Source organism: Phyllostomus discolor, chromosome 2 (genome assembly GCF_004126475.2).
Source record: "Phyllostomus discolor isolate MPI-MPIP mPhyDis1 chromosome 2, mPhyDis1.pri.v3, whole genome shotgun sequence".
Classification (NCBI taxonomy): Eukaryota; Metazoa; Chordata; class Mammalia; order Chiroptera; family Phyllostomidae; genus Phyllostomus; species Phyllostomus discolor.
Genome location: NC_040904.2, coordinates 59,526,334 through 59,597,845, shown reverse-complemented (window position 1 = coordinate 59,597,845; position 71,512 = coordinate 59,526,334). Strand labels below are relative to the sequence as shown.

At 40.2% G+C, this 71,512-nt stretch overlaps 1 protein-coding gene and 1 pseudogene across 1 annotated transcript; both read right to left on the bottom strand.

Moving 5' to 3' along the window:
- Positions 1-13,079: 13,079 nt before the first annotated feature.
- Positions 13,080-44,855, bottom strand: LOC114491008 (transmembrane 4 L6 family member 4). Its single transcript, XM_028505153.2, has 5 exons — positions 44,420-44,855; positions 43,571-43,660; positions 24,995-25,131; positions 16,793-16,982; positions 13,080-13,729 (listed from the first exon to the last, which is right to left on the bottom strand). Exons 1-5 carry the CDS (start codon positions 44,591-44,593, stop codon positions 13,712-13,714), a joined length of 609 nt encoding a protein of 202 aa, XP_028360954.1. The 5' UTR covers positions 44,594-44,855; the 3' UTR covers positions 13,080-13,711.
- A 16,092-nt stretch (positions 44,856-60,947) lies between these two features.
- Positions 60,948-61,184, bottom strand: LOC114491117 (annotated as a pseudogene).
- Positions 61,185-71,512: the final 10,328 nt, after the last annotated feature.

Genomic DNA, 71,512 nt, shown 5'->3' with positions numbered 1-71,512 from the left:
TGTACTGTGTGGCCATTGCATTCAAAATGACTGAGTAGAGCAATGAATCTGCTTCAAATTTTGCATTAATCTTGAACATTCCTCCATGGAAACTAGTCAGATGATTCAGAAGGCTGCAGTTGTGGGCAACTGGTGATTAACAGCTTCATCATGACACAATACACCTGCTCATGCATCACGTCTCATGCAGAGTTTTCTGGAGAAACATCAAAGCACCCAGGTGACTCAGCTACCCTACAGCACAGATTTGGGGCCCTGTGACTCCTGTCTTTTCCTAAAACCAAAATCACCTTTGAAAGGAAAAGACTTTAGAACATTGATGAGATTCAGGAAAATACAACTGGGTAGCTGATGGTGATTGGGAGAATTGTGTGAGGTCCCAAGGTGACTACTTTGAAAGGGACTGAGGCATCATTGTCCCATGTACAATGTTTTTTTTTAAAAATATTTTATTTATTTATTTTTAGAGAGGGAAGGGAGGGAGATAGAGAGAGAGAAACATCAATGTGCGGTTGCTGGGGGTTATGGCCTACAACCCAGGAATGTACCCTGGCTGGGAATCAAACCTGGGACACTTTGGTTCCCAGCCCGCGCTCAATCCACTGAGCTACGCCAGCCAGGGCCCATGTACAATGTTTTTTGTATCTTGTATCTTCTTCAATAAATGTCTCCATTTTTCACTTTACATGGCTGCATACTTTCTGGACAGACCTCATACATTTTCTATGTTTAGTATCAAGTGGACGCTAATGCAGTTCTGGAGAGAGGGAGATTGTTTGGAGCTGGGTGATGAGGTAAAATGAGGGGAGCAGGCAGAGCATCCTGGGCATAGGGAACCATTAAACAAAGTCCTGGGAGAAACAATGAAGAGCAACAATGTATAATGACAACCTATTGTGACCTGGGAACTAGGCAGCAGTAGTCCATCTGTGTGTTTGTGTGTGTGTGTGTGTGTGTGTGTGTGTGTGTGTGTTGGAATAGCATTACACTTATAGAGCTACTTAGATAGAATTAACATCTTCATAATATTTTTTTTTAAATTCAATTCAACTGCTTTCTTAATATCCTGAAAGTATAAGAGTTGAAGATGGGTAGACAAAAAGCAAACAAACAAACAAACAAATAAAACCCCTCAAAACCTCAGTGTGGGAAGTCAGGCACTAATGGTAGTTCTATATGGAATGACGGGTAACAATTATAGTCTCCAAAATTCACTAACCCTTTCCATGTCTTATTTCTTATTTTCCTTATCTTCAAAACACTCACTTTGTCTCATTGTATAATTTTCCCTAGTGTTTGAACAGATTTTCTACATTCAGGAGATAGATGGATTGTGTCATGTGCTCTTACATGCACTCTTTCTCTTGTAGCATTTCTGAGAGTCTGATAGTCATGAAAAAGGGGAGGATACAATGAGGGAATGGGGAAGATTAGGAGAGGTGACTTATGTGAAACACCTAGTAATTCAATTCATAGGTGGTCCATAAATGTTCATCTTCTTCCTTGTGGGAGCTCTTCCCTCTGTTCCCGGTCACACAGCAGTTGACACCAGCTAAGAGAAGAGCTAATTCACTTCTTCGCTGTCTCACCCCATTAGTCTGTCAGAATTGTAAGAGCAGAAATTTTTGTTTGTTTTGTATGAGCACCTTGAACAATGCCTAGTACACTATTCCAAATATTTTCAATATATTTGTTGAATGAATGAATATGTTTGTGAGCCTATTGTCTTTAATACTACAACTATTCCTCTGGATGACACCACCTCTGATTGACTTGTTTTCCCACCCTTCCATGTCCTGAATGAACAGGGCTTTTGGAAGAAGTTGCCTGAAGGGGAGGCCGTAGAGAAAAATGGAGTTCTTTAAGAAGGTGGCCAAACATGACCCTGAGAAATGATCTCTTGAGTGGTCTGCTGGGTGGAGTGGCCACTAGAGGGTAGTAGTTGGCTTTGCTGTGGTGCTGTGAGCAGAGCTCCACTAGGGGGAGGGACAGGGGAGCCTGGGGAAAAGAGTGGGGTGTCAGGGGAAGGGGAAGTAGAAAGACATTCAGAATACTGATATTTTTCATTTCCTTCTTTTCAGTCACTTTTATAGCCAAGAAGATCTGTGGCTTTTACATGAAAGATATTTTTAACTACAGAGGAAAAAAATGAATGCATCTTCTGGGCAAGGTTCATAGTTGAGTCAATGGATCACTGGTCCAATGTCATAAGATGTCAGGGTAATTTGTGAATTTCTCTGACTCCTGAATCTGCATGAGGCTGAGGGCTGGGAATCTGCCCTCGCCACCTTTCAGGCAGTTCTGGTGACTCTTAAGATTGAGGACCACCAGACTTTGATGTGTAGTCTCTCAATTCCTTTGTCATGGAGCCCTGATGTATGTGTGTTTGCTTTTTTATTTCTTTATTTACAAATTATATACATGGATGACTGTTCTAATGTATTGTATACATTATAAAGTATTCAAAAAAGAAAATTTTAAAAGGATGGAAAACCACATACATCGAAGTTTCTCTATGAGCTTTACATTCCACGTTTTGGATGAGAAGTTGAAGATAGTTCATGCTGATGACATGTCAGCTCCAAGTAATTTTCCTCTTTGGCCCAATGTCTGCAAGTGCCTGCTGCTCTTTTGTTAGAATTCAGTTCATCAAGTTCCTTGAGAACTAATCTGAGAGAATATCTATCTTCATAGATATGCGAAGAATCTTGACAATGAATAGGAGTAGATATTTGTTGTGAAAACAAATAGGAATAGGTATTTGAAGAATCTGTTAATGTTAGGGTTTGTAGGCATGTATCATACTGAGAGCTCTGTGATGATCCTGTGACTGAAAGGGCCGCTGGTCTGCTCAGTACTGAGAAGGGCTTAGCCTTCGTGTGGCCTGTGAAAAGCAGCAGAGCTATAGAACAGTAGAGGGACAGTCTTTGGGGGACAGGGCAGGAGAGCCTGGTGGCGTTGGGGGAAGCTCTGGAGCCAGATGTCCTGTGATTAATGCCAGCTCTGCAACTGAGCTGCTGTGTGAACTTGGGCTTCTTGCTGAGCCTCTTTGTGCCTCAGTTTCCTCACTTCTCATATAAGGTAATATCAGCACAACTGCTGCTGAGGGTTGTGGTGTTAAGTGGGGCTGACACATGTGCAGAGTGGTGTCCACATCTGTGTCATGCTCTGTGAGTGTCAGCCCCTCAAGCGGGGTGGCAGGCACAAGGGATGTGAAGAGCCTCCTTGGTGCTGCACAGGGGCAGAGAGCTTACTTAGGAACCTGCTTTTTCTTTTCTGACACTGAGCACTCTAGAAATCTACCTCTTCATTTGGCCTTCTTCCACATAGAGAAGATAAAATTATTATGCTGGGCAAACTCAAAAAGAGTTAGGAGGCTTTGCTACAAATAAATAGTAGGTATTTATTTAGGAGTCTTAGAGTTTGCAAATTGGAAACAGCCAGGCCAAAACATAGAAGTGTTCCAAAGAAGAAAGGAAAGTTAATAGTTCTTATAGCAAAAACTGCATTCTTGAGAATTATCAGTCTTGCATTTTTAGCCCTAGGATGGTTATCAGTTTGATGACAGGTGGTCCAGAAGATGAGTGTCAGGAGGTCTGGTTGCGTCCCAGGGGTCAGGATAATGGATGTCATGTAGCTGTACATGTGAGTCCTTCAGGGGATAACTAGGGGACCACCTGGGGGTTCAAATGTATATCCAGGCATTGCTGCAGGATTGGAAAGTTTAAAAAAGTTGAGTTTCCAAGTTGTTTAGAACAAGAATGGAGTCTTTCCCATGCTTTAATCTTCATAATATTAATTATTATAGCAGCTTGGTTATAGTGACTCCATTTTATATCCTCTCTATCTTCATTCTTTCCTCAACTAAATAGAAATATTGGGGAATAAGAAGCACAGGAGTGAGCAAACAGGGGGATTCTATGTGGCTGTCTTTGAAAGATTATATAAAAATACTAATTTTGAGCCCTGGCTGGTGTGGCTCAGTGGATTGAGTGCTGGCCTGGGAATCAAAGGGTCTCAGGTTTGATTCCCAGTCAAGGCACATGCCTGGGTTGTGAGTGTCAGGTCTCCAGTAGGGGGTGTGTGAAAGAAAACCACACATTGATGTTTCTCCCCCTCTTTCTCCTTCCCTTCCCCTCTCTAAAAATAAATAAATAAATAAAATCTTTTAAAAATGCTAATTTTGATTATGATATTTTTACTGAACAGAAAGAGCCCATCCACCTGGTGTTAGAGCAAAAAACACTGGACAGCAAGAAGAGCTGTCTGCTGGACTGGATGTCTACAGGGAACCAAGACTGTGCAGGGCAAAGAAGTAGGGCTAGGGGATCAGTAAAGTTTGTCCTCCTGCCAAACAAACAAATAAAATAGGCCTATTTTATTACGAGCAGCACCATCCTGCAGAACAGGAAACTAATGCTCAAAAGCCCAAACTCCCCAATGGTGTGTAGGTTACGCATTATATAGGGCAAAATCACAAGACACAAGTGGGTTAGAGGGTTCAGGGATGTGCTGGAAGCTAATTGGTCAGAAGCGAGGTAAGGGTACTGAGCCATTTCTTCAGGTGATTTCCAGGGCTGAGATTTAAAGCTAAATTTAATCAGTCTTAAAGTACCCTCAGTTTCAATATTTTAATTGATAGTTTTCACTAATTCAGGTAAGCAGTGAGGAAAAATTCCCTCTACTCGCCAAGGTTTTTCAGGCTATTTTAGCAGAAGAAAAACAAGTGAAAGTTTAATAACATGCATACCTCTGGCACACTTGAAAACTGAGTAACTCACCAAAATGGCAGAAGCCTTCACCTTAAATACCATCCTTAACATACTACCAATGGATTTCATGTAATCTTCCTTATGTTTTTTCCTTTTATTCTACGTGTATTTTTACAAAGCCTGCAAAAGTGCCATTTTTCAGAGTGTACTCTCAGTCCTTGGAAAGGGGGCTTCCAGGCAAGTCTTCAGTATCTTTTGGCTCAAATAAACACCAACAAAAGTTTTCTATAGGTTTGGACTTTCTTCTTTCATTGACACTGTTCACTGGGCCTTGGAGAGCTATGATTTTTTTAAGCCTCACTTTACCCTTACACAAAATGGGAAGAAAGAGGCAGACCTTAGCAGCAACAAGAAGTTGGGCAAGCAAGGGGGCATGATGGTTGGGGTCAGATAGGAAAGGTCTTTCACTGTGGTCAGCCCAGTACCCTGATAAAGGGATATTTTTAAAAGGGAAGCAGATAAAGGGACACCTGAGTGCTGTTGCAGGCTGGGGGCCAAGCAAAGAGTCCTGTGAGGAGTGGAGAATCTTTGCAAAAGTCAGGATAAAGCTAAGGGTAAGAAATGGGCAATGGTGAATCCTTGGTCAGTTGTTCGGAGGAGTAAGTGAAGTTATCCATGCTATTACTTACCAAGATTTCTGCATGTTAACAGAGTGCTGTTTTTTTAAATTATAAATGTTTGATTACAAAGTGTTTAAAGATGGTTTTTTCTTTCTTTGGAGCAGAATAATATATGTTTTAAAGATTTTATTTATTTATTTTTAGAGAGAGGGGAAGGAAGGGAGAAAGAGAGGAAGAGAAATGTCAATGTGTAGTTGCCTCTCACGCACCCCCTACTGGTGACCTGGCCTGCAACCCAGGCATGTGCCCTGACTGGGAATTGAACTGATGATCCTTTGGTTCACAGGCCAGTATTCTATACGTTGAGCCACAATAGCCAGGGCAGAGCAGAATAGTTTAGTCACATTGCCACAACAATGATAACATCCCATTCAGTGAGCATCTACTATGTTAAGGCCCAGTGTAGCAGCCAGTAGGGGCTGGGTGACAGAACCCCGGAAAGGGCATGACATGGTAAATTGTGTATTGATCATCTAGGATCATCCCTGAGGCAGGATCACCTGTGAGGCTCTGCATCTGCTTCATGCAGATGATGACATTCCCTGACACCAGGATTTCAGGAGAAGCATGTATGGAGGGACTGGAAGAGTTCAGCTTAGAAATGTTGCTTTGAGGCAACACTAAGACATTTGAAAACAGACATTTAGCACATCAGGCAGTGGTCTGGGCTGGAGGTAAAGATACGGGAGTCATGAACATAATCATAAAAACCACAGCAGGGAAGGTCATCTAGGAGAGTATTTGACCAAAAGAGCAGTGTCTGAAGTCAGAACACTGACATTTCAAGTGCAGATACCTCCCTGGGGTGGCGGGTCCTCCTACAGGGGGTGGCCAATCTCTCAAAGGAGACAGGCCAGGAGCCTGTTCCTCAATGGGTTTTTATTGGGTTCATTTGCACAGGAATACATATAAACCTCATTAATCATGGTCAGGAAGTAAGGATCAAACAACAGATAACAAAGAACTTTAAGGGCCTATTTTGAGTCAGGGTCAGATAGCTAAAGAGCTGTAAAACTTTGAGGAACTAACTTACTTCTTGCTTGGACCCTTATCATTTAATTGAGAGCATTCTAAACAAAGCAGGTTTCACAGGATTTTACATATTCTTTCTTAGGCCTGATTGCCCGGGGAACCCGCCCTTTCTAGCACAGGGCTGCACCACCCTCTGTCATTGTTTCAGGCTTAGGTTGAGCAAGGGAAGTAAGGCAGCCAAGAGATTAGGAGACTTCTTGCAGACAGAATGAGGACTCAGGCTTTGTCAAAGCTGAGGGGCAAGGGTTGATCACCTCCTTTTGCTGTAGCCCCTTAAGTCCTTCCTTGGGGGCTTCCCACGTGACTGTGCCTGGCTTAGGTTGTTCCCCCCTTTGGGGAATCTTACCCATCATTGGTTAACCGACCAAGCATTGGGGGCCAGTTATGGATGAAGTAAAAGGAGCAGAAGCCGAGTTCCTGCCAGGGAGATAAGCTTTGTTTCCTTAGTGGCTTATGTCCAAGGTCGCACTCAGCCTTAGCCTTGGTGGGGGTTACAGCTTCTGAAACCAGGCAGGGCAGTTCCCAACACCTCCCTTTAAATGCAAGTTTGTCACTGTGGTGCTAGGTAAACATTTGTTCCTGCGCATATGTGTGCATTTGACCAGCAATTACTGAGCACTTTCTACATGCAAAACACTGTTGGTTTCCAGGATAAAAAAATTACTGTTCTCCTCAAACAGCACACAGTTAGGACCAGTGATTCTTAGCCATGGAATTTGGCTCCTGGGGACACTTGCCAATGTCTAGAGATATTTTGGTTGTCACAACTAAGGAGGAGAGGTTGCTACTGGCGTCGGGTAGGTAGAGGTGAAGGACACTGCTGAACATCCTACAGTGCACGGGACAGCTCTCCCACCCTCTACAAAAACATTATCTGGTCCCAGTGTAGAGGATGAGAAATCCTGACCTGCACTAAGAAACAGCATGTCTACACATACAAAACTAAAACACCATTCCCTTCTGCAAACTGCATGTAGTGGTATTGTAATTTGTCAACAGGGCTAAGCCAAACTGCATTCCCCAAAGTCCCCCTTTCTCTCAGTTCCCTGTTAGGATGCAGCACAAGAGTGGTTCTGCAAGTTTTGGAGGCAGAGCGAAGCAGCAGCCCTTTTCAGCTCACATACATGTGACCCATGTGCTGCCTACCTGCACTGACGTCAGCCAGCAGCTGGGCCTACAGCTCTCGCCTTCCTGAGTCTCCCTCAGCTTCTCCAACCTCTGGGCCAGAAAGAGTGTTTTCAGCTCCATGGTCAAGGACTCCAGCTTGTTCAGGACACCCACACCTCCAAAGTCACAAGCAGTAAGAATGGACATGGGTTTCAGTTCATCTGCATGGCCTTCAGCTCATGCCTGTTCTCTCACACCTGACGTCCACCTCCTCTTGCCTGCCCTGCCCTGTGGACTTAGAGCTCCTGAGTCAGACACAAAGGCCAGAATCTCAGAGGCTGCTTAACTGGTTCCTGCAAATCCTTTATATCCATACACATGAGTATGTATCTTTTCAGTCTCTGAACTCTGACCAAAATGTTAGGTTACGGTCACGGTCAGCCTATTATTGTTTCTAACATGGGACAAAGTAACTTCGTAGAAAGGCAGCATGTTAACAAAGAGTGCTATTTTTTTAAATTACAAATGTTTGATTACAAAGTGTTTAAAGATGGCGTTTTCTTTCTTTGGAGCAGAATAATATATATATATATTTTATCTCCCTGGGGCCCAATTAGTGATCCTTTCCCATGAATTGTTCTAAACCCTGGACTTATTTTTTCTTCCTTCCACTCTTCTTCCTCTTTCACCTCCTTCACCTCATCTGTCTTTGGTCCTGTCTCACCTTTTGGATGAATGCACACCGTAGACTATAATATATGCTAGAGTTCTCTCTCCTGCATTTACAGGTGTGTGCCAAGACAGTTACCCATGATTTGTTGACTAATTTGTGTGCACTTTATGTGCCCTTTATAGGAGATCAACACAAAGTCTTCAGTCATATCCTGCTGCCACCTGAGTTTTTGTCTACTGGATTATTATGATGTCATAGCTAGAATATTAATCTCTGTTCTGTTTGTTAGTTTGACCTTCTCTGGAGATCTCCAGAGTCCTCATGCCTTCCTTAAGATGCTCAGAGCAGAGCTGACCTCAATTCCTGGGAGGCACCTACCAGGTAGGCTTTGGGCCTTGAGCTCATGAGCCCAGTGGAATGCTGAGGCAGAGGGGAAGCCCTACAATCTGCCCAGGTTAAAGCCCAGCACCCCAAGTCAGGAACTACATGCACTTAGAGGAAATACAGTTCAACTTTTATACTCGGGGATCTGTTATGGTTCTATGAGATCATTTTAGCTCCTTTTCAATGTGTAGTTCAGATGCCTACTTTCTACTTTTTTTTTTGTTTTAGTTACTTACTTTGGAAATCTTCCTACAGTTTATTTCAGGTCCAGGGACACTACCTTATTCAGTCCGAGGATGCAGGAGACAGGGGAGTCAGCTCTGGGCACCTCCACTGATACAACAAATCTATGGATTGCCTCCTACATGCCAGCTCTTTTGTTAGGCACTGGGGTGCAGCCTCATATCAGATACTGTCCTTTCCTTGTGATTTTGTACTCCAAAATGTAGAGAAAAAAGTCATGTTAACAATAAAGCAATGCAAAGTTAGCAACTCACATATGTGAAGTTTCTGGACAGTTTTATTACCAACCTTGGGTCGTGTGTGTGTTTGTAGAGGATAATCTACAAAGGAAGGGACCCATTCGACTATATCTGTTATTTCCTGCCTTTTCTTGTTAAGTTCTCTTATCCATGGTAAGTTTTATCCCCTATTTTATGTTAATTAAATTTGAAAAATGGGTCTTTGTGTGCAAACTTTTCAAAGACATGTTTTACTTCTTTATAAAATAATGAGACTGGATTTGACGATGAACAAACCTTCATTTCTGAATCACTGGGTCAAGATGAAGGTGTGCCTCCTCATACAACCACATAAAAATTACAACTAAACTACAGAACAACCATTACTCAGAACCATCAGAAATAGAGTTGAATGGAAGCCCAAAAACTATGGACTAAAAAGTGCATTCATCCGAACTGGTAAGAGATATGCAGACATGGAGATATGGAGACGTGGAGATACGGGCTGGTCTCACACCCACGTGTGGTGGGGGGAATTTTTCTCAAGAGTGAGGGGTCCCAGCCCTATACCAGGCCCTGCAGCCCAGGGTCCAGTGCCAGAATGTTAAGCCCCATAACTTCTAGCTGTAAAAGCCAGAAGGGTTTGAGTTGGTAAAAGGAACTGCTGGGGTACCAAGCAGTGCCTCTTAAGGGTCTCCCACACAAACTTACTCAGACTCACTTCCTCTAAGCTCCAGAGCTTGGATAGCAGCTTGAAAGGTACCAGTGGCATAAAGGGAAGAACTGAAGTGTCTGACATCACAGAGAGAGCTAGGGGACAGATTTCTCCCAGACAGATGGTGGGCAGAGGCCATTGCTCCTTTTCTGAGGATCCCCTCCTCGCTCCCCCACAACAGAGCCACAAAGCCAGCAGATGGGTGTCATATGTGAGACTCCATCAGTCTGGCCCACACAGTTTGCTCTGCCCTGAGGAATTCCTGAGGCTTTGCTCCACGAAACCTATGGCACACCCAAGCTGTTAACAGTGGCTTTTCCATATGAATGGCTGGTCTCATCTCAGGTTTTACAACTTCCTAAATCCTCTCAAATAAGCATCAACCAGCCTCAGTGAGCCCCCAGTCCCCAGACCTTTTTCTAAGTGGCCCCAGGCCTGGAACTAACAGCAGCTAGCTTTGGATCACAGTTTGAGTTTGCCTGGGAATCTCCAAGCCTAGAACAAGCAGCAGCCATCTGTAGATTGCTCTGTAGCTCATGGTAGGTAGGCCTGTGCAGAACACAGATGGGGGCTGAATTTGGCCTGCACCACCTGGGAAACCCTGGGCCTGTGCACTCAGTGGACAGCTACAGACCATGCTGGAGCACCACCACTCTGCCGCTGCACAGCTGATTCTCCACAGAGGGCAGAGGTTGGTAGTCAGTGTCAGAGCCAGTCCTTGCAGCTGACTGTCCTGGGTAAATCCCTCTCATTGGTCTGCCAATAGCAATCAAGTCTAAACTATAAGAGGAGTGTTTACTCACCCCACATGGAGGACACGCCTTGAGTGCCCAGATCAGTTTATAGGGAAGGTTGTGCCACTGGACCCTACTGGATACCTACTATATTAGGCCACACAACCTAGCTAGGGAGTCATAGAAGCTCTACCTAATACATAGAAACAGCACAGGGAGGCTGCCAAAATGAGCATAAAAAGAAACATGGCCTAAATGGAAGAAAGATCAAAACTCTAGAAAAAGAATTAAACAAAATGGAGATAACTAATTTATCAGATGCACAATTCAAAACACTGGTTGCAAGGATTCTCAAGGAACTCAGTGAATACCTCAACAACATAAAAAAGATCCAGGCAGAAATGAAGGATATACCAGTGGAAATAAAGAACATTTTATAGGGAATCAACAGTAGAATGGATGAAGCTGAGAATCAAGTCAATGATATAATATGGAACACAAGGAAGATTAAACAACCAATCAGAACAACAAGGAGAAAAAAGACCCCCCCCCCAAAACCAAGGAGCCTCTGGGACAACTTCAAACATTCCAAAATTCGCATCATAAGGGTTCCATAAAAGAAAGAGCAAGAAATTGGAAATCTAACTGAAAAAATTATGGAAGAAACTTTCCCTAATTTGATGAAGGAAGCAGGCATGCAAGTCCAGGAAGCACAGAGAGTCCCAAACAAGATGGATGCAAACAGGCCCACTCCACGACACATCACAATTAAAATGTCAAATGATAAAGAGAGAATCTTAAAAGCAGCAAGAAAAATGTAGTTAGTTACATGCAGGGCAGTTCCCATGAGATTGTCAGCTAATTTCTCTAAAGAAACTTTGCCGAATAGAAGGAATTGGCAAGAAATAGTCCAAGTCATGAGAAGCAGGGACCTACAGCCAAGATTGTTCTACCCAGCAAAGCTATCTCTTAGAATTGAAGGACTGATAAAGAGCTACCCAGACCAAAACAAACAAAGAAACAAACAAACAAACAAAAAACCTAAAGAAGTTCATCATCCCAAATCATTATTATATGAAATACTAAGGGGACTTATTTAAGAAAAAGAAGATCAAAACTATGAAAAATAAAATGGCAATAAATACATAATCATCAACAATTAAATCTAAAAAATAAACTAAGAAATCAGGCAGAGACAGAATCTTTGGAGAGCATTTTGATGGTTGCTAGATGGGATGGGGTTTTGAGGAAATGGGTGAAGAGGTGAAAGAATTGAGAAGTACAAGAAGTATAAGAAATAAGTATTCACAGAACAGCCATGGGAATGTAAAGTACAGTGTAGGAAATGGAGTAGCCAAAGAACTTATATGAATGACCCACGGACATGAACAATGATGTGAGGATTGCCTGAGGGAGTGGAGGTTGCTCATTGGGGGAGGTAATGGGGGAAAATTGTGACAACTATAACAGCATGGTCAAGAAAATATAATTTAAAAGGAAAAAAATAATATCTGAATCAATGAAAACTCCTAAATAAGGAATTGATGCCTCCTACCCACATTCTTATTTATTCGTCAAAGAACTTCGGTCGGTGGATCAGTCCTAATTGACGCCTCTGAACCTCTGGGCACATAATTACCTGTGCTTCCCTTTAGGATTTGGCATACACTACATTGTGTTCATATTAATCATTACAGTGTGAGTTCCCAATGCTCTCTGACTCCTTTTCATTCTTGGTGCCTGCCAGTCTGTGGTCTATCAATGGTTGCTCAAAGTGGCTGATTTTTAGCATTCTCTGGTGAGCTTTAAAAGCTAAGTAATGGACAAAAGATAGGCTTCATGCCTCATGCCTCAATTTTCAGATGCATTAGGTCTATGCTGGGGCTCAGGACTCAGTTTTAGACCATTTCCCGGGTGATTCTGATGATCAGCCATGTTTGAGAACCAGTGGCATGACTGCTTTTCTTCCTTTTTCCTGTTAAGTGCCAGATTTGATCTGCGATCTCAGAGTTCTCATGGTAGTAAGGGCAAAATCAAAAGACACGCAACTCCTCACCTTCAGCGGCAGTCCCCCAGGGGCCAGCACTTGGTGGAGATTGGGAATTGCCTTATTAATGACCATTAGACACCTAGCTGTCAGTGTGTCTAACTTACATGGTGTGGTCCATCAGCTCAGCAGGTGCAGAGGTGAGATTCACTGGCTTGGAACTGCCTCTGGGGCTCTCCTTATTGTACTTGAGTCATGTGACCAACCCCACAGGCCTCTTTGTTTCACCCTTGGGGGACTTCAACATTTCCCGGAAGGCTGATTTCCTATTAATACTCTTTACAGATGGGGAAATGGAGACTGAGAGAGTAACTTCCCAGGGTCCCTAGCTGGTATGTGGTGCAGCTGGGGTTTGAATGTAAACACTATGGATTTAACTCCCTATTAGTGCCCAACTCATACAACCAAAGTTAATGTCATAATATAACACGCAGAATTATACCTATTACATTAATCCAGAGCCATAGGCTGACAAGTTATTACCAAAATCAACCATAACAACATTGTTTTATGTTTGATGAAAGGCATCATTTGTAGAGAGGTAAAAGGTGGGTTTTATTCATTCCTTCTGCCCCTCTTTCACAAAACACACACCACCTTTATTATATTACCACTGAATCATGATTTTAATTTAATATACATAAGGAAATCCTTACTCAAAGGGTAGTCATAATCAATTCAAACATGTTAGAAAAAAATAAAAAATATTTATGACACACTAGTCATTTTTTCCCATAAATTTTGACAACAAAAACTGGTCTCAGTTTCTGACTTTTCATATTCTTCCTTCCTCTGAATTATAGAAAACTTCCAGAGACATAAACACCTGTTTATATAAAAAGCAGTGTGGTAGTACATGTGACATCCATTTTTCATTCTTAAAGAAAAAATTGTGAAAAACAAGCTTTTTACCTGCTCTTCAATACTAAAAGGAAGCTAATTTAAAAGATTTACAAATCTAACTTAAGTGGACAACCTGTTTTCTTTTTTTGAAACTAACATAAAACTCCAAGTGGAGCTAAGCTAGTTGGAAAGGAGAAGGAATAACTGTGCTCTTCCTAGGCTTTGACAGTTTGGACACAGAAACTGACAACTCCAAGGAGAAAAAGTTAAGTTTAAGGTGTCTTTCCATATGCCATCGAGTTAGAGAAGGTCATCGGAGTGGTTTAAACTGGTCCATCTCCCTAGAAAGTAGAAAAAATTAATTAATTGTGACTTTTTTTTTTTTACTTTTTCCTTCCCTCCTCCCTTCCTTTACTTGTCACTTCTGGAATGTTTTCTATACTATTTATTCTGACTTTTTTTTGGAGCTTTAATCTGTATCTTAACTGCATTTTGGTTACAGGAATTTAAGCTTCAATTTATTATGCATCATTTATTATTAAAAATAATTTCTGTAAGAGGCACAGAGAACTCAAGTGATGTCTCCAAAGCCTCAGAAAAGCAGAGGAGCCAGGATTTGAACCCATGGAGGTTTAACCCAGAGATTGTGTTCTTTTCTGGAAGTTATGCTGCCTCACTGTTTTTCATGCTCTTAGTAAATAACAATCAGTACAAAGTACTGAGCCTTCTAACTGTTCAAATGAATGTATGTTAATCACCCCATGTTAGACACTCAGTCAGCAACCCTTAGAAAGTTGGTTTAACAATAACATTTTACAAAGAAACAGGCGAGGGCAACTGACTTGGCCAAGACTGCACAGCTGACATTCATCCCAGGTCATAGTTTGAATTTAAAGAACACTTTTTGTCTATACCTCATTCAAGGATTGTGTCATGCTGAGGAACTTCTCCATAAATGTTTTTCTGTCTGAATGAATGAATGCTGATCTACTCACTCTGTACAGAAGTTGGGCAAAAGTGGTTGGGGTAACTATGACTCAGAGAAGTTAGGAAGCTTGCTAGGGTAACTCAGCTATTAAAAAACTGTTGAGAGCCCACATCTTTCCACAGTGTCCTCTTGGGAGAGGAATGCTGACCCGCTTTATAAGAGGCAAGCTGGCAACAAAAAAGGAATTCTCACCAGACTGAGTTTTAAAAAATGCAGGTCTAATATGCACTGAAATATGTAGTAGTGAAGTTTCTGGATATCTGCAAATTATTTTCCAATGGTTAAAAAAGAGAGGGTGAGCAGATATGAACAACTTATATATCTAGGTGAAAACTTACAGGTGTTCATTGTACTGTTCTTTTAAATTTTACACAGATTTGAAGTTTTCCAAATAAAAAGGGAAGGAAGGAAGGAAGGAAGGAAGGAAGGGAGGGAGGGAGGGGTGCAGACACCAGCCCACAGTGTCCAGGTCATTATGGATGAAATGAGACATTCACACAGACTACCGAGTCTAGTGGAGGAAAATGGACAGCATGGCTTTTCTCTGAAAGGGAGCAAAAGCCGTGGCCTCGACCATGACAGGCCTTTCTTTCTATCTCTGGGCACATTACATGATGGTCCTCATTTAGTATGCACAGTTTTGCTTTAGGTTACCTTTTACAGAAAACAAAGGAGCCAATGCCGCTAATCACATCACAGAAGAGGGATATGGGATATTGGCAAATGAAAAGGCAAAAGTGGTTGAACTGGTTACATTTATCCTTGGAAGGTTTAGCATGGATTTTAGGAAGTTACTTTGCAGTAACTGTCCTCAATTCAGGGTGAGGGAGTTTTAGCAAAAAGCAAGACTCAAAGCAGCCTAGGTACATTTCAGGCCTCATTCACTATGGGAGAACCTATCCATGGGCGTGGGTCCTGTGCATCTCTGAGTGGGAGCTGGGCCCATGACATGCAGAATGATCTCCTACAAGGAAGGAAGGAAGGAAAGAAGGAAGAGAATTCCAGCAGGGTTCATTCACCATTCACTGTCTTTTGACTATCAAACGATTTATTCATTAAAATAGTTCAAATATGGTATCTGAATATATGACACTCACTGAAAAGAATCAATGTACTAACATTTACAGGTATGTTTTTAAATTTATAGATAATCCTCAGATTTAGTAAACTGTTTTATATTCAAAGAGCAGTTTTATTTCCAATAAACCTTGCAATGAAAATTTGCTACCTAACTAAAAAGTGTAATTGTCTTCTGTGAAAGAAAAACAAAGAAATAACATCAGTGTTTGAAATGAATTGGCTGATTTAGAAAGCAAGAATTCATTTAAGAGGAATCACAAGCTTCAAATGCTCAATATTCTTACTGAATCCTAAAAATAATTTGATGAATAATTGGTAGTTTTCTTTTCTCTCCAATTGTGTTTATTGACCAAAAAATTTAAATACAGTGCAACAGAATTGAAAATGTATAGCAATAAAGCCAATACTCAGTAAAATTTATTTGGAAGACATGCATTTTTATGGTAGATTTTTGAACTTTTTGTTTATATTTTTTATATTTAATTTTATTTTTATTTACTATTTTTTGAGAAATAGAGAGGAGGAGGAGGAGAAGAAGAAGAAGAGGAAGAAGGAGAAGAAGAAGAAGAAGAAGGAGGAGGAGGAGGGGAGAAGGAGGGAGAGGAAGAAGAAGGGGAGAGAAATACTGATTCATTGTTACACTTACTTAAGCATTCATTGGTTGATTCGTGTATGTGCCCTGAGTGGAGATCAAAACTGCAACCTTGACATACCAGGACAATGCTTTAACCAACTGAGCTACTTGGCTAGGGATACTTTTTATATTTTAAAATATATAATTGTTAAACCTTGTTTGAATAATATAAAGTGGAAAGAAAGAAAAATGAGTCTTCTTACCCACAAACAACTATCATTTAATACTTTGGTTGGAGAAAAAAAATACCCTGAAGTGTGTTTCATATATCGATAACTTTAACCCACTGTGTAGCTCTAGTCAGGAAATGATGAGAACATTTCTGGCCAGACAATTATATGTTACTGTTGGCAATATGTGCATATGACAAATGCTCACTCCTTGGGGATTTTCACGTAACATTTTGTAAATTTCTGTATGTATGTGCAGTCCTGTGCCTCCAGGACTATGGTCAACTGGGTGAGAGACTAAAAATTTTGCTCAACTTCAACCTGGATTTGTTAATGTGCACAGAGAGAATTTCTGGGCTCCAGGAACACCATGTCACTGTTTCCCTGTATTGGCAGAAGGGGGCTGCCTGGACTCTTCAGCCTGGCTCTGGTTTTCTGTAGCTGCCACTTCTGCACCATGTCATCCCACTAGCACTGCAGGCCAGCCTCGTCTCGCCCATCCTGAAAAGTAAGGACCAAGACCTCAGCTTACCCCACAGCAGCCACAACACTGGCAGTCTCCACACAGGGTCCCCAGGAGGCCGTTGACCACCTGGATGACGCAGAGAATCATCTGGATCACTGCTATGACCAGCAGGATGGAGAAGAGGGTCAAATTCCAGGGAATCACATTCTCAGGCTCCAGGCACTTGTTCCATAAGGATTTGTCAGTGAGGTAATCCCTGTCAGGAGCATGGGGTGGAAAGGAGACATCTATAAAACATAGGCAATACCCTAGACTACAAAGTTACTATAATAAATTTTTTGGTAATACTTTCCATCCAAAAACATAAGCTCAATAAGAAAAAAAAATCCCATAACAACACTTTTTAAAAAACAATACCTAATATTTTTATAGACTATATACTATGTGTTAGACCCTGTTCCAAACATTTTACACATATTCACTATTTTATGTCTTATAGAAACCTTATGGTTCTTGGCCCTGGCTGGGTAGCTCAGTTGATGAGACTGTTGTCCCGATATGTCAAGGTTGTGGGTTTGATCCCCAGTCAGGGCACATAGAAGAATCACCCAATGAATGCATAAATAAGTGGAACAACAAGTCTCTCTCTCTTCAGTAAAAAGAAGAAGGAAGAAACCTTATGTATCTCTTCTGTTTCACAAATAAAGACATGGAGGCACAGAGAAGTTAAGTGTCCTGCCCCTAGGTCTCATAGCTACGTGTTACAGAGTGATTCTTGTGAGCTGATCAAGAGAATGGGTAAATTCAATACTTAATAGGGAGCTGGGAAAATGAAGACATAAATGTTACTGAGCTTCATCCCACCTATTATCATTTGGGACCACTTGGACTTTTGACAAAATTCTGTCACATCTACTGGTCATCTGAAGCCATGTAAAGTACAATTGTGTCATACAGTTAAAAGGAAGAGCTTGATTTTTTTTAAAGATCTAATTATAGCTAAATTTTTAATTTGACTCAATTATATTTTGTTTACATGTGGGAATGCCACATACAAAAATATTTAATTAATAAAAAGCACTAAATGATCTGCTGCCTTAATATATATTTTACAAAAACTTTGAAATAGGAGCACTGCAATATACTTATGAATTCTGTGTATTAGGAGTCCCCTGCATATAAAGGGCATCATGCTATGAAGGAGAAATGTGCACTATGCCGTCTTCAACAAAAAGCACAGGGAGTGGGTCAGTCTTTTGGCTCATTATTATTGCTTCTCACATTCTAGAGACACAAATTGGTCACACCTGTTTCCTTATTCCCCTCTATCCTCTCAAGGCCTCAATGGGAACATCTGTCTGCAGGTGGCTACTACAGCAACACCCGCCTATTGTTTTCAGATCTTTTTCACAACTCTGTTTCTGAAAAACTCTTTAGTAATCAGTACACACTTATTTAAATATGCTCTGTGTTAACATTTGAAAAATCTTTACAGTGATGGAGGATGCCCTGGCACTTAACAGAATCAAAGGAACAAAGAAATGAGCATTTGTTCCTGATTTAAAAATAAAAGACTGTTTATAGCATTGATTCACCTTTCCACAAGAGCACAGGTTCTAGCTGCGCACTAGCTGTGTGACTGACCTGTAAAATGGGAATGACATCCTCTATGAAATCAGAGAGTTACTGTGAGGATTAAATGAGTTCACACTAGAAAGTGCTTACGACAGTGCCTAGCATAGAGTAAGTGCTCAGTAAATGCTGGTCTTGTTATAATGTCACTTATCTGAGCTGTCTGATCTAAAGGACAGAACCTGGTATTTTGGATTCCAATGGGCATGGGTTTGAGTGCAAGCACTCCTCTCACGAGCTGTGAATTCCTCATGCAAGTTACTCACCCTCCCCACCCCTTTCCCCAGGCGGTATTGGTTTCTTCATCTATGGAAAAGGTTGAAAAGAACCTCTCAATGGTGAGAATTCACTGAGATGATACCCCTTATGAATTGCTGTGCAAGAACTCTTTTCAATAGTATTTTTAAAACTTGTCTCTCTGTTCTGCATTTTTTCTTACAATTTTTAAACTTGTAAAACTGTACACATTTTTGCAATACTTTCCTATACAGTTTTTAGATTTGATGATGATAAGGAGTTGCATAGAGAGACAATATTTTCCAGACACGCTTGGTAAAGGAAAAGACCCTGAAATGAAGGGATTGGCAGTGCTTAGTTCTTTCCCTCTTTTGAAAAGTGTGCAGTGCTGGGATGACAGCACCCCCTGGTGGTGAGATTGGTAAAATGCTGGGGCGGGGGAATTTGGAAGCATAGATTGAGTTTAGAGCCTGCAGGAATCCTCAGTCCCACTCCTGCTGTTGCCTCACCCCTCGCAAGCCACCACGGATGGCAGTTCTAGGTCCTTCTTCTCTCCCCTAACTCCCAGATGCTGAGCCTCTCTGACATCCCAGCAATGACTGCTGTGCCCAACCTCCAAGCCCAGGTGAGAAGAGCTCTCGTATTTCATGGACCTGGGGACTAATCCTGTTTCCTCATTCTGTGAAGCAAGGGGAGCTGGGGCACTTTACAGCCAGCTGACTGAGTCAGAGTTTTAAAGCATCCCGTTCTTGTGCAGGGCATTTCCACCCGAGCTGCCGTGATCCTGTCAACATTGGAAGGGAGTGCCATGCATTTCACTCAACTCACTTCCTGCAGCTGAAGGAAGGATCAGGGGAGCCTGACTGCTCAGCCTGGCCCCTCTGCCTGGCTTCTCCAGGTGCCACCTCCTGCTCCAGCACAGCTCCTGATGCTCCTCCTGCCCTGCGCTGCCTTCAGTGCCCCTTCTGTGCTTCTCAGCACTCTGTGTCACCATCTGGCCATTTGGGCAGGGGCATGTCCCCTGTCTCTGTCCCCAGTTCCAGCACAGGTAGTGTCAGTAACTAACAGCAGTTTTCAGGGACCTCAGCCTGCCCCTGTTCTGGGCTCTGGGGCAGCCGCTTTATATCACCTTCTCCAGCCTGACCAGGAGGTGCTGCCCCCCTTGGACATGCCTGGCAGGGAATCACCTCCAGGAAATAGGTACTGAGTGAATGAACATACACCACGTGGAGATTAAGAAGTTGAGGCTGGAAATGGAAGTTCCTGGGTTCGGCCTTAGGTCTGTCTGATTGGAAAGCCAACGCTCCTAACTATTTCACAAGTCCTTCCAACGAATTATACCTCATTAGCATATTGGAAGTGTGATCTATCGATAAAACACATAAGTACATGTATAATAGTGTGCCAATCAAGTTTTACTTATGCCATGATAAAGAGATTATTCTCTTTGGGTCTTCATGTGAGTGCTTGACAATATTCAAATAAATCACAAATCATTATAGGAGCATAACATTTTAGAAATCTCTAATGCATAATAAGAAATTCCATTTGTAGCAATGAGTTGTATTCATAAAAAATGGATAGTGATGCTGAAAGTGTAGCAAGCACTACATGGCAGTCCTTGTGCTGAGTGCTTTACGTACGTCATATTATTTCATTCTCGCCTGAAGCTGTGAAGTAGACCTTTCTGTTACCCCTCTTTATGGAGAAAGAGCTGAGACATAAATTCATGGCCCAAAGTCACATCGTTGGTATGTGCTGAGGTATGACGGGAGCCTAAGTCTAGTCAGGCCTAGGGCAAAGGCAGTTCTTAACATCTGTATGTTTTCCCTGCTTCATGCAAGCTGGGAACAGGTGATGTAGTCCCATCTCACCTTTCTGATGAGGGTGTGTCTTTTGGCTCTAGGGCATGTGTTCATGAGCAGCTTATGAGGTGTCTTGCTCATAAGTAATCTTTGAAGTGCAAATGCAAATAGCATTACCTGAAAGTCCAGGATGATCATGTAATTGAATTCAGTTCCGTGATTTGGTGGGAGAATGCTCTCCTCACCACTTCCTCAGGGACCAAGGAGGGCTGCAGTCTGACTAGGGAGTGCTGTGCTTGGCTATGTCCCTTGTCCTCCACCCACTGCTAAATTTCCTTGGCCTTTCCTCCAGTTTTCCCTCCCACAGCTGTCCCCATGCCCTGTGCAAGCTGCTTCCTTTTCAGCAGCTCAAGGTCAAGGTAAAGGTAGCCAATTGTCTTAGAAAGGAAGACCTTGGATGGGAGGAGATCTTACTTCAAAGGAAGCCCAGAGAGCATATTTCAAAGTATCTCAGTTTCTTTTTCTTCTTTAGGATGCCTTTTTAGTATTGTTCTCATGACAGGAAATGTTAACTGTCTTTGCTCCTTTAACATGATCACCAATATACACTTCTGAGAAATACAGTGTGAAATCCTGCCTTACTTAAGAGCCATGGTTCCTGGGTCCCAAGCTGGAAATCTGAGTGCACCTTGATCACTTCCCCCTCACACCAAATCCTGATGATTCCATCTCAGAGTCTCTGAAATCTGAGCCCCAGTTCCACTGCCTTGCAGATGCTCATGATCTTATCTGGATTATTGGTCCAACGTCCAGTTACAGAGTCCTTCTGTTCATTCTCCATGTTGCTATCAGCATGATCATCCTGAAACTCCCAAGTGGTGTGTCCTGCCTGAAGTCCTCTGCTGTTCCCTGGTGTCCTGATGGTCCAGGCTGCCTCTCATTCACCCCCTTCAAGTGGTGCCTCCTTTTCTTCCGCTCCTTCACATTCACCCTGAAATTCCAGGCATTCTCTGAGCATGTCAGGCCTTTTCTGTTGCTTCAGGGCTTGTTCTTCTCTCTGAAATGCATGCCCGTTCCCTCCTAGAGGGCACACTTCTCATCTTCTGAAACCAGCCCATGTCACTGCCTTGAGGAAGTGTTTCTTGCACCCCTTCATTTCATCCCTTTCCGCATTGTGAAGCTCTGGCCTGTGTTGTCACCTGGTGCTCGCGGAGGTGGGGAGTATGTCTGTCTTCCTTTGTATGTTGGGACAAACTTCAGACCAAAGTAGGGTATTGCCAAGTGTTTTTATTTTGTTTGTTTATTAATTCTCCTTCTAGTAATTACTAGTTAGGGAGCCCTCAGCAAATTAGCCTCTTGAACTTTATTTTTCTACTTCAGGGATAAGAATTCTTCTCAGATTCATATTTATTAGGAAGATCAATTAGATAATTCATGTAAAATACTTAGCCCTTAATCATTAACAGGAGGAGAAGGAGGAAGAGGAGGGAGAAGCAGCTGCCATTGCTGCTATTTGGTGATGAGGAAAGAGTGGCAACTGTTTTGAGTCCTTTTATTTGGGCTTGTACAGTAACTACTCTTTTCTACTTCTGAAGCAGCTGTGCATGCGTGTTAGGATTGCAGCTATGGTTCCGACTGCTGCAATGCTCATACACTGGGATCTGATGGATAAGAAAATTCCATGGTCGAGTAAAACAGACTGGAGCTTTGCTAGGTGGGAGCTATACAAAAAGCAGATAGTGCCAATCAGTGTGAATTGTGGTCAAGATAACACACTGTGCCTTGACTGGTTCAGGACCAGTCATCCTACAAAGCAAAAAGTCACTGGTTTGATTTCCTATCAGGGCACATGCCTAGGTTGCGGGTTTGGTCTCCGATTGGGGCACGTGCAAGAGGCAACCAATATATGTTTCTCTTGCACATCCATGTTTCTCTCCCTCTGTTCTTCCTTCCCCTCTCTTTAAAAATAAATAAGTAAATAAATAAATAAATTTTTTAAAAAGATAAAGCATTGTGACTTGGAGTCAGAAAACTTTGATTCAAGCTCCAGTCATTATGAACTGGTGTTCTTTTGGGTGAATTACTTGTCAACTCTCTAGGCCTCAGCTGTCTCCTCTGAAGGACAGTTAAAATCTCACAAGCTTTTTTGAGAGTATTGAATAAAACCTTGTAGGTGAAAGCACTTTGCTAACTGAAATGCAAAGGTTTGGAGCTGGCAGTGGGAGATTCAGTCAAAAAGGAATGTGAGCTCTTGTCTCAGAAGATAGACCACAGGACACAGAAGACAGCGGAACACTGAGAAAGTATTTCAGGTGGCAAAGGACGCAGTGAGAAGCAATCTGCCTGGACCCGCCCTCCTGAAAGCCTTCCTTTACCACTTGGGCCATGTCTCTCTCCTTGAGCAGACAGTGGACTTGCACCTTATGTGAGATTAAATTCTAAAGTCAGGGCACGAAGACCATGAATAGTCAGAACCACTCTTACCCTATAAATCACCTGGAAAATATAGTATATATAGTTTGGTAATACAACCCTACATAGCAATTTTTGATCATATGATAATTTGAAGTCACTGTGTGGATGTTTAGGTATTTGAACATCCATCCCTCAGAGCCTTAACAAAGCCATACAGTGAACAGAGATGGTAGAGAATTCTGAAAAGTTCTTGCTTGCCTGAAAAATTTACTTCATTTAAAAAAATTATTAAAAGTCTCTAATCCAATACCTATTAATGGATGAGCTGGTCGCCATGGGGAGTAGATAAAATAACACATATAGTAGTGTCTATCACAGAATAATGTGCAATACATAGTTGTGATGAGACTGAAAACTTGCTTTGCCAGAAAGACAAACACAAAGTACTTTGAAAGCTGGTTTCCTGCCCTTCCCCCAAGCTGGCATTTCCTGTACTGGCCCACAGATCAGGTGTCACTCTCATGAGCTAGGCCATCGGTTCCATCACATCACTGGCAGGTGCGGGCGTGCCGGGGACACGTGGCCCTGTGTCAGAGACAGGAGAATGTCGTGCTGCCTTGTGTGTGGCTCAGCATCTGTTGTGTTTCCTTTTTCTCTCCTTCGTTTTGGACACAGATTTACTCTAATTGATTTTAAGTTGACCAAGGATGATATTATTCATGTAACAGATAAATAAAAAATTATATTTAATGCTGCATTGATGCCTATCACCGGTACCTTATCCTAAAGTTAAATGAAAGTACAAGGCTTCACATGGCAGTGGGGCCCCAGCAGTTCTCTGTGAGATGAGGGGGCTCTTTGTAATAAATTTAGGTAGCCCTGACTGTGTTATGAAGATAGTGGAGGACTTGTATTCCTGATTAACTATAGAGAAGGATGGGGATGATATTTCATGTGAAACTTGTGAACCCATCAAATCCTCAGATCATAACAGAACCACTACTACCATATCCCCTGCCAGAATCCCGCCCTCAGGTTCTTTAGCCTCTCACTATAAGTTAATAATATGGATTCCAGTTAATAAATTGATATCCAATAGCTTTTCTAGCAAAGACCTCATCTTCCACGTGCAGGAGGACCACCGCCTTTCCTGACCCCCCACATCTGTCAGCAACCATGCTGGGCAGAGGGGCTGCTGCGGTGAACAGAGCAGGAAGGCCCCGCCCTCGCAGAGGTTAGAGGCTACCCAGCAGCATCCGACAGACTGTGTGCGTCCACGGAGCTGTCCTTTGTCTGTGATCTGCAGGACAGTCACTACCGGCCCTGTGTGGCCACTGAGGGCTAGGAAGATGACTAATGTGATTGAGGATTTTTAGATTTTACTTCACTGAAATCAATTTAATGTAAATAAGGCTACTGGTGACTGCATTGGACAGTGCAGTGGAGAGGCAGAAAATGTGTGACACGAAAGACTGAGCCTGTACATCCTGCCTCTGCCCCCAACTAGTGGGCCGACTGGGAGCAAGTCAAATTTATTACGCCTGTCTTGGCAGGAAGTAAATTACCTTTTGGGGTTGTTATGGATATTAAATTATAAAATTTTAAAAAAAAGAAAACAAGAAAGTTATTTATAAACTACAAAATACCTTGAAAATATGAAGGGATTTTAATGAGTTCTATTAACATAAAATCTCATGGAGAATCTCTAATGTTTCTGATACCATTTGCTGTAAATTTGCACCTTAAAAAATGCTTTGCTATAGACTATAGCAAAGCATTGAAAGGTTTCAAGCCCTGTTAGTGAGCAGACATTCTTCTTTTCTATTATAAGATTTGCAGTGGAACCCAATACTCTATCAATATTATTAGTTGTCTCATGTGTCTGCTAATAAGTTCTGGTTGTTATTGAGGACACCACAAATCTCCTTCCCTCAGGCCAGCTGAGGTGCCCTCTTTCATTATTGCTCCTGGTCTCTGTCAGAACAGCAGTTAGAGGTGAGATTAGGGGTGAGGTCTTGTGCAACTTAACTCTAGTCCACAACTCCAGCTCTGCCTGAAACAGCAACATGCTTGAGACTTGTAAATTAAAATGACAGTATATGTGTAGTCTCTCTCCTTAGGCCATTTATCTGACTGTGCCCCTTGTAATGGCAAGTGGGCATTACAGCGTATACTTTACCCATTGTGGAAGGGATAGTCCCACGCGGCATTGTCCAGGCGACATTTAGGACCCTTGTTGATGGAGACAGCTGAGATGATAAATGAGTACCCAGCACCCAAGAATCCAATCACAGCAAATATTGTGGAGGTGAACATCTGAAAGAGGAGAGAAACAGTCAGGTTCTTAAGGTGGTCCATATGTTGGTCTCAACACACATAACCCGCCTGTTTTTTGGGCATGGCCATTGCAGGCAGAAGGCAGTGTTTACAGGAAATGGGAACTCTGGAATCTCCTAGAATGAAATTTGGTATCTCATGTCCCTTCTTTATCTCATGCCCATATCTTTTTCATTTATTGATTGATGACTGAAGCGCTACTTACGATTTGATGCCTCTGATCCAAGGTTTTCAATCTTGTTAAGTATAGAATCCCCTTTACAGGTAATATAGACTAGTCTATTATAGAATCAAAGAATTTTACAATTGAAAGTAATCATAGAAGTTTTCTGTTCTATCGTCTGATTGAGTCTAAGTTGCTCTGTTGTCTTATATAGCAAGCAAGTTATGTTTATGAGAAAGAGCAGGAGTCTAGAAATTCTCCTCTCATTGGTTGTTGTTAACATTCCTTGAGGTCAAAAAGATTGAGTTCAACCTCTCATCCATGTGATAAGAGCCTTTAAAATATTTGGACACTTTATATCTTAAATAAGGGTAGTTTATATTTTATATCTGTCTACTTCTTCTGCCCTCTGAAAGTTTTCTCTTTGTTGGGTTGAACAAGCCCAACAATTTCAGTTCTTTTAAATGTTTTTATATGACAGAGATTACTTAGTAAAAAAAGATTGTACTAACAGCTTTTTTAAATTATAAAATTAAATAATAAAGCAGAAAAATAAAATCCTGGAGCCTATCCAAGCAAGCTGTCTCTTACAGATGAAAAAAAATTACGCTCAAGGAAACTCATCCTGAACTTCCAGTTAAGATGGTGGCACAGGTAAACATGGCTCAGCTCATCACACAACCACATCAAAATTATAACTAAACTATAAAACAACCATCACTGAGAAGCATCAGAAATTGAGTTGAATGGAAGTCTAACAACTATGGAATTAAAGAAACTATACCCATCAGGCCAGTAAGAGGAAAGGAGATGCAGAACAGGCTGGTACCATACCCATGTGTGGATGGATAAAAATTCAGAAGGGATATCTCAGGAGTGAGGAGTCCTAGACCCAACCCAGGCCCCTCAGTCCAGGGCTGCAGTGCCAGGAAGATAAGTCCTCATAACTTCTAGCTGCAAAACCAGCAGGGGTTGAATCGGTGAAAGAACTTCTGGAGTCCTAGGCAGTGCCCCTTAAAGAACTCACAACGGACTTACTAGACTCACTCCCTCTGAGTTCCAGCACTGGGGTAGCAACATGAAAGTCACCAGTGGCATACAGGGAGGAACTGAAGTGTCTGACATCACAGAGAGAGCTAGGGGACAGATTTCTCCCAGACAGAATGGTGGGAAGACGCCATTATCCTTTTTCTGAGTGAGCCCCTCCTCCTGAGAGCCACAGAGCCAGCAGGTAGGCAGGCATCATATCTGAGACTCCATCAACCTGGCTAACACTGTTTGCCCAGCCCTGGAGATCTCCGGAAGCTTTGTCCCACACAAATAAAGGGCCTGCCCAAGCTGTTAACAGTGGCTTTTCTGAATGAATGAATGGCTGGTCTTGGCCCAGGCTTCACAAGTTCCTAATTCCTCCCAAACAAGCAACAGCTGGCTTCAGTGAGCCCCCAGTCCCTGCACCTCTTGCTAAGTGGCCCCAGACCTGGCACTAGCAGCAGTCAGCCTACATTTACAGCTTGGTTTTCCTTGAGAATCTCCAAAACCAGTGCAAGTAGCAGCCATCCCAGATTGCTTTTAGCTCATATGTGGTAGCTCTGGGCAGAAACAGGTGGGAGCTGAATTTGCACAGCTCTGCACATCCAGCAAACAGCTATAGACCATGTTGTAGTACCAACACCCTGCCCTGCACAGATGATCTTCCACAGAGGGTGGGGGTTAGTGGTCACAGACAGTCCTTGCAGCTGACTGGCCTAAGTAAATCCCTCCATTGACCTGCCAACAGCAACCAAGGTGAACTACAAGAGGAGGGTGTACTCACAGCCCACCCAAAGGGTGCACCTCAAGTATCCAGCTTGGCTGATAGGGGATGATGTGCCAGTGGACCCTACAGGATATGTGCTACATTAGGTCATGCTACCAAGACAAGGAATCATAGCAGCTCTACCTAATACATAGTAACAAACACAGGGAGGCAGCCAAAATAAATAGGCAAAGAAACTTGGCCTAAATGAAAGAACAGATCACAACTCTAGAAAAAGAAATAAACAAAATGGAGATAAGGAATCTGTCAGATGCAGACTTCAAAACACTGGTTATAAGGATGCTCAAGGAACTTAGTGAGTACCTCAACAGCATAAAAAAGAGTTAGTCAGAAACTAAGGATACACTAATTGAAATAAAGAACAATTACAAGGGAAACCACAGTAGATTAGATGAAGCTGAGAATCAAATCAATGATTTGGAACATAAGGAACAACAAACAACCAATCAGAACAATGAGAAGAAAACAGAATAAAGAGAATGAGGATAGTATAAGCAGCCTCTGGGACAACTTCAAGTAGTCCAACATTTGCATCGTAAGTGTGTCAAAAGAGAAAGAACAAGAAATTGAAAATCTATCTGAGAAAATAATGAAAGAAAACTTCCCTAATTTGGTGAAGTTAATAGACATGCAAGTAGGAAGCACAGAGTCCCATACAAGATGGATGCAAAGAGGACCACTTCAAGACACCTCATAATTAGTTGGGCCTCCTATGACTGCAGAGAGGTTGTGGCCTGGTGAGGACTAATTCTCTCCCTCACTGGAGAAAAGAAAGGTCATTTGGGGGGACTTCTGGCTAAGATAAAGGCATAGGTAAATACCCTTTGCCTCCTTGCACAACCAGAAGAAGGACAACAACAAATTAAAAACAAAAAACAACCAGAACTGCCAGAAAATAGAACTGTATGGAAGTCTGACAACCAAGGAGTTAAAGAAGAAAAATTCATCCAGATTGGTAGGAGGGGTAGAGACAGGCAGCTGGGGTGGAGAGGACACATGGCAAGGAGATGGATTGGGCAGGCAACCCATTGGCTGTGGACTGGGTGGTCCCACATTCACATGTGGATAAGCCAGGAGGAACAACTAGGGAGCAAGATAGGCCACACAGCCCAGGGTTCCAGCACAGGAAAAAATAAAGCCTCATAATCTCTGGCTGTAAAAACCTGTGGGAGTTGTGGTAGCAGAAGAAACTGCCAGTCTCTCAGGAAAGTCCATTTGAGGGGCAAATGGGGTCCTAGAATGTATAAAAGCCCACCCACACAAGAATCAGCACCAAGGCAGTACCTGGAAGGACACCATTCACTTGTGGGTAGTGGGGGAAGGGATTGAAAATGGATTGTGAGCTGAGCAAGCAGCAGTATTCCCTCTCTGACTCCTCCCCCACAGACAGTGCCACTATGAAGCAAAGTGAGTTGCCCCACTCTGATAAATACCTAAGGCTCCACCCCTTACAATGTTACAGGTACACCATGACCAAAAAATATGGCCCAAATGAAAGAACAGATCAAAACCCTAGGAAAAGAACTAAGTGAGGAGGAGATAGCCAACCTATCAGATGCAAAGTTCAAAACAGTGGTAATTAGGATACTCACATCCTAATGATTGGGTACAGCTATAAAATAAAGAAAGATATGAAATCTATGCAAAGTGAAATAAAGAAAAATATACAGGGAACCAACTGTGAAGGGAAGGAAACTGGGACTCAAATCAATGATTTGGAACAGAAGGAAGAAATAAACATTCATGTAGAACAGAATGAAGAAACAAGCATTCAAAAAAATGAGGAGAGGCTTAGGAACATCCAAGTCATAGGGGTGCCAGAAGGAGAAGAGGAAGAGCAAGAAATTGAAAACTTATTTTAATAAATAGTGAAGGAACACTTCAATATAGTGAAGGAAATAGACTTCCAGGAAGTCCAGGAAGCCCAGAGAGTCCCAAAGACATTGGACCAAAGGAGTAACACGTGAAGACACATAATAATTACATTATCTAAGATTAAAAATAAAGAAAAAGTCTTAAAAGCAGCAACAGAAAAGGAGAGAGTTACTTACAAAGGAGTTCCCATAAGACTACCAGCTTATTTCTCAAAAGAAACCTTACAGGCAAGAAGCAACTGGAAAGAAGTCATATTCAAAGTCATGAAAGGCAAAGGCCTACAACCTAGATCACTCTATCCAGCAAAGCTATCATTTAGAATGTAAGGGCAGACAAAGTTCTTCCCAGATAAGGTCAAGTTAAAGGAGTTTGTTATCACCAAGTCCTTATTACATGAAATGTTAAAGGGACTTATCTAAGAAAAAGAATGATCAAAACTATAAACAGTAAAATGACAACAAAATCACAACTATCAACAACTGGACCTAAAAAACAATAACAAAAACAAACTAAGCAAACAACTAGAACAGGAACAGAATCATAGAAATGGTGATCACATAGAAGGTTATCATTGGGGAGGGGGAGGGGGAGGAGGGGGTAAAGGTATAGGGAATAAGAAGCATAATTGGTAGGTACAAAATAGACAGGGGGCTATTAAGAATGGTATGGGAAATGGAGAAGCCGAATAACTTATATGTACAACCTATGGGCATGAACTAAGGGGTGGTGGGGAATACCAGTGGGAGTTGGATGCAGGGTGAAGGGGGATAAAAGGGAAAAAAAAAATGGAACAATTATAATAGCATACTCAATAAGATATACTTAAAAAAAGACATATAATATTAAAATGCCAAAAGTTAAAGATACAGAGAGAATCTTAAAAGCAGCAAGAGAAAAGCAGTTAGTTAGCTACAAGGGAGCTCCGTAAGACAGTCAGGTTGTTTCTCAATAGAAACTTTGTTGGCTAGAAGGGACTGGCAAGAAATATTCAAAGTCATGGAAAGCAGGAATCTACAGCCAAGATTGCTCTACCCAGCAAAGCTATCATTTAGAATCCAAGGGCTGATAAAGAGCTTCCCAGACAAGAAAAACTAAAGGAGTTCATTATCAAAAAACTATTATTATATGAAATGTTAAAGGGGATTACTTAAGAAAAAGAAGATCAAAGCTACAAACAACAAAATAACAAAATACATATCTATCAACCATTGAATCTAAAAATAGAAACTAAGCAAAGAAGAAGAACAGAGACAGAATCATGGATACAGAGAGCATTTTGATGGTTTGCTGATGGGAGGGGTCTGTGAGGGAATGGGTGCAGAGGTGAGTAGATTAAGAAGTACAAATAGGTAGTTACAGAACACCCATTGGTATGTAAAATATAATATAGGAAATGGAATAGCTAAAGACCTTATACGTATGACCCACGGACATGAACAATGATGTGGGGATAGTCTGAGGGAGTGGGAGGTGCTGGGTGGAGCAGGGCAAAGGAGAAAATTGGGACAACTGTAATGGCAAAATTCATATAGTATATTTAAAAAAAAAAGAAAAAAATTAGGCCCATGGATGTAATGTCTATTCTAAATAGCAATAGGAAAATACAACACAATGATTAATCATTTATATAATTACTAAGTGATCACCCCAGTAAATATTGTACCCATCTAACAACATACATAGTTATTACAATATTATGACTATATTCTCTATGTTGTACCTTACAAGCCCATGACTATTTTGTAACTACCAATTTGTACTTTTTAATCCCTTTCTCCTTTTCACTCATGGCTTCAACTACTCTCCCACCTGGCAACCATCAGCTTGTTCTCTGTATCTGAGTTTGTTTCTGTTTTGTTTGCTCATTTATTTTGTTTTTTTAAATTCCACATATAAGTGAAATCACTGGTGTGTGTCTTTCTCTGGCTGCCTTACTTAACATAATACCATCTATTAACATAATACCATCTATGCTGTCACAAATGGTAAGATTTCATTCTATTTATGGCCATGTAATATTCCATTGTATATATAGTATCACTTTTTCCTTATTCATTTGTCTATTGATGGACACTTTTAGGTTGCTTCCTTATCTTAGTTATTGTAAACAACACTACAATAAACATAGGGGTGCATATATCTTTTTAAATTAGTGTTTTGAGTTTCTTTGAATAAATATCCAGAAGTGGAATTGCTGGCTCCTTCTTTGCCTTTTGTTATAGCCTTTGTTTAAAGTCTGTTTTGTCTGGTACCGGTATTGCTACCCCAGCATTTTTTAGTTTTCATTTTTATGAATATTTTTTCCATCCCTCTTCTTTCAGTCTGTGTGTGTCTTTTGATCTGAGAGAATATCTTGTTGGTGGCGTATGAGTTGGTCTTATCTTCCTAACCATTTAGCCATCCTATGTCATTTGATTGGAGTATTTATTCCATTTGCACTTAAAGTAATTGTTGATAAATATTTAGTTATTGGTATTTTATTATACATATTTTTTAATCTTTCTTCTATCCTTTTAAAAGTAGTCCCTTTAAGATTCCTTGTAATATGGATTGTGGAGATGAAATCCTTTAGCTTTTTCTTATCTGCAAAGCTCTTTATCTGTCCTTTGATTCTAAATGATAGCTTTGCTGGGTAGAGTAATCTTGGTTGTAGATCCTTGCTTCTAATCACTTTAAACATTTTCTGCCAATCCCTCTAGCCTGCAAAGTTTCTATTGAGAAATCAACTGACTCTCTTATGCAGCTTCCTTGTAGCTAACTAACTGCTTTTCTTTTGCTGCTTTTAAGATTCTCTTTTGGCTTTTTAATTATGATGTGTCTTGGTATAGGCCTCTTTGAGTTCATCTTTTTTGGGACTTTGCACTGCCCGGGACTGCATGTCTATTTTTTCTCCAGGTTAAGGCAATTTTTTTGTCATTATTTCTTCAAATAGGTTTTCAATTTATTATTCTTTTCCTTTTCCTTCTGTTACCTGTATGATACTAATGTTGGTATGCTTCATGTTGTCCCAAAGGCCCCTTAAACTATCCTCATATTTTTATATTTCTTCTCTTTTTGCTGCTGTTTTCTGCTTATTTTTCCACTGAAGATTTTATCTTATGCTTCATCTAACTTGTTGATTTTTTTCTAATGTATTCTTTATTTCAATTATTTTTATTCATTATTTCTGACTGTTTTTTTATGTTTTCTTTTTTATTAATCTTTTTTAAAACAGATTTTGTTTACTTATTTTTAGAGAGAGGGGAAAGGAGAGAGAAAGAGAGGGAGAGAAACATCAATGTGTGGTTGCCTCTTGACTGCCTCCCACCAGGGACCTGGCCCACAACCCAGGCATGTGCCCTGACTGGAAATTGAACCAGCGACCCTTTGGTTTACTCAATCCACTGAGCCACACCAACCAGGGCTTTTTTTTTATTATTGATCTTTAAGGTAAATTTTATTAATAGAATTCTTAATAATGAATCACCCTTACATATCTGAAATAAACTCCATTTGGTAATGATGCACTACTGTTTTAATATTGTGCTGGGTTTGGTTTACTAATATTTTGCATTCATGTGCTGTATAATGATGTCTTGGTCAACAACAGGCCTGTATATATGATGATGATTCCATAGGATTGTAATAGAAGTGAAAATTTACTGTCACCCATTGATGCTATAGCCTCACAACCTGTAGTGCAACACATTCCTCATGTGTTTGTGGGGATGCTGGTGTCAACAAACATTCTACACTGCCAATGGTATAAAAGTATAACAGATGCAGTTATATAGGGTATGTAATACTTGATAATACATAACTATGTTGCTAGCTTAGGTATTTACTGCACTGTAATTCTCATCCTTAGTTTTGGTTCTATTTTATGTTTTCTATCTCCATTTTTAGGTTTCCTATCTCTTTGTTGAAGTTCTTGCTGAGATCGTTGAACATCCTTATAACCAGTGTTTTAAATTCTCCATCTGGTAGATTGCTTGTCTCCATTTTGTTTAGCTCCTTTTCTGGAATTTTGTTCTGCTCTTTCATTTGAGACATTTTTGGTTTTTCCTCACTTTGGCTGCCTTCTTGTGTTAGTTCCTATGTATTAGGTAGAGATGCTACTTTTGCCATTCCTGGTAGAATGGCCTTATGTAGTTAAGTGTCCTATGAGGTCCAGTGTCTTTCTTTTCACCTGAGCTGTGTGCTTCAGGTTTGTCCCTTGTGTGGGTTGTGTGTGCCCTCTTATTGCAGTTGAGCATTGATTGCTATTGGAATATCATTTGGAGGGATTGAGCCTCAGGAAGATATGTTGTGAGGACTGACTGTGGCTACAGGGAAAAAGCCATATGCAGGTGCTGAGGCTAAAGCAAGATTTGCTTTGGTTGGGTTCTGGTGCCTGCTCATTTTGCCCATTGGTTGTGTCTCTTGTAAGGTTGGTTGGGTGGTACTTTGCTGTGGTCATGAAGCTGGCCACCATGTGTGTTGATGGCTCTTAGGAGGGGTTCTTGTTCAAGGCAAGTTATCCTGTTGCCTGTGTCCTGCTACTTGGTATGAGCTAAAAGGGATCTTTAGATGGTTTCTGCTTGCAAAACCCAAAAGTTTTAAAGTCAGAATATCCAGACTCAAATCTCAGGATTGTCACTTTTTTTCTGTGTGATAACTCTGCATAATGTATGTTTCCTCAGGATCTTAGTTTTTCCATCTATAAAATGGGCATGATAAAGCTTACCTAAAGGTATGTTGAGAAAATTAGATGTGATAACCTAAGTTAAACGTCAGGTACTTCCCTTTCCCCTACATGTATTACTAACAATCTTTATACAATCACGATGTATATTTGGGAAATAGGATTTGAAAGAGAGGACCAGGTTGTGCCTGGACAATTGAAATCTATGTGACAATGGAGTTTCACTTTTGTTCATATTTGTTTTTGTATCATATATAAATGTGTTTTTGGTGCAACTTTCCAGACTGAGCTATGGCCCCATGTGCCTTATGAAGCCTTGTCTGACTTCTTAAATAGAATATACCAATCCCTCCTTAATACCTCTTATCTTGGGTACTTGACTATCTAAACTTCTATCATAGCACAGTGCCTGAAAGGCTCAAATGTGTAGCTTTTTATATCTGTCTTCCCCATCCTAAGCATAACCTCCTTAAAGCCCCGAGCAGTGAATTCTTTGAAGTTAGTTAGGACGTTGTTCAATTTTTCTTCTTCTTGGCTTATCAAAGACACTGGACAAATACCTATTGGATGTTTTAAATGACTAAGGTTTTATATTACTTATTATTTAGATTTTTTTCTTGATTTTTATGTTTAGAATATCCTAAGTCCACTCTCACCATTGAGAACATTTGTGAATAAAATCTAGGTCATAAATGAATGAAAATTTTGTTCAGTTTATCATATTAGAACAGCAGTCTCTTTTCCAAAGGATCTTTTCTTGAATAATTTTTGAAATTGCTGAATTATATAAAGTTAAATAGGGTTTATTCCTATTGTATGTCTAAGAATTTTTGTGATATACTTACATGTGTGAAAATTCAGAAAGGGAACACATTACTTATGAAAAAATATAAGAAAATTATTAACTTTCAGATTATCCCTCAGACCTGAGGGAACTGTATTAGATTTGAGCCTTAATTTCACCTATCAGGCAATCGGTCACTTCCTCAAATGTCTATTTTGAAAACTGAGTAGAGCATGGGGAGGACATTTGTCAGATACAACCCAATTAATGCTAGATGACAGAAGTAACTGAAATTTTCTTAACACATTTATTAATTAGGAAAGTTGACCTTATAATTCATAGTACTGGCTATTATAGCTAACAAGTCTTTTAGGGCATTCTAAAGGAACACACAGTATTTATGATTGTAGGGAATACTAATATATACCTGAAAGAGGAATGTTTGAATATGGCATTTGTCTTATGTGAATTAATATTTGTGAAGGAACAAGATTTCCACTGACAGCATCATACATGGATACAAAAGTGCACACCCAAACTAAAATGGAAGAGAGATGCAGTGGAAAACTTTTGATGGCTCCACAAGTGTCTTTAACAGAAGCAAATATGTTAATATTACATAAGCATAAATATATTAAAAACACATGAGTGGGGGTAAAAGTCATATTTCAAAATGAATATATTAAAATTATTTTACGTTTAATGCATGTAATTTAAAATAGGCATATGTCACTGAAAGTTTACATATTAATGTTAGTCAAGAGCTTATTTTGAAACTTCTTTATGGGAAACTAAGAATTGGTTTTATATCAATTATTGCTTTGTATTAGGGTATATGTAGTGATTTGCAGAGTTTCTCAGTCTCATGGATCCTATAACATTTTGTGTGTGAGTTCTTGCAAGAAAACACTTCAGGAAATGTAATTCCTATTCTGAGAGAGCTTGTCTAGGGAGTTCTTTGTCTCTGAGCCACCTCCATGCTTCTTTGAAACAGCTGATCAGTTAGACTCAGATGGTCTACCTCTAGGAATGGTCAGGTTGTCCCAGTGCAGCACGGAAACTTACACTCAGGTCAGGGTCTTCTAACATTATTCCTGGCCTTTCAGAGGAGAGCTCTGAGTGCTCTGAAACACTTCCATCATAGAGTGGGCTGTCTCTCATCATAGAGTGGGCTGTCTCTAGGGAGGAAGGGTTTCTCACTTCTTAAAAATAGTTAAAAGTGATCCAAAACCAGAATTTCCACTAAATAAATGGTTAAATATTTTTATAATTATTTTTTTAAAAAGAAAATCTCAGTAACCATCTAGAGCACATCTCACTTTCTAGATAATAAAAATAGTTTCATTCCATAAGAGCTTTGGACACATAATGTCATTTAATTTTCTCAGCCAACCTGTGAGGTGGGTAGTATAATGTACATTTTCCAGACAGAAAACTGAGGCCACTAGAAATTAAGATGATTGCTCTAAATCTAAGAGCAAAGTGGCATGACTGGGATGAGCCCACAGCCACTGCTTCCAAAGCCCATCCTCTGACCTTGTGACTTTCTCAAGTCACATGTCTAGAAGGTGGCTGAGCTAGATTGTGAACTGGGGTGTCCACCCTCCCTTCCAAGTGTCCTGTACCCTCCATTCCTTAAATTGCACACACACCCCCACAACACACTGCCACTAACACCAGACATTCTTGTTTGTGCAAGTTGCCCTGTGAATGACATTGGTCCTCTCAGAGAAATAAAACAGCATATGAGGAAAATTTCTTTTTGCTTACTTGACTTGATTTCTAATCATTAGTCAGGAATTATTAAACTACTGATTGAGAATGTTAGAGTATCTAAAATAGCTGTAATGAAAAGGAAAGACTGCACTTATAGGAAAGCACTTGGAAGTCCAAGGAGACCTATCTCCAACCCTCTCAGCATCACCCAGGCTCCAACCTCTCTGGCCTCAGTTTCCTGTGTTAAACATAAGAAGGTGGAAAGTTCTAGAAGGGCCCTTAAGTTAAAGCAACCCAAGACTTCAACATCTATTGTTAGTAGGGAGAGGAGAAATTGACTAGTGCTATTACTGCTATGTGAACTGAGTGAGGCTTTAGATATCCCTCTTGGAACATTTTAGCCAGTAAATGTTTATAGAAACAAAAACAGTACAAATGCCAACATTCTATATTTTAGGCAAGTCTAAATGAATGAAAAACCAGGTTAACACAAAATATCAATGAGATGATTTTTCTCTTTACCAAAAAGTTTCCACTGTAAGTATTGTCAATGCAATTATGTTATTTGTATATACAGGATCAAGCAAAAGTGGGTGTGTTGTTGTTTGTATGGAAAATAATCCAATAATTAATAAGTAATAATATAAAATGAACTGTGTTTTGTGTACTCACAACTATAAACCTACTTTTTTCCCACCCTGTGTGTGTATATATATATTTATATATATTTAGATCTATATAAAATATATATTTTATATGTAAATATATAATATATATAAAATATATATATTTAGGTCTATATAAATTATATATGTAATTTAAAATTATGTAGTATCCACCATTAAATCTTTTTTTAAGTATGTATATTTTCTTTAACTCAGCATATCTAAAATATTGTTATTTTATCATATAATCAATATAAAAGTTACCAAGGATATATTTTACCTTCTTCTTTCTGTACTAACTCTTTGAAACCTGGTGTGTATTTTACACTTATGTTACATCTGAATTTAGATTAACCACATTCCATGTGCTCAACAGCTACACATGGATAGTGGCTGATGTACTGGACAGCATAGTTTAGAACAATTGAAAATTAATTTTTTTGTACTAAACTTTTTTTTTTTAAAGTTTCTTTTTTTAAATATTTTATTTATTTATTTTTAGGGAGGGAAGGAAGGGAATGGGAGAGAAAGAGAGAGAGAGAGAGAGAGAGAGATCAATGTGCGGTTGCTGGGGGTTATGGCCTGCAACCCAGGAATGTACCCTGGCTGGGAATCGAACCTGGGACACTTTGGTTCCCAGCCCGCGCTCAATCCACTGAGCTACGCCAGCCAGGGCTTGTACTAAACTTTTAAACAAATGCATGAATATGGTCTGTATTGAATTTATGATGTGGATTAAAGTGGGGATCTATAATAAATCTAACTAAAAGTAACCTCATATGGTGATCTGAGCACAAATTGTTCACTGGGCAGATCATGGTGGGTATGCATGCAACAGGCCTAAAAAAAGCTTATCTTCCCCTTAACCGAGGTTGTAAGTCTCCTTGTGCATCTAGGTTAACAGCCTTTGGAAATGCCTGTTTTTCAGACCCACAGAGGTAGAACCTCCCTCAAGGAATCATCAAATCCTGTTAACTACCCTGTAATCCAATCACAGAGATTTCCTTGCCCTGCTTGCTTTCTTTCAGCCTTCATTTAATCTTCCTTATATTCCTTCCTTAATTCCCAATGAGTAAGAAAGAACACCAATGGTCCTTTTTTGATGCACTGGAGACCTTGCTTCCTGGCATGTCCTCAGTGTGGCTTCAATAAACTCATAAAAATTCTGTACAGGTTTGGATGCTTGCACATGGACAATGTTACAGTTATTCTCAGGAGGGAGGGACATGTAATAGAGGACAGGAGCACAGTGACTCTCAATTGAACCAATAATTTTAGTTTCTTTATAAAGTGATCTGAAGAAAATATGGCATTGAGCATAACTTCATAAAATTACAGGTGCTGTGTTCTGTTTTGACATTCCAATTTGAAATAATAGCTCACCTTAAGATAAATAAAACAACCACCCCCAAATTTATTTTTCATGTTTTCAGATGAAACACACAAAGTACACTTTACATCATTTTGTTTTAAGTAATTTTAGGTTCAGAAGTCTCTAAAAATTGCCAAATTTGGCAATATGGAATAACTTTAATTTATCATGGGTTTCAAGATACAAAATTTTTATGTTAAATAAAGTTATTGAGATCAGGTTGTATATGTTAGAGAACAGATGCTATAAATTGGTGTTTTTTTAAAGTGAATAGACAACAGGTTTGGAATATCTCTGGAAGAAGACTCAATAATTGGGAACAGCGGTAACCCATGGGGTTTAGGGGAGAAGAAGAGAAGAAACCAGAGTCTGGAGTCAGGAGTAGGAAGCTTCCTTTGTAGTCTTTGTTCTGTGAAAATGTTTTTCCTCAGCTAAATGAATAAATGCTAAAGAGGGACACTAGAGTGCAATGGTCATGGGCATGAATTACAGGCAGACCATTCTGGGTCTGAGTCCTTATTACTCCCTTTTGACCTTGGGAAGTTAATCTTCTGAGACCTCCATTTCCATTCTGTAAAATAAGGCTCAATAAAAGGTACCTGCCTGAGGGAGCCCATAATGTATAAGATTGTCTAATCAATAGTGAATAGGACATCAAATGTACATACTCTAGAAAATCAGATAACCCCAGATAGGTGGGTTATTACAATAGATAGTGCCCAGTACTTCACTGATGGGATACCCAGAAATCTCTTTTGCTTACATCCAGGTTTCAGATAATTTCCCACATCATTAGCAAGCACTTGTGATGTTATTATTATATCATAACATTTTTATTATCATATCCTGACACATTCATTTCTACAAATACAATATGGAAAGCATAATCCTGAGGAGGAAAACAAAAGTAAAAATGCTAACTCCCTTATGGCTGTCCAACACACCTGTTCTGTCCACATTGATAAAGAAATTTGTTTATGTATATGCTGTAAACCCTTCCCTTGAAATGGAAGATAAAAATATCTTCTAATCAGATGCACTTTAGTTCACCACTTGTCAGCTTTAAGACTCCCCTTTCTGTTGGGCTGTGGGAGCAGACCACTTCGGTAGGACCCCAGCTCTGTCCCCATCCACGGTGGGTCCTTGGTCAGGTGTGTACTAATGTCTGCTGAACCAGAGGAAAGAGGCACTAGGGGCTGGGAAGGGAGTAAAAATGGGTGGCTTGGGACATGGTGTTTAGAGACTTGGGTAGTAGCAACATGTTGCGGAAACATCTCTGGTAGACAAGGAGGTTCCTCCTTACCAATTATGCTAAAAGATACATAGAGATTACCTGCTTCCCCCACCCCACTTAAAATGGTAATGTCCTATATTTTGCACCTCAGCAATGCTAGGGAAGTGGGGACAGATGGCAGAGACAAGTGTTAGAGTCACAAAGATAATGTCATGTGCCTCAGATTCCCTATTTATAAAATGGGGTGTTCAATGTCTAACTGAAAGGTTTATGAGAATTGAAACTGTAAGTTTGGAAATCACCTGAAATCCCTCCTGAGTGTTCATTTACTTCATTCATCTAACAAGCGTTTATTGAGAACATTTGTCCTCGATACCTAAGGCACTTGGTATTACTCTCCCTTTCCTGGCACACTAATACATCTTCCCCCAAACCATGCAATGTCCCTATAAAAGGTAGCAAGTGCTATGATTAATTTTATAGCATAAAAAATATCACGATGAAGGAGTCTCCGTACTATATTTCTACTTTCAAGATTATTATTTCAAAAGAACTCTCTTCTTAAATACCCCTCAAACTAGCTGAAATGCCCAACCCAGAAATGCTCACACAAGGGGCATCCCTAGGGGCCCTCCTGAGGACTCTATAATGAAACACTCCTTTAGGGCCCGACTGAAATCTTCATGTCAACAGGCCTATCAGCCCTCTGGCCCTGCCTATGGGCAGGATGGACCCTTATCTATGTAAAAAGGATGCTGAAATGTGTCCCTGCCCCTAACATATTTCCTTAACAGTCTACCTTCATTTCCATTATTAAAGATGCTCTTTGAGTCAAGGCCTTCAAAAGGCTCTTATTACTTACTTACATACTTAACATGGATGAGCTGATGAAATTAATTAGCAGTCCCACTGAACCCTGAGAGATCAATGTTTAAAAAGGATCACAGGGCAGAAGAACCTCTAGTATGGGAGGAAGAGGTTGAGACCTGAAAATAAATCCGGGTCCTTGGAAGTGCCCCCTCTCTCTCTCACTTAGTCCAGCTCATTGAAGAAGGCAGAAGAGGGCAGATGGGGGCTGGGCTCCCATCTTGCTCTTCCTTGGAGGAGAGCGTATCTCCATTTTCTGGTCTCACCATGAACTTTCAATTACAATTTTTTTCAGGTCTACAGTCACCTCATCCTGCTTCTACTGGCGATTCTTGTTCCTGGTTTTACTACCCAAGGAAAGGAAAGAGAATGATGAAGCTGACTTCTGAAGGATATTCCAGAAAAATATAGCAAAGAAGAGGAGAGAGAGGGGCCAGGAAAGGAAGGGAAGGATAGAGAGGAAGGCCTTCAGACCTGCAACAGGCCTTAGCCCCATCCCCTGCACAAATGGCCTGGTGTGTTCATGCTCCGGGGCCTTTCTGCCCAGCAGGGTTTGTTGAACAATGTTCCACAGAAGCCCGGTGTTCCTTAAACACCTGGAGGAGAATGCTGTGAGCCTTTGGGACATAATTCAAATCTTTCCATGTTATAGCACCGATCAAATTATGCTGTTGCTTCTTTCTTTTTGTCTGATAAAATGTTTGTAAATACCTTTCTTCATAAAATGGTTATTGCTTTGCTCCAGACCCTCAGAACAATAAGGAAACAGGGCACCAGAGCAGCGACCTGGGTCCATGGTTCTTAGGGGCAGGACGGGGACACTAAACAAAGGCTCGCTCAGCCTTGCCTAGCGCAGGCCATCATGCCAAACGCACGCCTAGGACTGCCACGGTAATATTTTAATTTTTGATAAAGATGTAAGGTATGTACATACTTTTAGTGAATGCTATTTTTAAAATTTGGCAGCTGGATTACAAACAAACAAGACAAAAACAAGAAATGGTTCTGCCGTCCATCGGTTCCAGCACAGCCTGTGGACAATCAGCCAGTCATTTGGAGGTGTCACCCTCAATCACACCAAGGTCAGGTCATATCAGGTATTCAGGGATGAGTGGGTGGTTTAGGGAGCTCAGAGGGACAACTTGAACTGGACCCACCATATGTTTCAGATCATATTGACTCAACTGTTCTTGTAAAAACATGACTTTTCAGCCCTGGTTGGTTGGAGCGTCATCCCATAAATCAAAAGGTCATGAATTCAGTGTCTGGTCAGGGGGCACATGTTTAGGTTTCAGGTTTGGTCCCTAGTCAGGGTGCATAGGAGATGCAACCAATCAATGTTTCTCTTTTGCATTGATGTTTCTCTCCCTCTTCCTTCCTTCCTCTCTCTCTAAAATCAATAAGCATGTCCTCAGGTGAAGAAAAAAATAATAATAAAGTTTAAAAGTATGACTTTTCAGCCTCTGTCTTGGACTTAATCTAACTAGAAAACAAACTTTGTACAATACCTTGAATGTTATTTCACTTATCGCTCTCGTTGTATGTAAAACAAAAAATAAGAATAAACAAACAAAACCCCTTGTTTTAATGGGCTAATCTTCATCTCTATTCAGCATCAGGGAATGAGCTGGTAGATCTGTAAGAAGTGAGTCTTGTTTCTTTTCACCTAATTTCCTTAATTGCTGTTCTTTTTCAAATTCTCATCTTCAACTTATTCCTTCAAGTCTCCCAAGTTAAACAGAATTACATTTAAAAGTGAAAATTAGTTTTATATTTTTTCTATTTAATTCCTTAAAAATATCACATTTAATACACATAGTATAATCAGATCAAATTGTGGTTATTTTACAACTCTTTGTAAATTGTGATTTAAAGGTCATTATAATAATTCATGCTTACTTGGGACTCAAGATGATGTGAAGAAGGTGTGAACATTTTCTTTGCATGATCTTTGATCTCACATGGAAATCCATGTGGTATGAACAATGTACCAGCCTCAGCCCTTTGTATGTGCTCAGTAAATATTTTTGATGGCACAAATGAGCAAATATGGTTAGAAAGAATGATGACATGATTTTGTTTCAGAAGAAGAGCTCTCCCTTTAAGAAGTTCAGGTGAGTGTGTATAGTTTATCACTAGGGTACGTGAGTCTCTTAGGTGGACAACTGAACCTCGGGAGAGTGGAGCAGGAGCTGGCCTTATTCATCATCATGCTCTCATTCCAGTTCTATTTTGTCTTTGTCATATCAACTTCTTGAACTCTTAATACTTTTCTTTAATTTGTCTGAATAGAAAACTGGAATCTTCAGCAAACACAACACAATATCATTGAATTCTTCGTTAATATTGCTTGCATTCGTGGAGTTGAATGCATGTTTTTTTGTGTTGTTGTTGGAAAGGGAGATTATAAATGTTTAGAAAAAGTCAAGACTTCTTTCCATCAAAATAAGAATTTTGTGTGATAAAATCAAAGGGTTGAAAGAGAAAAGGAATAACTTTCCATGTTATTGAAAAATACAGCACATCTGTGTACCAACAAGCAGAGTGTGTCCCAAACTTAGGAAATTCTGATCTAGTCCAACTTCCTCCTATTACAGGTGAGCAAAGGAAGGCAAAGAGCAGCATAGTAACCTGCCCAGTTGTGGAAGTGAAGCCCGACCCTCCGTCCCAGAATTCTTCCCACCCCACCATAGAACAGTGATGCCTAATCTCTCTGTCCACTGCAAAAAGATGGGTGGCTACATGGAGGTAGAAGTCCTGAGGCAAAATCCAGGGAGAAGTGGGAAGAGCTGGGGACTGAGACAGAGACCTAGCAATGATGTGGATGGGGAATTTAGGGAGCTACTGGGAAGGGGATGTTCCCTTTTACTGATGGACCAGAAAAGGAAATGACTTGTCTAAGGTCTCAGGGCCTCTCATGGTGGAGGGAGCGGTCCAGTCCCCTTCTCAGCCTGCATTCTTTATATGGCACCATGCAGCTCTCTGGCTCAGACATCCCTGCTTGTTTTTAAAATCTAAAATGATACTCATTCCCTGTAAATCAGAGGGCATTTGTATGTTAAAATTTACTTTTATTGTTACTTTCCGTCCACAGGAAGGATTTAATTTCTATCCCTTTACCCGCTGTCCCCAGAGTCTTGCTTGGGGTTGGTTACTCATCTTCAGCTCAAAATGCCTAACACCAGGGGACAGTGTGCCCTGGAATAATTCTCGTGCCTGGCCCCCTGCCCTCCCCTTCCCCCCGCCCCGCCCCCATTACTCACCGCAAATCTTTTTCCACAGCTCTCGTTGCCACAGCACCCACAGCAGTCATTGTTCTTTAGGCCCAGGAACACCAGTGCGGGGAAGAGCATCTACGAGCAAGAGAAGCAACTCAGAATGGCTCTGAGATGTGAAAGGAAGGCTGATACCTGTCTGTGTGTGTGAGAAGTCACAGCTATGACCTGGAATTTGGTGGTCAAAGGGAATAACAGGGCATGGCTGATAGGGTGGGCAAGTGTTATTGAACATTTAGATGCCATTTGGTCATGCTGCAGTTTCAATGGATCAAGATTTCAATATCTGACAACATGAATTTACATTTAGATGGTAGGTTAGGAAAAGAAAAAAAATGTGTCCTCAATTGTCATGAAAAGTACCTCTCTCTAAAGCAGAAGTTCCCAATCTCTATTGAGAAAAAAAGGTAAGAAATCCATGCATGGATGGAAGAAGATTCTACTGACACCTGCCTATCTGGGTGGTGTTTAGTCAATCAGTTGGCTAGAAAGTGTATTTCTACATGCACCCCCCCACATACTGCTCTCACCATGGTGCTCTGACAGCACCATGTCCTGTCAGAATAAAGAAATTCTGTGGCCTTTAGATAATTCCTGGAACTTAATTGAACCTCGAGAACTACCAGCCCAAGTTTAAATTACTTAGTAAATTTGGGGGGCATGGTGTCCTTGTCAGGTGCTAATGGAGAAGGGAAAAATTAAGGCATCGACTTCATTCATCATGCAATGCTTAGGCTGTTGTTAGCAATGAAGTATCCTGATGGTCAATAAGTGCTCAATTTTAGAAGAATGGGGTAAAAATCTCCTCGAGGAGGATTTTAAGGTTTTCCTACTTACCAAGACCCCGCTTCCTAATACTCCTCCAAAAAACCAGACCTCTTCCGAAAGGTATTTGTTGTCGTCTATCACTTTTCCTCCAGGGAAAAATAACAGAATGTTAGCCAGACAGCCAAAAACAGAGAGGGGAATCAGCGTGCCCCCCAGGCACTTGGCACAGCCCCCGGTGCACATGCTGGAAGAGTACAGGGACGGGCCGGGAGAAATTCTCTTCACTGCCTCCTTCACAGTGTCTCTTCAAAGTTGTTGGCCGGAGGGTTCTAGTAAATGTCCCCAATTCAATCCGTATTTGGAGTGGAGAAGCAAATCAGCCTGTGAACTGTGTCCGTGGACTTGCTTCAGCTTCTCAAATACAGCAGAACCTCGATGACGATGGATATTTATACATTCTCCCTGACCTGGAGCCCCCCCTTTTTGTTTTTGCACTCCCATAAATGAGATTATGTTCAGTGCAATCATTTTGCCATGGAGACCAATAACCTCTGTTAATAATCCACCTATGCAGACAAGACACTCACATTGTTGCAATCGGGCACAGGGCTGGAACAAACAGCATTTGGAACTACTGCACCTTTAATCTGGCAGTGTCCCTGCCCAAATAAAGAAAATATTTTTCCCAGGCTCTTTATAAATCACTGTATAAATTCAATTACAACCTAGCTAAACTGATGTTTCTGAAGTACTTCGTGGTGGACAGTGTGTGTCTTTGTTTTTTCCACTGCAAGCCTGAAATGTAAGGATTATTCAAAAGAGATTCTGTTTTCTTCAATACAAAGGTAAGAATTTGATGGCCTAGTTGACTAACACTAAATTCAGGCCTATAGGACTTTTTAAACAATAAAATCTGTGTAACTATTCATTTTATTGCCTGACTGCTGTATTTCTATACCTGTTACTGCATCAAGTTCTATCTCCTTTCCTACATGATATGGTGGAATTAGAAAACGTTTTCGCAATCATCCTGTTCAGCTACATCTTCCATGAAGGAATAAAAACCTCTGCCTTCTAAGGGGAAAGGAATGTTGGTGTCGGGTAGAAGAGAGAAAGGACACTGTTGAGTAGACTGGAGGCCAAGCAGGCAAAGTTGGAAGGGCAGCTAGGGAATGAAGGAGGCAGTAAGATGGACCCCTACTGCAAACTCTGCAATGGCCAGGGTCAAGATTCAGTTACTAACTTGTGACACTTTGTGTCACTGAAGAAGCTCTCTGTCATGCCTAGACCAAGCTCTACATTAGGCAATGACCTGCTTGGTACTGGTGTTACAAAGGTCTAAGGGGTGGAACAGGGAGCCTGCTAATTCTTTAATGAGAGTCTAGAGGTTAGAATTAACAATAGGTAGAATTTTACAGGGAGTCAAGTTTTAGTTGAATAAAAGAATTATTATCATGATGGTGGTGATTCCTGTCAGGCAATGGGGTTTTCTGCCCCTCCCAGAGAAGCAGTGAGGGGCACTTTGCCAAGGCTTAGGGACTTTTGGCCAAGGAAGCTGTGGATCAGATTCCAGAGAAGTCAGTGTGGATGGGCGATGAGGCTCCTTCTAAAGATTCTAAGAAATGTGTACTGGTTTCTCTGTAGAGATACTTTTGGAGCTCTCGGGTTTGGGGTGAGAAGAGAAACAGTAAGTGTTTATTGAGTGTGCACAATATACTGAGCACAAAGAAGCACTTTAACTGCTCCTCACTCTTCATGAAGAAAGTACACCTTTTCTACAGGTTAAGACACTCAAGCTCAGAGAGGCTAAGTATATTATGCAAGGTCATTCCAGCATTATATGGGGGAGCTAAAATTTTAAATCAAGACTGTGTCACCAAAACCCAGGCTATGGCCTTCTAATAGATTTTCTCTTTTAGAAATTAAAAAAATATATTTTCAATAGAATGGTACTATGTATACAGTATCTGGCTACAGTGAGAGATACTTCTTTCTGACCTATAAACAATTGTGATATTTTTCTTATTACAAGATCATATATGTATGTATTTTTTCTTTTTGCAGAACAGTCAGCTATATAGAAAAGCAGATGGGAGGAAAGAAAAGCCAGCTGTGTCCCTACCAGCAGTAGATAAGAGCTGTAATCACTTCACTAAGGATTGTTTCCCAGCACTCCAAGCAGTTGCTAATGAGCTGTATTTACAACCTACCAGCTTTCCTAAAGAGTCTGGGGAGCAATCCTTTGGAAAAAGACAAAGCTTCTAGGGATGTAAGGGCTGAGTTAACCACTGGAGATGCCACCTTGGCACAAGGCAGTGCCCCTTCTTTCTGCCTCTAGAAGTTACCACCCTGAATGACACTGTACCACATTTGAATAACACTGGTCAACCCACAGTCCTGATGTTTTAGATTTTTTAGACTAGCAACTAGAATTGACAGTCTATACCAACTGAGTCAATGGTTGAAACTAAAGGATACAATGGACCACAATCAGTTTTCTCCCAGGGTTTTTTAAGATGATGTGGGATGTGAGTAACTGTGAGGCGAGTTCCGAGGTCATTTATTTCCTGTGTAGAGAAGGAGAAACACTGAAAGATAGTCACCCTTTTGAGACTTCAAATACGTGGACGGTGACTAACTCATTTGTTGTTCAATGATTAGTTGCATTTTACAGACCTTCAAGCAGGAAGTGGAACACCTTATCTGGACAAAGGTGATGATGGGGGAAGGGAGGCTTGGCAAAATTCATGCTCAGGAAGGAGTGAGGGTCACCAATGACTACTCTAGGCACTATATAACACTTTGTGAGATCCTGGGATTCTTTTTGTGATGCCCACATTTGATGGTTTGTGGCTTGCTCTCTTTTTAGCAGTGAAGCCCTTCAACTATAAAGGACAGAACCCTCATTTTCAGAGACAGTAAGGAGGAAGTGGTGAGATTGAGCCCAACTTTGGATCCAGTCCTGTAGCAGGAAGGCCTCAGAAGTGAGAGCAGACGGCAGCTCTGGAAAGGACAGAAACACGATAGAGAACCTTGTGGGAAGAAAAGGAGAGGAATGCAAACATGGTGGCTGTTTTCCTGGACCTCACACTCTGGGAGGTTTGACTGCAGAGGATTAAGCAGCAAGAAGCCCAGGGTACCTCCCTGTAATGTAGGCACTTCATTCCTGAGCCAACAGAGCACAGGAACAGTTGTTTTCCAGGTGACTCAACACCAGCAGAAACATGCTCAATAGTTAGGTGAAGCTTGCTACTATATCTCAGCCTGCTAAATTTCTTTGCCCTGCAATGGATGAAAACTCATCAGTTCTGTGCAATGCAATGCAATCAATGAGTGTGTTTGAAGCACCCATGCTGTATCTGCCAATGTGCCCAGTGCCATCCTAGGGAGCAAAATAAATCTAACTTACTTTGTCCTCAAGAGTATTATAATGTCTTACTTCTGACAAGAAACAAGGGAAATCATGACAGAGGTTAAATGTGTTAAATGCTTCTTAGCAGAAGAATTAGGAATAGTTTCTTCTGCCTGTCTTAGAGTAAATCACTCATTCATTCAGCACATCAGGGAGAAGATGAGGGACCTCAACACATTCATATTCAGGTATTACAAGGTTCAGGTCCCCATCTTTTTTTTGCCTAAACTATGGGACAGTTTCACAAAAGTGATTTCCAAAAAAGAAAAAATAATAGAAAACATCAACGGGCAGTGCATGTAACAGGAAGAGCCATTTTATGAAACTTTTATAAGTTTTTATAAATATTAGGTAATAATGCACCATGTTTTGTTTACTATAGGTTTCCAATCAAAACATAAAGATCATTAGTGAGAGTTAGTGATCTTTATAAAATGAGTTAGTGATGTTTACAAAATGCAATTCTGATGTTATAAGCTCTTGCTTAAAGCCCTCAGGAGGTGTCCATGGCCCTCAGATCTTAAATTCAGCCCTCTTTGACTTGCCTTCCTGCCACATCAAGTTGACTATCTTCCAACTTCCTTTTCTCTTCCCTTCACATGCTTCCCTATTCTACTCCTCCAGGGCTCAGCTTAGCAGTTCCTCCTTCCAAGAAACCTTTTTTTTTTTCCAGAAAAGTGTTTCAGAGTCAAGATGTGTTTCTGAAAATCTGGATAACACAAAGTTAAATAGGCTTCTGAATGGCATAACATCTTAAGGCTTTTAATTTGCAAATTGAATTATAATTATTGAAGGAAATTTAGTACACATAATGTCTTGTGTTTCCCAAACTTCAGTGTCTGCAGAACTCTCCCATTGTGGAATGCCTTGAAGGACTAGGGTTGCCCAGCATATCCTTTGGGAAACTTGGAGCTTGCTCAGTTCTCAAGTGCTTGAGATGGAGTTTGTGATGACAGAGAGAAGGTGTGTGCTCATTGAGGCAAAGGAAGTGTAGTAAGAGTGAAAGTTGAAGGTGGGGTTAGTATGATTTGAGGAGATTGTGAGGAGCTGCATGCACACTGAGGCTGCTGAGCTGGGAGAAGTGTTGGGAGCCAGTCCAGCCTCCACTGACCTGAAGAATGGGAAATACCAGGCTTGAGGGAAGGCAGTAGCTGTTTTTAGGTGAAACACAGAACTCTAATGCTTTATTGTTAGAAGCATTGTTAATGCTTCCTGCCTGGGTCATTTTAACATGAGCCTTCCAAAAAGGGGCCACTTTCCTGGGAGATGCTGAACCAAACTCCCTAGAGAATTAGAGGACATGGAACCCATTCTCACTTCCCCATCTCAGATTGCAGCCAGAATTGTTATTCAAGCCTAACAGGAGCCAACATTTGCAGAGCACTTGCTGTATGCCCAGTATCCATGTAAGTGTTTTGTATTGCCAACTCATTTAATCATCAGAGCAATCTAATAAATATTGTCTCTATTTTAGAGATGAGGAAACCAAAACAACTAGTAAGGTTTGTTCTGGTTTTCTATTGCTGTGTCATAAACCACCTTAAAACTTTGTATTTAAAGCAGCAACTATTTGATCACCTATCATGATTTTGTGCTTCAGAAACTTGGGTAGAGATACCCTGGGTGATTCTTCTGACCCAGCTAGCATTGATTTCTATGATTTGCTCTTGTTCAGCTAGTAGCCACAGAGCACTTCATTCACATGCTTTGATGAGAAGTCTGTAAGACTGGGATAAGCTGGCCTCCTCTCTTCCCCGCTGCAATCTCAGGGCTCTCCATGTGGTCTCTGCAGCAGTGTAGTTGAATATTACATGGTAGTTTAAGGCTCCAAGACACAAGAAGTGGAAGCTGTCAGTTTTCAAGGCCTAGGCCAGAAACTGAGACAGGGTCATTTTTATATTCCTTGGTGAGAATTGTCACATAGTCATCTCAGATTCAAAGGGAGGGGCATAGCCCTCATCTCTCCATGAGAAGAGTGTCAAAAAATTTGTGGCCATCACAAATGTAACCTGCTACAATGGTAAAGGTAGGATTTGAACCCAGACTTTGGTTCCTGAGACTGCAGTCTTAATTATCACAATGTAAATTCCTTGATAATCTGAAACTGATATCTTTGATCTTTGACCAACACAGGGAGGGCTGCCTGTATGCAGTTAACTTCAAATCAAGGGCTTTTTTCTCAGCCATGGGCTGAATAATCTGGGTAATTCCCTCTATTTTATATGGATAGACAGAGCCTAAGTTAAGATTTGGCTTTAGGGACCTTGTTGTCACCATCAAAACCTAAAAGTCAGTATCTCCAGTTGTTTTAAAAATCCGAATGAGCAAAAGAAAGCATGCCCTACCTCATGACTCAGATGGGTGATACGTGGTTATCTCTAACACAGGTCTTAGTACAAAAGGGCGCAACTTGACCTTTCATAGAAGCGTGAGCCCTGGCTGATAAATCTGTCCCAAGAGGTCTGCCTAAATATTGATTAGTTTTAGCATTCTTTCATGTTGCTATGGTTATAGGTGAAAAGTTATCTTTCGACCGAAACTCAGCTCCCACCCACTCTCCATAAAATAGAACATCGCAAACTGAGTTTCCTCATCCTTTTTATTTCTCTTAAAAATTTTTTATTGAATTTATTGGGCTGACATTGGTTAATACAATTATATAGGTTTAAAGTGCACAATTCTACAATACTTCATCTGTATATTGTATTGTGTGTTCACACCCCAAGTCAAATCTCCTTCCATCACCAATCACCATTTAGCCCCTCTTTACTCATTCTACCTGCCCTCACCTCCCTTTCCCCCTGATAATCACTATATTGTTGTCTGTGTCTATGAGTGTTTTTTCTAAATTCTTTTACATTTATTATCCGGCCCCCCAACCCACCTCCCTCTGACAGCTGTCAGTCTGTTCTCTGTATCCATGAATCTGTTTTTATTTTGTTCGTCTATTTTGTTCATTAGCTTTCACATATAAGTAAAATCATATGGTATTTGTCTTTCTCTGACTGGTTTATTTCACTTAACAGAATGCTCTCCAGGTTTATTCATGCTGTTGCAAAAGGTAAGATTTTCTCCTTTTTTACATCCTTGTCCTTTTTTTAAAATTAAATATACTCAAGACTAGGTTTAGAAATCATGTTATGGTTTTAAAAGGCAGAGAAATTTAACGCCATGTTTGTTTTTTATATTTATGAATCTGACATTATTAAATTATATATTATTCTTTTGTTCTATGTCTTTGCATAGGTATTTCCCAATTATTTTAAAAAATTATTTTTCCTAGTCATTTTTGCTTTAAAAATCCATAAACATATTAGAAAACAATAACAAAAATGAAAAAAGAACAGGCACAATTTTAAAAATAATAAAAGCAACAAACTTAAAGCACTTATGCTGATTAACTTTTGAGGGGGTCAAATTTAGCTTTTGGACATTTCTCCTTTTAGCGTAGCTATTGAGCCATTCTGCATTGGGATTGGGCTAGGCACTGAGACATGTCAAGTGGGCAGAACTTACAAGAAAAGGAAGATGGATATTAATAATATTACTAATAATACTAATAATAGAAAACACATTGAATGTTTATTCAATGCCAAGTAATATATTTTAATTCTCATATCAGCTATATGAAATGTGAATTGTATTTTATTGCCGAGGAAACTCAGGCATAGAGAGGTTAAGTAACTTGCCTGAGATCTCACAATTAGTAGCAAGAGCTGGGCTTTAATCTCAAGTGCCTGGTTCTAAAAGAAGAAAAGGTCTGTGTGCTTAACCACTATACTATGTTATCTCTTGTTCATCTGATGGTCTCAAAAACATATCATAATAAAGTGTGTTTTGTACTGTAGAGTAGAGGAAGCCATGAAGGTGTACATGGTAATGGCATGTTAAAGTAGGGACAGAGACAGCTGCTCTGAGAAGGTGTGCTCCTTTGAAAATCTGATCAGTGTCAAGAATGTTCTAATAAAATTATATTACATAATATTTATTATAAGTTTGTTACATGGTAGCCATGGTTTTAATGCTTTTCATCAGTACATTATTTGATCTTGACAATGTCCCTCTGAAGTGGGTACAATATCTCCTTTCCTATAGGGGAGGAGGGTGAGGCTCACAGGAGTGAGGAACTTACCCAAGACCATGCAGCTAGCAAGTGTCAAGGCACAATTTGTGGTTTTTTTCTTTTTAATTTAAACATTTTATTGTTTATGCTATTATAGTCATCCCAAATTTTCCCCCATTGCCCTCCACCCAGGGCCCACCACCTACTTCCACAGTGAATCCCCACACTCTTGTCCATGTCAATTTGTACTTCTTTTTAAATTAAGTATATTTTATTGATTATACTATTACACTTGTCCCATTTTTTTTCCCTTTGCCTCCCTCTGACTGGTACCCCTACTCTGTCTGCAATGCTCCCTTAGTTCATGTCCATGGGTTGTACATATAAGTTCCTTGGTTTCTCCATTTCCTGTACTGTTTTTAACCTCCCCCTGTCTATTTTGTACCTACTATTTATGCTTCTTAATCCCTGTACCTTATCCCCCATTCTCCCCTTTCTGCTCCCCATTGATAACTTTCCATGTGATCTCTATTTCTGTGATTCCATCCATTCTTGTTGTAGTTGTTTGCTTAGTTTGGTTTTGTTTGCTTAGGTTAAATTTTTCATAATTGTGAGTTTGTTATAATTTTGCTGTTCATATTTTTGATCTCCTTCTCTTTCTTAGAAAAATTCATTTAACATTTCATATAATAAGGGCTTGGTGATGATGAAGTCCTTTAGCTTTACCTTTCTGGGAAGCACTTTATCTGCTCTTCCATTCTAAATGATAGCTTTGCTGGATAGAGTAATCTTGGATACAAGTCCTTGCCTTTCATGAGTTTGAATACTTCTTTCCAGTTGCTTCTTGCCTGTAAGGTTTCCTTTTGAGAAATCAGCTGACAGTCTTACGGGAACTCCTTTGTAGGTAACTGTCTCCTTTTCTCTTGAGGCTTTTAAAATTCTCTCTTTGTCTTTGACCTTTGGCATTTGAATTATGTGTCTTGGTGTGGTCCTCTTTGGGTCAACCAGTTTGGGTCTATCTGTGCTTCTTGGACTTGTATGTCTATTTCCTTTGCCAAATTGGGGAAGTTTTCTTTCATTATCTTTTCTTTTTTTCACTTTAAAGATTTTTATTTATTTATATTTAGAGAGAGGGGAAGGGAAAAAGAAAAAAAGGGAGAGAAACATCAATGTGTGGTTGCCTCTCACATGCCCCCAAATGGGGACCTGGCTTACAACCTGGGCATGTGCCCTGATGGGGAATCGAACCAATGACCCTTTGGTTTACAGGCCAGCATTCAATCCACTGAACCACACCAGCCAGGGCTCTTTCATTATGATTTCAAATAAGTTTTCAATTTCTTACTCTTACTTTCCTTCTGGCACCCCTATAATTTGGATATTGATATGTTTAAAATTGTCCCAGAGGTTCCTACGCCTCTCCTCATTTTTAAAAAATTGTTGCTTCTTCTTTCTGTTCTGGATGGATGTTCATTTCTTCCTTTTGTTCCAAATCAGTGATTTGAATTCTGGATTCCTTCCCTTCACTTTTGGTTCCCTGTGTATTTTTCTTTACTTCTCTTTGGATAGCCTTCACTTCTTTTATTTTATGGCTGTACTCAATCATTTCTCTGAGCATCCTGATTGCCAGTGTTTTGAACTCTGTGTCTGACAGGTTGGCTATCACAGTTTCACTTAGTTCTTTTTCTGGAGTTTTGATCTGTTCTTTCATGTAGGCCATATTTCCTTGTCTCCTCAATTTGGCAACCACTCTGTGTTTCTGTGTATTAGGTAGAGCTACTTTGACTCCCCATGTTGGTACACCTGTTATGCTGTAATGGGAGGAGCCTTAGGTATTCGACAGGGTGGGGCAACCCACTTTGCTGCTTTGTGGTGCTGTATGTGGGGGAGGGGTCCGAGAGGGCACAATGCCACTTGCTCGGCTGTGGCTCTGTTTCCAGTCACTTCTCCCAATTCCCGTAAGTGACTAGTGGCCTTCTAGCTGCTTTCCTGGTGCTGATTCCCTGATGAGTGGTTTTGTGTGTGCTCTAGGACACTGTGGGCCCTTTAAATGGACCCTCCTAAGACACTGGCAGTTTCTTTTGCCTCCCTAACCCCACTGTTTTTTTTCAGGCAGAGGTTATGAAGTTTTATTTTCCTGGCACTGGAACCCTGGGCTGTGTGGTCAGGCCTGGAATGGGATCACTCACTCTCCAGTTGTCCCTCCTGGTTTTTGGCCATCATGTATGAATGTGGCACTGCCCGTTGCACCAGCTGCTGCCACTGCTGACTTGTCACTACCTTGCCACACCATGCCACACTGCATCCTTTCCACCCTGGCTGTCAATCTCCACCCCTCCTACCTGTCTGGATGAATGTTTCTTCTTTAAATCCTTGGTTTTTGGACTTCCATACAGTTTAGTTTTCTGGTAGTTCTAATTTTTTTTTAAAGTTTTAGATTGGTTCTTATCTTTTTATGTTTGTAAGAGGAGGTGAACCGTGTCTACCTATGCCTTTCCCTTGGCCAGAAGTTCTCTCAAGGCATTTTTTGAATTGAGGTTCACACACTCCTTATCTTAATAAAAGGAAAAGGCAGTGCTGGAGGAGAAGGGAGGGCTTATGTCACCCCAATACCCAAAGATGCTTACACTGACTGTAAGGACTGATTTCAAGTTGAAAAATGACTGAGGAAAGAGAGCAAAAATCATGGGTGAGACCAGATTCTGAGGCCATAAAAACATTAAACCAAAAAAAAAAAGCACACCTTGGTGTAGGCAGCTGGTATGATATGTGCTTATTCTGCATCAGACTTGGGTGGCCTGCTCCTGCTGGTGGTCAGGAGTTCAAAAGACAAGGTGAGTGATGAATATCATTGGCTTGAAATTAAATGACCAGCTCTGAATCACAGAAAGTTAAATTAAAGCAAACTGTTTCCCTTTAATAGACTGGAGACTGAACTACAATTACAAAAAATCTTCTCAGCAGTAACCTGAAGGGTAAAGAATGCCTCCTAGAGGTCCTTGGTGGTCTTAGTGGTACCCAGTGCAGCATGAGGAACATTGTGGACACCCAACATTTTTCTATCAAGATTAACATTATTGTGTTTTCCTGAGGGTATACCAAAGTTTCTGTCAAGGTCAGACCAGGCCTTCTCAAACTTTAATGTGCAAATGAATCATCTGTGATTTTGTTAAAAATAAGATTTTGATTTGAAGGTATGGGTTGGAGCTTGAAGTTTTGCATTTATAACAAGCTTCCAAATGATGCTGGTAGTCATATCATAGGACATACATGTGGTCCTGGGATCATACAGTGAGGTATACATATTTATTAGTATATTTATTTTGGGCCAAATAGATAATATCTTTTCAACTTCCCACTGGATCTTCCCTTTGTGGGGTGTTCAGACAGTTGCTACTTGCTCTAGCAAACCTCTGTTCTGAGTTGGTCACAGCCAATTTGGGAATTTCAGAAGATTCTGAGACTGGAAGAGAACTCTCATCATTCTGGCTCACTGTTTCATGCATGCTTTAAGGCAGTAGTTCTGAAAGTGTGAGCCCACTAAAAATTCAAGCTGACATCCACCAGAAAGGCCCTACTACTCAGCAATGTGTCTCCCCTCTTTCACTCCCTCATACCCTGTTGCATTCCACAACTGTTATTCCAAATCTTTTCCACATTCCTCAGGCCCTCTCTCTTTTTCCCCCACTCCTTTGCATCTTATAATCTTTCCTCCTACTTTGTGGCAGTAGAGAGAGATCCAACTTCCTCCATTCATCTTCCTTTTACCTTTAAAAGACTTTAATACCAACAATTCTTATTCAACTCAAATGTAATCCTTATTTTCACCTCCTCTTAGTACTTTCTTGTCAGAAGATTACTTCCCTCACCTTTGCTCTTATTTCCATTTCAACACACTTTTGAGAGTGTCCCACCAATCACTGTTACCCTCTTATACATTTAGTATCCTTCCTTTACCCCCTTCTTAGATGCTCAGTTCTCACTTTTCTTCTCCAAATATTTATTAAGGAAGTTAAAAAATATCTGCCAAGTTGAAAGGAGTATGTAATGAACTCCCATTTACCCATCAACTAAATTCAGTAATTGAAATTCGCTAGTTGGGAACATATTCCCTCGGCCCTTTGCCTACTTCTTCTCCTGGTATAGCTACAGAAAGTCCATCAGAAACACTTTTTGTGACTAAATCCAAGTGGCCATTTCTTAGACCTCATTCTTCTCTGACTTTCTCTGTAGCATTTCACTCTTCTTGAACCTCTTCCCACTGAGCAGCTGGAGTCGTACTGGTTATCAGTGGAAGGACTTTGGAAGTCAACATTGGAACTTCCAGGGCTACATCTATTTTCCAAACTTATCACCATGTCAAAACTCATTTTACCTCTGCCTGAGAAATGGAGATGAGACACTCCTTAAAGATAATGAACAGTCACTCTCCTCTAGAAAGTTCTGTCCTTCACTGTACCTAGTACAATGACTTTACTTGATTGAGGAACCATAAAATATTAGCTGATAATGGTGATAATGATGATAATGCTTCCACTCCCATAGAGCTATGAAACAAGATTGTGGAAAACACAAGATTGAATCATTTATTTACCTCTTGATCCCATAGTCTTGATCTCCTTTTTTATTAACCATACAGCTGATTACTACCTAAGCTTCCAAAGCTGGAATTTTCATCATTTTATGTTTCTTATGTAATTTTGAATGCGTTTTTAAATTAAACTTAACGCTTAAGAATATACATTCATTACCTGCTCACTATTTAGTTGAGAGCTTCTCCAGTGTACAAGTGTAGCTGGCAAGATGGAGTTAGTAGTGTGGCTTAGGGTTGGGCAGAGAGGGGGAGGAGAAGTCAACCTACCTGATTTAAGCATGGTATTTTCTCTCTTAAAATACAAAGTAAACACCTGAAAAATGACATCATATTGAACATTTTCTGGCAAACAGTTTAAACAAGTATGTTTGAGACAGAGGTGTCATAGCAAGCTGTCATCCTTGCACTTTCTTTCTCCCATGTGCACATGCTGGCTAAGGGTCCACATGTGGGCCACAGTCTCACAGCCACCAGGATTTGCAGGGGCCTCCTTCTCTCTACATTCAGGACACCTTTAATGTTCTCATTCCTGTGAGTTCAGCTCTTGGTGCCTTCAAACAAAAACCTAAGACAATCCTCCAAATCTCTGTGCCTGAAGAGATTTGTTCTCTGAAATTTATGCTTTTTTTTTTTTGTGAACATGCCTGAGCATCATCCCAAATGAAGTAACCTTCTCAGTCTAACTGAGGTGTATATGACTTTGAGGTTAGTCTCCCTTCAATTCTTTTGAGAAACCTGACTGGGGTGTAATGAAAAGAGTTCCCAAGTACAAGTTCTGGCTCTACCACTTAATGACTGTGGCCCTTGAGAAATCACTTAACCCCTCAGAAGTTTATTCACTTCATCTGAGAGGTGAGATAATTGTCCATCAAAGGGTAAAGGAGAAGATGTAGGCAAAGGGCACAGCACAGAGTAGATGCTCATTCACCTGTCCATAGGGACCATAGATACTATGGTCAGGCTTTATTTTAGGTAATAAGAATTTGATGGTGAACATCCCTGTTCTCAAGAAGATTGCTGTCTAGTGGGCATTGATCATATATATGAGCTCCCCTTCCTGTTTTTCCCCTTTCTTTTTCTTATTAAAATAAGAACATCTATAATTATGCTAGGTATACAATATTGTAGAGAAACTGATGGCTGTGGTGTTCCAGCCAAGCCTAGATCTGCCTCTGTTTGACAGAGTCAAGGCAAGTAATGATTTTTATCCAGAGGAGTAGGAAATAATCCTTCTCCTTGACTTACTACCTTTATTTTGGCAGAAAGAGACTAGGAAGCCCATGCCACAGGGTAAATCATGTTACTCGTATTCATTCCCCAGGCTTAGGATCTTCACCCCACGTTAGGTGTTAGTTCCTGATGGTCTGACACTAGAAGGTAAGCCCAAGGCTATTAGAATGCTAGCTCCTCAGGGGGGAATAGGACAAACAGGGGAGATGAGCATGGGCAGCTAAGAAGGCCATGGCTGTGTCTACAGGATGCTTAATATCTGTGGTTGGTGGTGGGGCAGGTGGGAGAGGGGTAGGGACCCATGCATGCACTGCTTTATAATCAGAACAAAACTTTCATTTTTATTTATTTTATAAAACAAAGCCCAGGTATTTGGCATCATATAGACCAAGTACTGATTTTTTTAATTAACTGAATTTCTTAAGTTTTATCAGACATTTTGAATAGCCCAGACCAAACCAGGGTATGATCCATTGAGGATTCAGTTCACATCATCACATTATCTCACAGATCTCATGCATGTGTGTGCATATAACTATCTTTTATCTTCAAGGTGTGTTCATGTTGGCTCACTTAATCCTGCCAGTGAGATGGCCAGTCAGATATTATTGCAGACATTTTTTTTAGTGGATGAGCTACTGAGAGGTCAGAGAGGTCAAAAGAGTTGCCAAAGTTCACACAGCCAGCAGCAGAAGAATCAGAAATACAGTAAACATCCTCTGACTCTAGGCGAGGGCTCCAGTTGCTACAATGCAGGGAGAAATAGGATGGCCATATCAGCACCAAATGTCACTACCTGCTCTAAACACACGGGGCTACTTACCTAAGGACATTTCTTTTTCATTGCTTTTAGAGAGAGAAGAAGGTAGAGAGAGAGAGATCAATGTGAGAGAGAAACATCTATTCATTGCCTCCCACACACGCCCAGACCAGAATCATATGCATTCTGACAAGGGATCATGCGTGCAACATAGACATGTACCCTGACCAAAAATCAAAGCCACAGCCTTTGGGCATATGAAATGATGCTCCCACCAACCATGCCATACCAGCAAGGGCAGAGACTTCTTGATATATATTAAATGTTGGTTTTGTTGGAAGAATTTTAGGATTAGAAATTACCCATTTTCTTTGTATTGGTGATTGTTGTGTAACAAACCACCCCAAAACTCAATGTTTTAAAGCAATAAGTTCTTTCAATTGTTTATAATCTACAGTTCTTCTGCTTTTATTTGGGTCCTCTTGTGTGCTTTTGGTCAGCTGGCAGGTTGGCTAGGAGCAGGCTGGTCTAGGGTGGCCCAGGCTGGGACAACTAGACTCTCCTCCAAATTGTGTCTCATCCTCCTGCAGGTACTTAGGCTTGTTTAATTGACACGGCCTAGTTTCAAGTGAGAGACTAGATGTATGCAAGGTCTTATTTTACTGGATTTTATTGATCCAAGTCATTATAAGACCTGCCCAAATTCAAGGAGTGGTAAATAGACTTCTGTAAATGCAGGGCCCTCAGAGTCACATTGCTAAGGGAGGCCATCAGTGGGAGTCATCACTTCAATCAGCCCGACAATTCCAACCTGGAGTTACCAAGTGGAAATGTGGGGCCAAGGCCGTAACTCTGCCAGACCTCTCAAAAGGATTTAGAAATCATATAAAATGTTCTGCGTTGAGAGTGACTGGAATCTAAATTAAAATTTTCAAAATCACTGGGCAGGCAAACAGAGCCTGTGTATGACCCTTACAGTTAGAAATCACAGTTCTGTTGATGACATTTGCTGCATTGACCTGGTAGCTGTGGATGCTGGGCTTATTTTGACCAAATGTGGGAAGACCAAGTGTCAAAATCAATATTCATCCAAAATTGAGGCCAAAGTCAAATATCTTTATCATATGAACATGAAAGATATTAGAAATGTATCCAAACCTGAAATATTTCCAACAAATATAATTATCATGATAGTTTTATTATGTGAACTTTAAATAGACTGAACTTAGAAGTCTGAGTAGCATCAGATCAGTAACTACTCACCATTGTCTACTTCGAGGTTGCTATTGCAGCAGCCAACATTCTGCATGTTCATAACCCTGAATAGATAGATGCTCATTTTAACTGAAGCTGGTGGAGAAAAAAGATACTTGGAATTACCTCACTATTATCTAATACTTACTTTTTTTGTGATAGCATTTCTTTTTTTAAGTAAACATTGCATATATTTAAGTTGTATAACATGACAGTTTTATATACATATACTTAGTGAAATTACTACAGTCAAGCTAAGTAACGTATTATCTCCTCACATGCCATTTATTTTTGTCATGAGAGCACCTGAAATCCATACCTGTAGCAAGTGTCCTGTCTACAATACAGTATGATTAACTGTAGTCATCATGTTGTACATCAGATCTCTAGACTTACACCCACATAACTGCAACTTTGTGTCCTTTGACTGGCATCTCTCCATTTTCCTGCCCTCCCTCACTCCCCAGCCCTAGTAACCACTGTTCTACTCTCTGCTCTTAAGTATTCAAGTTTTGTAGATTTCACATATAAGTGAGATCACGCAGTTGTATTCTTTCTGCATCTGTATTATTTAACTTACCAGTCTTCTCTAAGTTCATCCATGTTGTTACAAATGGCAGAATCTTTCTTTTTTAAAGCTAATATTTTAATGTGTGTATATATATATATTCACAAGATAAAGAATCAAAGCTTTATTTTGTCTCGATCAAAGATGATTTCATAGATGTCACTGTATAATTTTGGAGTTTCTCCCAAGCATAATATTTTGAAGTGTTTTAAAGTTTTCTTTATGATTTGAATTTATCTTTCCAATATGCAAAGTATATCTAATTAGGGCTTTTCCTTGAAAGATGCATCTGACTGTTGAAATGATATATTCAGATATAAGCTTTCTGGATGACATACCATGCTATAGCAAATTGTATTTTCTAATTGTGACTTATTTCACTTTGCGTAGTACACTCTAGGTCCATCCATGCTGTCACAAATGGTAAGATTTCATTCTTTTTTTATGGCCAAGTCCTGTTCCATTGCATATATGTACCACTTATTTTTTAACCAAAACATCTTTATGCTACTCTTCAAAGAACAAACTGTTCTCTTCTTTCCAAGATAAACATGGTTAACTCACAGAAATGGCATTTATAATGTCTCTTTAAAGCATTTTCCTTTAACAGGAAACTTAGTTTCACAGAATCCAGATATTGAAAGATTTTTTTAAAAATTATATTTTGTTGTCATTATAAGACAAAACAGAATCTAGCATAAATCAAGAGAATCCATTCATATTTCAGGTCCTTCTTCTCCAGGAACCAGCACCATTACAGTAGTCCCATTTAGCAAAATCTGGTCTTATTTAGTAATCCTTCTTCCTCCTGGTATGACTTCAAACTCAGTGACATCTTCCAGTGATGTACTGACAAAGTCATCAAATCCCAGAGGCTTGCTAAAAATTTCCTTATCACTCTTCATCACAATGTGAAGTCTTGATCTTATACACTTGTGCACAAGCTGTAGAGGCAGCAGCAGCTGCTGCAACAGATTACCAAGTACTGTAGCATTTGCTACTATGGTGACACTGGAGATGTACCACTTCTTCTTTATCCATTTGTCTATTAATGGACAGTTAGGTTGCTTCTGTATCTTGGCTATTGTAAATAATGCTGCAGTGAATATATAAATGCATACATCTTTTCAAATTAGTGTTTTGGGTTTCTTTGGAAAGAGACCCAGAAGTGGAATTGCTGGGTCTTTCTTGGTCTCTTGTTATACAGACTTTGTTTTAAAGTCTACTTTGCCTGGTACAAGTATTGCTACACCAGCTTTTTTGTTTGTTTTTATTTTAATTAAATGTCTTTTCCAATTCCTTTATTTTCAGTCTGTGTGTGTCTTTAAATCCAAAGTGAAACTCTTGTAGGCAGCATATGTATGGGTCTCATTTTTCTATCCACTCAGCCACCCTATATCATTTGATTGAAGTATTTCTTTCATTTGCATTTAAAGTAATTGTTGATAAATATGTAGTTATTGCTATTTTATTATACATTTTTTATCTTTTTCTCTTCTTCTTAAAAAACACCCTTTAACATTTTTTTTTTGTAATAGTAGTTTGATGGTGATGAAAACTGTTAACTTTTTTTAACTTCTTTAACTTTCTTTTCAGGGAAGTTCTTTATCTCTCCTTTGATTCTAAATGATAGTTTTGCTGGGTAGAGTAATCTTGGTTGTAGGTCTTTGTTTTTCATCACTTTGAATATTTCATGCCAGTCCATTCTGTTGAGATAGCATCTGGAAGTTTTGTAGGAGCTTCCATGGAGGTCACTAACTGCTTTTCTTTTGCTGCTTTTAAGATTTTCTCTTTGTCTTTACCCTTTGGCATTTCAATTATGATTAACCTTGGTGTGAACCTCTTTGGTTCATCATTTTTGGGACTCTGTGCTTCTATGCTTGTGTGTTTATTTCCTTTGCCAGGTTAAAGAAGTTTGCTATCATTATTTCTTCAAATAGTCTTTCAATTCTTTGCTCTCTCTCTTCTTCTGGTACCTCAGTGCTGTGAATATTGTTATGCTTAATGTTGTCCCAGAGGCCCCTTAAACTATCATCATATTTTTACATTCTTTTTTTCTTTTTGCTATTCTGAGTGGGTGTTTTCTGCTTTTTTATCTTCCAAATTGCTGTTTTAATCCTCTGTTCTATCTACTTTACTATTGATTTCCTGTAATGTATTCATTTCAGTTATTGTATTTTCATTTTTCATTGGTTCTTTTCTATGTTTTCTCTCTCCATTTTTATCTTTTTATTGAAGCTCTTGCTAGATCATTGAGCATCCTTATAACCAGTGTTTTGAACTCTGAATCCGATAGGTTGCTTGTTTCCATTTTGTTTGATATTTTTCCCTAGAGATTTCTTCATTTTGGACATGTTTCTTTGTCTCCTCATTTTGTTTGCCTCCCTGTGTTTGTTTCTATGTATTAGGTAGAGATGCTACATCTCCTGGTCTTGGTAGTATGGCCTTATGTAGTAGAATGTCCAATAGGGTTCAGTGGCACAGTGTTTCTGGTCACTTGAGCTGGTCGCTCCAGGTGTGTCCCTTGTGTGGGTTGTGTGTGCCCTTTTGTTGTAGTTGAACTTTGATTGTTTCGGGCATGTCAGTGGGAGGGATGAACCTCAGGTTAATTGGTTGTGAGAACTGTGTGTGACTATAGTGGAGGATATATTGTACAAGGCCTGATCCTGTAGAGCGTGATTTACTTTAGTGGGGCTCTTGTGCCTGCCAAATTTGACGTTTGGGTGTACCATTTATGAAATGATTGGGTTGGGCTTCTGTGTGGTCTGAAGCTGGCCTCTGGGTATGTTGGTTCTGGAACCTTTGGGAGGGGCTCTGGTGCATGCCAAAACCAGTCACTGCCTATGCTCTGCTCACGGCTACTTGGCATGAGCTACAAAGCAACCTGCAAATGGCTGCTGCTTGTGCTGGGCTTGTAGGTGCCTGAGAAAGGCTAAGCTGCAAACCAAGGATAGCTACTGCTAGTTCTTGGCTTGGGGTGGCTTAACAAGAGGTACAGGGTACTCTTGAAGCAAGATGAGGCTTGCTTGTGGTTTGTAAACATTTGAGAGATTTTAAGAAATTTCATAGCAAGAACCAAGACAGGCCATTTATATAGAAAAGCTACTGCAAGTGGCTAGGATGGGCTGGTAATTTGGGTTGGGTGAAATCTCAGAGAATCACCAGGGCAGGTTGAACAGTATTACCTGGTTTGATGGAGACTCAGATATGTTGCCTTCAAGGAGAGGGCTCAGCAAAGGAATAATGCCTTCTGCCAGCATTTCTGTCTGGGAGAAAGCTGCCCACCCCCCAGCCACCCTAGCTTTCACCCCAGTGCCAGTGAATTCAGTTCCTCCCTATATACCTCTGGTACGCTTCGAGTTGCTGCTCCAGTACTGGAGCTCAGAGTAAATCTGTGAGTAAGTCCATCTGGGCCCTTTGAGAGGAATGTCTGTGACTCCTGTGGCCCTCTGCCTCACTCAGCCACAATCTCTGTTGGTTTTCACAGCTAAAAGTTATGGGGATTCCACTTCCTGGTACTGGAACCCTGGTCTGGGGGCCTGATATAAAGCTAGGACCCCTCATTTCTCAGGGTTGCCTCTGCAGCAAAGGTATCCTTCTTGATTTTAATCACCACCTATGGGTTTGGACTAGCCTGTTCTTAGTCCACTCCTCCTACCAGTCTTAATGCAGCTGCCTCTTTATATCCTTAGTTATAGGTCTTTTGTTCAGCTCGGCTTCAGGCGGTTCTGAATGATGGTTGTTCTGTAGTTTAGTTGTAATTTTGATGTGGTCATGAAAGGAGGCAAGCACAGAGATTATCTACTCTACCATCATGACCAAAAGCCTCCCCATTTTAGCCATTTTTAAATGTATAGTTCAAAGGCATTAAATACATTCTTATTGTTGTGAAACTATCATCATAACAATTTCAGACCTTTTTCCAGCTGAAACTTTGTACCCATTAAACACTAACTCTTAATTTCCACCTTCTCTCCCCCCGCCCCCATCCAGTAATCACTATTCTACTTTCTGTCTCTATGCTTTTGACTACTATCAGTACCTCATATAACTGCAGTCACATAGTATTTGCCCTCTTGTGACAGGCTAATTTCACTTAGCATGATGTCTTCAAATATTCATCCATGTTGTAGCATGTGTCAGAATTTCCTTACTTTTTAAAGTGCTCATGATTTTTATAGCAGCTAAAACAACTGACCTTAGTAAGAATGTTTAGTTAAAATTGAAGTACTTTCTTCAAGTGAATGACAGTGGGCAGTTGAGGGTATTTGCTCAATAATCCGTCCCTGTGAGAACAATGCCCACCTTGACAGGGCTGGGAAGTCCCCTGATGCTTGCTCCATTCTTGCCAAGGTGCTCTCTCTGCTCAGATCCTCCCCCACTGCCTCCCAGCAGGGCTCCACTAAACTTCAGTAGCAATGGCCCCTCCTTTGTTAATCTCCATCTCCCCATTCCCTACCCCAGGCTGTCCATCCTGAAGTGTTCAGCCTGGTCCTGCTACTCTGCTCTTTAGTCTCTAATCTATTGTTGATGAATAAATGTCTTGGTCTCTTTGGCTCTTGATATTCAAAGTCAACTTCATGTCTGCTTTTGATGATGAGTTTAAACTCACCATTCAGAATCTCATTTCCTGTCTAGGTAACTTTGTGTCCTTTCATCTTTATGGCAAATGAAAGAGCCAGGGAGTAATAGAGAATGATACTGACAGTAATGAAGGTGGAAATGGGAAGTCAGCAAGAAAAGACCCAGGTTTAATACATGTCTCCAAATGTTATCCTCTACAGTCATTTCCCGTAGCTGAGCTTTTGGTAAAGTGGAAGGGAGGTAATTCTTCTTCACCAATATGGAATGAAGTTCTGTATTGACGATTAAGGACTGGAATTAGTTTACAATCCAGTTATATGAGTTCTGATGCAGAATGGGAGAACAGTCCCAACACAGGTTATCTCTGCATGAGAATAGCCAAAAAAGTAGTAAGAGGCAGAGCCAAGATTTCTCTCCACAAATAATTTGTTATGTTCTATGCCATTCAATATGACTGGCATCATTTTAGATAGGAAAGATTTTTAAATGGTTGTTACAAAACACTTACCATAGTTAAAAAAACAACAGCAATATCAATTCAATGAAGTATTCATAGATAATTTATTTTGTGCAAAGTCACTCCTAGCATCAAGTCAGTATTTCAAACTGCAAATTGAACTCTATTAGGAAGTCATGAAATCAGTTTAGAAAGTCAATATTTAATTTTTTAAATAAAATAGAAAACATTGGAGTATATCACAATTACTAAGAATGAGTATTGTTTTTTAGAAATTTGAGTTTAGTAAGGTATATGTGTGGTGTGTATTTTATGGTGCACTTTTTGTTGAGTACAATGTACTTCTTAGGGTCCCTGTGAGGGAGAAAATGTTTGAGAAAATTGTCCTAGTTAACTGAATGAATTGATTGCCATATAGGCCTGGTTTCTGCCCTATGCAAGTGTAATATTGAATGTCTATCTAAAATGAGTTTGATTTTGGAGTGGTTGACAATAAATGAATAGCAGGACTTGTTTTACATTTTCACACATTCATTTGAATAGGAATTTATTGTTCTTTTTTCTTTTTTTTCCTGTTTGGATTAGTTTTATTAGAAGATTTGACTCAGATTGTGATTATTTGTTTGGTCAATATACCTTTCAGAAATAGGATAGAATTATTTCTGTAATGAACAATAGATGCAGTCTGGTCATTGTATATTCAACTTTTAAAATTTACTTATAATTTACATAGAAGAGAAATATAGGTACAATCAACATCTAATATTGTCTGGTGTCCACAACAATGTACATACACATATGCATATCTATAAATTGTGTTTCTTATTTTGAAAGATTTTCATTCATTTTATAAAGACTTTAGAACTACGTATTATTATTTTGTGAATTTTAAAATACATATACAATTTTAAAGATTTTAGTTAAATCTATAATAAATATTTATTTAACAATTATTGTATACTGTGGCCCTGGCCTATGTGGCCCAGTTGGTTGAATCATTGTCCATAGCTGAAAAGTTGCATGTTGGATTCCTGGTCAGGGCACACACATAGGTTGCAGGTCTGATCTTTTGGTCTGGGCATATACGGCCCCCAGTCTGGGTGCATTTGGGAGGCAACCAATTGAGGTTTCTCTCTCACATAGATGTTTGTCTCTCTCCCTTCTTCTCTCTCTAAAAGAAATGGGGGGAAATGTTCTTGGATGGAGATAAAAAAAATATATATATATAATGAAACTGTTGTGTTTCAGGCTCAAAGACCCGGGGAAGATGAAAGATAAAAGAGAAGGGTAATCATATCTCTTTTTACTTATTTGGGGAGTTGCCCTTGCAACACAAAAGTAAGGAGGTGAATAAGAGATGATGAATAGGGAGGTGCTGCGTATAGAGTGAATTGGTAGATAGATTTAGGATTTAAAATTAGAGTATTAGGAGTTAAATTTACATTAGACTTAATGTTTTGGTGTTTTTAAACTCTGTCCCAGCAGCCTAGCCTGGTAAAGAACCAACAGTGGGGAAAAAATCTATTTGCACCCTTAGAAGTAATTTTTAAAGAAATGGCTTCCCACACCAGAATGTGAGCTCCAGGAGCACAGCCACTATGTCTGCATCTAACTTAGCATAAAAACTGGCAGAGGGTAAACATTCCATAAATAACTGTAGACTAACTAAGGACAGCAAGTCAAATACAAAAGCTACATTTTTGTTAATTTTATTTACTTTTCAAATTTAGAATTAAAAAAATTTTATTTTGAAATAATATTTGATTTACAAAAGTAGCAAAAATAGTATAAGGAATTTCCATACACGTTTCATCCATACTCCATAAATGCTATCATATATAACAAAAGCACTATCATTAAAACTCAAGAATTTTTTAAAAGATTTTTAAAATACATTTTATTGATTATACTATTACAATTGTCCCATTTTCCCCATTTTATTCCCCTCTGCCCTGAACACACCCTCCCACCCACATTCCCCCCTTCCTTAGTTCATGTCTATGGGTCGTACATGTAAGTTCTTTGGCTTCTACATTTCCTACACTATCCTTAACCTCCCCCTGTCTATTTTCTATCTACCATTTATGCTACTTATTCTCTGTACTTTTCTCCCCTCTCTCCTCCTCCCACTTCCCTATTGATAACCTTCCATGTGATCTCCATTTCTGTGATTCTGTTCTTGTTCCAGCTGTTGGCTTAGTTTGTTTTTGTTTTTGTTTTAGGTGTGGTTGTTAAAAGCTGTGAATTTGTTGTCATTTTACTGTTCATAGTTTTGATCTTTTTCTTAGATAAGTCCCTTTAACATTTCATATAACAGGGGCTTGGTGATGATGAACTCCTTTAGCTTGACCTTATCTGGGAAATACTTTACCTGCCCTTCCATTCTAAATGATAGTTTTGCTGGATAGAGTAATCTTGGATGTAGGTCCTTGCCTTTCATGGCTTGGAATACTTTCTCAACCCCTTCTTGCCTGTAAGGTTTCTTTTGAGAAATAAACTCGTAGTCTTATGGGAACTCCTTTGTAGGTAACTCTCTCCTTCACTCTTGCTGCTTTCAAGATTCTCTCCTTATCTTTGATCTTAGGTAATGTAATTATGATGTGCCTTGGTGTGCTCCTCCTTGGGTCCAAGTTCTTTGGGATTCTCTGAGCTTCCTGGACATCCTGGAAGTCTATTTCCTTTGCCAGATTGGGGAAGTTCTCCTTTATTATGTTTTCAAATAAGTTTTCGATTTCTTGCTCTTCCTCTTCTCCTTCTGGTACCCCTATGATTCAGATGTTGGAATGTTTAAAGATGTCCTAGAGGTTCCTAAGCCTCTCCTCATTTTTTTTGAATTCTTATTTCTTCATTCTGTTCTGGTTGAATGTTTCTTTCTCTTCCAAACCATTGATTTGAGTCCCAGTTTCCTTCCTGTTACTGTTGGTTCCCTATAGATTTTTCTTTATTTCACATAATGCAACCCTCATTGCTGCCTGGGTCTTTTTATATGCTGCTGAATGCCCAGTGAGCCCGGGGAGCATCCTGATAACCAGTGTTTTGAACTATGCATCTGAGAAGTTGGCTATCTCTCCATTGCTTAGTTGTATTATTTCTGGAGCTTTGAACTGTTCTTTCATTTGGGCCATTTTTTTTGTCTCAGTGCACCTGTTACATAGTAAAGGGCGGAGCCTTAGGTGTGCATCAGGTCGGGGCAACCCACATTGCTGAGTTGTGATGCTGTATGTAGCAGAGGGTTTCAAGAGGGAACAGTTCAGCTTGCTCCACTCTCTGCTGTTGCGCATGGGTCACCGGCCAGCAGTGACCATGGAACGCTGCGGATGGCTCGCCAAAAAACACGCCAGAAAAACATACACAGAGACAACCAGGTCCTGTGGGGAAGTAGGGACAGAATGACCCCCCCCCACAGTGGGGAGGGCCTCGATTTACCGTCCATACATGCTTTTATTGGGCTCATTTTGCATAATAATTCAGGTAAAGTACAGTACTTATCAGGGGAAAGTAAGGAACTATAGAAAACAAGGAACTCTGCTGGTCTATTGAGTCGGGGTCAAAGAGCTGTAAGACTTTGAGGAACAAACTTCCTCCTTGGACCCTTCTCATTCAACTGAGAGCATTCTAAACAAAGAAGGTTTCACAGTAATTTACATGTTCTTTCTTAGGCCTGATCACCCAGGGAATCTGCCCTTTTCAGCACAGAGCTGTACCACCCTGTCATTGTTTCAGGCTTAGCATGGGAACTAAGGCAATAAGGGGATTTTCTCCCAGACGATAAGAACTCAGGCTATGTCAAAGCTGAGGAGCGAGGGTCCGTCACCCTCTTTTGCTGCAGCCCCCAAAGTCCTTCTTTTGGGGGGGGGCCTCCCAAAGTGATCGTGCCTGGCTTAGGTCGTTCCCCCCATGGGGAATCTTACCTGTCTTTGGCTAACCGACCAAGCTTTTTGGGGTTCAGTTATGAATAAAGCAGCAGAAGCAGCATTCCTACCAGGGAGATAAGCTTTTGTCTCCTTGCTGGCTTACGGTTCCAAGGGTGGTCCCTTAGCCTTAGCCTAGGCGGGGGTTTCAGCTTCTGGTACCAATCAGGGCGGTCCCCAACACTCTGCTGGTTTTCAGTCACTTCCCCAGCTACCCATAATCAAATTGGGCCCTTCTGATGCTGATTCCCAGGTGGGTGGGTTTGGGTATGTTCTAGGACTCTGTTGGTCTCTCCAGTGATTTCTCCTGTGAGGCTGGGAGTTCTTCTGTCACCTCAGTCCGCACAGGTCTTCTCAGTCAGAGGCTTTGAGGCTTTATTTCCCTGCACTGAAACCCTGGGTTGTGTGGTCTGTCTCACTCCCCAGTTGTTTCTCCTGGTCTATCCACACACAAATGTGGAACTTCCCAGTCTGCAAACCACTGCCTTGCCTGCCATAGTCCTCCAGCTGCAGCATGAGCTCAGGACCTCGAGTCCTCTCCACCCAGCTGCCCATCTCTGCCCCTCCTTCTGATCTGGATGAATAGTTCTTCTTTAACTCCTTGGTTGTGGGACTTCCATGCAGTTCAATTTTCTGTCAGTTCTGGTTGTTTTTTGTTTTTAAATTTGTTTTTGTCCTTTTGTTTGTGCAAGGAGGCAGAGTGTGTCCACCTATGCCTCCATCTTGGCTGGAAGTAGTAAAAATTAAGAAATTAACATTATAAATGAACCTTACCTTCAGGTAATACTATTATCTAATTTACCAACCTTATCCAAACTTTACCAATTTACCTACTAATGTTTCTTTTCTGGCCCAGGATATAACCCACCATCACATGACACATTTAGTTGCTCAACATTTTCTTGTCTTTTTTGACCGGGACACTTTTAAGAATGCTAGCCTTAGAATGTTGCTCAGTTGGGATTCATCTGATGTTTCCTCATAATTAAATTCATGTTATGCATTGTTGGTAAGAACATCATGGTAGCCATGTTGTATCCTTCTGAACGCATCATATAGGGAGTTATGTGATGTCAGTTTGTCCAATCCTGGGTGATAATGTCTTTGACCATGTGCTGAAGGTAGAGAACAGCTACTTTTAGGAATTTCATGTTTCTCTTCAGAAAAAATGATTAAAGGATGTTTTTAAACTTTTAAATACATTGTAATAGAAAACACATACATGCTAATAAGTAATGAGTGGTAAAAATGATTGAAAGGGAGAAGTGGACCTAGAAAGTCAAATAAAACCAAGAGTAAAAATAGCAGTATTCAGTAAACTTGTATACTCTAGAAAATGGTAGGATAATGAGAAAGAAAAAAGTAGCTCCTGATATCCAGAAAGAATTTGATGTTCATAGCTAGACATCAACATTATTGCAAGCTGGACTGATGATCATAGTGTCATTTTATTCTCCCATGGTACAGAAACAATCTTATAGAATAAGATTGTTCTATATCTGTAGAACATCTACAGATATCTGTAGATATCTGTATCAAATGGTCACTGTTGGACCATGATCAAATGAGACAAAACAAGGTCACTGTGCCACACAAAATACCACATGTTCTTCTCCCATACTGAATGGGTGACAGTGACTTCTTCACCAATGACAGTTTTAACCTCCCTCTAGTCTATCATCCCTACAGAAAAGACCTATTGAGATATTTAATCATTGAATTGCCTCCCCTTTCTTCCAAATTACCTAAACAAAACCCAATTCTTTCTGACCTTGATGATCCATGATTCTCCTATAGAGTGTCTTTCCTCTCACTCCAATCCTTTAAAAAACTCTGCTTGTTTAACTATGGGTGTTTTTGATAGTCTATGCCTGAAGAACATTGATAAAAGCAAAGCCAATAATAGTCTATTAGTGCTATGTTTTACATTGGACAATAAAGGATGCCATCAGAAATGTATCTTTCCATACTTTAGAGAGTGCATATGTGTATTCATTTGTGGAGTGGGGAGGGAAGTAGTAGAAAACTTCTTAATTTATGGAGGTTTACTGTCAATATCTTTCAGGCTGAAAATTAGTAGTTACTAACAATTGAGTTCCCAGAGCATTTTTAATCATGATAATGTACTTTAGTTGTGTTTTTTAAAGTACTTGTCATTTGGAGAGAGAGATTGAAATCCATCCAGAGGAGAGGGGAATGTGGATGGAAAAAGACTAGACATGAATTGATATTAAACCTGGGTTATGAGAATATCAAAGTTTATTATAGAATTTTCTTTACCTTTAAATGTTTTTCATAGCAAAAAGTAGGATTACAAAGATTACAAAGA

What these genes read in the sequence shown, in the direction of transcription:
- LOC114491008 (XM_028505153.2), bottom strand. Translation starts at nt 44,593, where the DNA reads ATGTGCACCGGGGGCTGTGCCAAGTGCCTGGGGGGCACGCTGATTCCC. An exon ending in TATTAGGAAGCGGGGTCTTG is followed by an intron (nt 43,661 to 44,419) that starts GTAAGTAGGAAA and finishes TCTTGCTCGTAG; the next exon opens with ATGCTCTTCCCCGCACTGGT. An exon ending in GCTGTGGAAAAAGATTTGCG is followed by an intron (nt 25,132 to 43,570) that starts GTGAGTAATGGG and finishes CTCCTCTTTCAG; the next exon opens with ATGTTCACCTCCACAATATT.